This window comes from Rhinolophus sinicus, chromosome 3 (genome assembly GCF_057876585.1).
Source record: "Rhinolophus sinicus isolate RSI-liver-muscle chromosome 3, RSI-T2T, whole genome shotgun sequence".
NCBI lineage: Eukaryota > Metazoa > Chordata > Mammalia > Chiroptera > Rhinolophidae > Rhinolophus > Rhinolophus sinicus.
The window spans coordinates 48,405,377-48,477,465 of record NC_142503.1 but is presented as its reverse complement, the minus strand read 5'-3'; the positions used below and the strand labels follow the sequence as shown (position 1 = coordinate 48,477,465).

The 72,089-nt window shown below is 38.0% G+C and overlaps 1 long non-coding RNA gene across 1 annotated transcript; it reads right to left on the bottom strand.

Moving 5' to 3' along the window:
* Window positions 1-17,302: 17,302 nt before the first annotated feature.
* On the bottom strand, window positions 17,303-58,556 carry LOC141570422 (uncharacterized). The gene is made up of 5 exons (XR_012494427.2): window positions 58,459-58,556; window positions 43,186-43,343; window positions 42,969-43,104; window positions 18,460-18,568; window positions 17,303-17,337 (listed from the first exon to the last, which is right to left on the bottom strand). It is a non-coding gene; the product is annotated as an uncharacterized LOC141570422 (long non-coding RNA).
* Window positions 58,557-72,089: the final 13,533 nt, after the last annotated feature.

The window sequence follows — 72,089 nt, the reverse complement described above, 5'->3', positions numbered from 1 at the left end:
GCCTTCAGGACTGCACTACTTCTCAGAGGCAATTCAATCTGAGAGTCCCTGGTGTGCTTTCTCCCCGTCCCAGGAGCCTTTTCCTCCTGGGGCACATCAACGCAATCAACTTAAACATGAAATCAGTTCACCTGCTTACAAATCCACATATTCTTACTCAAAACATTTTTAATTTTCTAAATGTCTGCAACTCCTAGGAAAGGTTCAGACTGTGAATGGTATAAGAAAGTAATCTAAAAACTTCTATTAGTAATCCTTATTCTCCAAAGATTTATGCTCACCTTACCAGTAAAGTTCATCTTATGTACCTTCCCCCTCCCCTCGCCCCCTCAGAGACCAGGCCCTATCCTTCCATCTTTCTCTTCTTTATCACCTCTTCCTGCATGAAAATGACAAATACAGTCCTCTCCTCATTCATGTGGGTCTGTCCTCTTTCCTCAAGTTCTGTCACCAGCTGACACCTATGCTTTCAGTGTTTCACCTTCTACCTCCAAGTGCTTATTTTTCCAAACATAATTCTCTCCCTAAGAGAAATTATCTTGCCAGACATACCAAGAAAGCACAAAATTTTTCCAGCTTATTACAGGAGGAAAACAAATAATTATACATCTGACTGTCTAACTCGACCTAAATCACCTGAGAAGTCCATAATATGTCCCAGAATAAAAACAGATGTGAATTGTCAGCTAGAAATCAGTATGAAGAGCAATAATAAAAACATTATCTGGATGGAATAGAAATCCACTATATTGCAGAGTGAATTTAAAATAGTCACTGTCTATAGCACTCTCCCCTGTAAGATGACAACTATCCAAGACAGCTCACCACAATTCTACCGGAGTAGTCTCTTTTATAAATGTTCCCATCAAGCTGGTCAATTAATAAGGTAGTGACTGACGTGACATGAACTATGGCAAAACCCAAACCAGGGGCAAGTGAAGGCACATAACACCACAGAAGAAATGGATCCCTTTGGCCCCTGAAATAAGGGTTAGAGTTTCAGTGTAAGGCCAAAATCAAGTGTGAGGAATCAAAGAGGCCAAATGTTACAAAAAGCATATAAAGAGTTCTACCTTGGGAATAGAGGCCAAAGTTTAGGGATCTGGGAAGCAGGTAAAACAGGAAGAAACAGGTGATCAATTAGTGTTATGGAGGTAAAGGTTTATCCAGCTCTAAGCTGTTTGTAATAGACCAGAGTGCTCACCCAGGCTGGGCCTGTGACTTATTGAAGGACCCTCCTAGTATCCGACAGATCTCTGCAACACACAACGGGTGTTGCCAGCTGACAGTCTAAACATGGTTCTAATAAAGGTGAAAAGAGAGAAGGAAATGTATTCTATAATTCCATTATGCCAGACCGTGGCACATTGCTTTCCTAAGTCACAAAAACATTTACATAGTCTGAGACTGCAAGGCAGATACCTCAAAAATAAACTTCTGGAATGAAGAAAGTAGATTTTAAATTGCAGAGGTAACATTTCCATTTCATGCCATCTGTTATAACTCAGGTTGCCAGCAAATAGATTATTCACCAGAAATGATGCAACAAAAATTGAGATCAAAATTATGTTATAGGAAACAGGTATTTTAAAATGATGATAAATCGTTCATTTTATTTATTGATTTACTTTTATTAAATATATTGGGGGTGACATTGGTTAGTAAAATTATATAGTGTAAGATTATAGTGTACATTTCTATAATACATCATCTATATATTGCATTGTGTGTTCAACACCCAGAGTCAGTTGATAAATTGATCATTTTAAAAGTACTGACTCAATCTATTTTTAAATTTAAAACTTACTTATAGATTATTGATTATGCACCAGTGTTCTTGCCAAATGATGATAAATGATGATAAACCTTTTCCTGAAATAAAACTAGAAACACGAGTGAACATTTTATCTATTTTATAAATCTCTCAGCACTAGTACTAAAGTGTGGGTAACTGCCTGAAGAATTTTCTGTAGATTCCCTTTGAAATCTGAGATGGTACATAAAGGCAGCTGGCCAACAATGAGGAGACCTGGACATCTCAGTGTTTCTCCCCTGCAGGCGCCGGTAAACCTACTGTTCAGATCTGATCAATAACCAAAGTCTCAAAGTCCTTAGTTTTCATCACAATCAATACCAATTGCTGATTTGTATAAAGAACAATTAAGACTCCCTAACTTAGAGCTGGCACAAGTACCTCAGAATCAAAAGGAATCAAAACATTTAGTCAGCCATATGGTATGCTTAAGAACAAGACAAAACAAAACAAATAGGGTGCGATATCTACCATCAGCTTCCCCCGCCACCAACACAGCATTGTTGCTCAGAGAAGGAAAAAAATGTCTCAGTAATATCTTGACTCTAATATTTATACATGGCCAACCAGAAACAAAATGGTAAGGGTTTGTCCTCATTCACTTCTACCGACACTGATATAGAACCTCTCACCCACGTCAATCACAGGCCGAGCCCCACCCACACAGTGAGCAGGCCCCAAAGTCCAGGAAAATGAGTACAGTAGCATCCACGCTTAGGGCAAATCCTATGCTCTCTTTATTAGACATCACAGGGGCCTCAGTAGAGGAGACTAAATGAAGACATACAGACTCTGTAGACCCTCAATTCAGAGGTCAGCACAGATTCCCCTTCTCCAAGCAGGGAATCCAGCTGGTGGCATCCATCTGGGTGTTGTCATCATGCCTTCACTTTTTGCTGCCCTTTCCCTTTCTTTTTATCAGTGGTAGAATGATGGAAATGTATAGAAATAAGGAGTGCGGGCATTTGGGACTTTATGCAGGTAAGCATCAGCTTTGAAGGCTTCTAGGCTATTGCCACATACTCTCAAAAGCAAGAGCTAGCCCTCCCGCCCAGCCTGCCTAACCCAGGAGGCGAATACAGGTGACGGGCACACTGCTCTGTAGACTCTCACTGTATTCTATATGTAACACAGGTTTGCTACAATGGGACGTTTGCTAACACCCACTCCTCCTCTGAACAAGTGTACCTGCTTTGCAACACATTGACCTAGGCAAATGAATGAACTGTGACATACTCCCTGAGGGCCGACTCCTTTTTCGTACATAACTTAAAGTCCAAATTGTGGATAATTTTAGCATTAGTCAGGAAACTAGGACTCCCTTTCAATATAACACATTGGAAAGCGCATAGGACGCCAGGCATGTCAGTTTACATACTAAATCTGCAATTCCTTCATTGTATGATCTTGGGCAAGACCCTAATTAGGAATTTCTTTCTTCAAAATCAGGGGGATTAGAATAGGTTAGTGATACTCCAGACTAACTATGCATTAGAAGTACCTGTGGAGTTCTTCTAGAAACACAAATGCCACTGGCTAATTCAAAAACTTAGCCCAGCATCTCTACAGCAGGACCCTCAGACAACCACCACTCTTCCCTTCTGTTTTGCAATCCTTGAATGCAATGATAATTGCAAAATCATTTATTCATTCAGCGTATATTTGTTCATTGCTTACTATTGTGCCAGCATTTTATAGGCTGAATGGTGTCCTCTCAAAGTCATGTTGAAGTCCTATCCCCGAATACCTCAGAATGTGACAGTAATTGGAGATAGTTTCTTTAAAGAGGTAATAGGTTAAAATGAGGTCATTGGGGGAGGCCTTAACCCAATATGATTGGTGTCCTAATGAGAAGAGGAGATTAGGACACAGATATGCACAGAGGGATGACCACGTGAGGACACAGGGAAGAGATGACCACCTGCAAGCCAAGAAGAGAGGCCTCAGAAGAAACCAATCCTGCTGATACCTTGATCTCACACGTCTAGCTTCCAGAATTGTGAGGAAATAAATTTTAGCATTAGTACACTAGGTTGTTTAACTACCCAGTCTGGGGTACTTGCTGACAGTGGCCCTGGCAAAGGAATACATGGGGGAATATGAAAATTCAGGGTGCAGCACAAGGCAAAACACAGACAGGGTCCCATGGAGGGGCAGATAAGAAACACTTACATACTACGGCAGGCCCGATGAAGCTCACGTATTGATCGCTGTAACAGAAAAGGCCAAGCCAGGTGGGAGTTGACTCACGTTCAAGGAAGTCGACAGAGAAGGACTCTGAAGCAGTGACATTTAAACGGTGAAGCTGAGACCTGAAGGCAGCTATGTGACAGCTAACGGAAAAGCTTTCCATGCTAAGGAAGCAGCAGATGCAAAGACCCAGAGGTGAGAAGTAAACACACTTATTTGGGGAAATGAAATGCCTAGTGGCCAAGATGAAGTTCATGATGCAGGGGTGACAGGAAATGGGGTTGGATAGTGGACAGGGGGCAGAGCATTGACATCTCATGGCAGACAGCTTGAATTTTATTTCTAGTACCAAATAAAGCAACTGAATGAATAAAAAATAAAAACAAAAAAAGAACAAAGAGGTTTTGAGCTGAGCCTCAGATAAACCTTGCCTAGAGCATAATCTTTTTATTGAAATCACAGGTTGTAACCCAAGCTTCATAGCCCCTGCTTACAGTGTACTGAAGTGCATTAGATATTTATATATATGTATATATCTACGTATAGTCACAGGATGTGGAGTACAGCACAGGGAATAGAGTTCGTGGTATTGTAACAGGTGTATACGATGTCAGAAGGGTAGTGGGGGGTTATCACTTTGTGAGGGGTGTAGGTGTCTAACTATTACATTGTTTTGTGCACCTGAAACTAATAAAAGAATAATAATGAAGTACACCTTTTGTTTTTTGAGTAGTAAATAAGCCTCCTTTGGCAGGTTTAAATTTTACACAATGGACTGAGATGAGCAGAAATGTTCCTTTTTAAATCTGCTATAGCCAAACTCAACTAATGAGATCCTATTTTCAATAATGGTAGAATAAAAATATATTTTTATATTTCTTTAAAGAAAACAAACACCACACATCGGAATGCTGTTAAGCAGGGAATTCACGTTTGTGTGTAAAGAAATGTAAAACAAGGCTTGTGCTATGTCAGTTTGGCTGCAGCATGAAGACAACAGACACCATATTCTGAAGTTGAAACCCACGCTGATATTCCAGAGTAGGTGTCTAAAAACTGGTTAGATGACAATGAAACTCTTTCACCACATTTTGTGTATGAAAAGATCATGGTCTGGAGATTTAAAAAGAGGTCTTGTTTTGTTTTGTTTTTAAGGATTTTTGGAAAGAGTTATGGGAATGTCCTAGGTCCCATCATACATTGCCCAGAATACCTCATTAATCCACTATATTAATGATATCTTATCAATTTGACTGGCTGAGCAAAAAGCAACAAGTATATTGAGGCCTTCTTAAAGTACCACATTCCAGAGGATGGAAGATAAACTCCGAAAAAATGCAGAGTCCTGCCCCATCTGTGAAGAGCTTAGGGTCCAGTGGTCTGGGGCATGCTAGGACATCCCCTCCAAAATGAAGGGCAAATTACTACATCTTGTACCTCCCATCACTATGAAGAACCATGCCTGGTAGGCCTGGGCTAACTAACCATCAAGGTTTGTCCAGGACTGGGGAGCTTTCTGGGCGGCAGGACTTCCAGAGCTAAAACTAAACAGTCCCAGGCAAACCTGCATGGTTAGTCAGCCTAGAAGGCCTCTTCTTTTCTTTAAAAGCCACTGTGAGTCAGGTCTCTGTTTCTTGCAGCAAAAAGCATTCTAATTTACACTACCCCAAAGTCTCAAAGAGATCCTGGCACCAAGTAGAAACTCTGTCAATGTCCGTTGATTAAACTGAACTCTGAGTTGAATTAACTGTTACTGAGTAAATGAAAAGGGGCATCTCTACCTGTTATGTCTTTAGTGTCCCCAGACCACAGAAGGTGTTTGGCAAATGTCTGCTTAAAGCCAGAATGGTTTCAGGATCTTAGCAAGCCAAAGAGAAACATGAGGTGTCTGGATGGAAGCCTGAAAATGAGAAAAATTAGCTCAGTGAAAACTCAAGTTCTGCAAGAATCTTTCTGTGCCAATGGACTAAGAAGGAGCTGCCTCAGGCAGGGTCAGGGAAAGAGGCCTCTAGCCTCCTCTTGTGGCGCAGAGGGGAAGACAGAGGGTCACTCAGGAATCTTTGCTAGGGTGGAGGTGGGAAGGGAAGTAGAGGAACAGCCACAAGAGACCTTCCTTAGTTAAAAGAGACAGGATTTTGATGTCTGGAAACTTTCTTAGAAAGGAGACTCCAAGCTATCCTGCCTGTACCCACTCCATTAGCTCCTCGGAGGGATGGCAGCTGAGAGCTCTTAGCTCAGTCCATCTCCAGGACTTGTCTTAGCTAAATAGAGCTGGCTCACCCACAGTCAAGTCCCCTTCCGGGGAGTACCCCAAATCGAAACCCTTGTCCATGCAAAGATAAAGGCACAAGCCCCTCTCTCCAAATGGGGACAACTCTGAAAGGTCATCCTGGCTTCACAACTGCCCGTGGGATCGACTGAGGCGTCTGCTGTGGCTGTGCTGCAGTCAACAGCTGAACTTCTCCCTCAGCCCAGCCCTCTTTCCTTTGTCCCCACAATGGTGCTGATCTCAAGAGCATTTCCCGTTGACTGTGCGCACACAAATATCCTTCTCAGAGCCAGCTGCTCAGTGTCAAGAACTGTGAAGCATCTGAGACTTTCACTGTACTTGCAAGCTAACCAGTTAAGCTGTCACAGGTTCATGGAGGCACAAGATTCCTGGGTCAAGGACAAAGAACGTTATTTCTCACGGCACAGTAGCCAGCATGAACTTCATGTTCAAAGTGAATTTTTTTCTCCCCAAACCCCACAGGGTGGTAGAGAACGCAGAGTGGGCTTGCATCACAGCTGAGGGAACCTGAGCTTAGGAAACCGCAATCTTTTCAATGGGGCTACTAGTAAGTCTGCCCTAACTTTCGCCCCAAAGGGAGACATTACATTGATTATACTGGTGAGGAAATAAATCTGTCTTCTGTCCTGAAGGCAGATACTATATCTTCTAAGCCTGTTTGCCATATAAAAATCCTTGACTAGACACTTCAGAACAAAAACTGATAGAAGACGTGCAGAAATGTGAGAAAACCATGGAGAGTTGTCTTCCAACACTTGGGGAACCTATCCTGTGTGACACACACATGCACACATGCTTATGAAGCTATTGCTACTTCAGCTTTCATGTAAATGTGTCTCAATTTTCATAGAGTAGTGTATTATCATTGCAATTATATATTTGGGAGTTACCATAATCTTTTCCTTTTCAATTTAACTTTTACCTTTAAATATGTACATCATTTTAAAAAGCAAATAGGACTACATAACTCATCATGAAAACTAGCAGTTCCCTACCCAATCCCCCTCACTACTATTTCCTATTCCCAAAAAGCAACAACTTTTAATTACTGTCACCAACTCCTCCAGTATCTACCTTCACATTTATAATTTTAAAAAATACTGATCATGTCGTTTTTGTCTGTTTATTTTAGAATATGTGGTCTTCCTACAGAAATTAAGGATTTAACTCTTATATCAGCTGTCATATACACATTTTTTCTTCCTCGTCCTCTCAGTGTGTGTTTTAAATCATATTTGTTAAACACATATTCATTTTCTTATTTTTAAGATTAAATGTTGTTTACCAAGGAGTCAAGTAGTATATTATGATATTTCCTTCCTTATTCACTTCTTTCCTGGAATTAATTACCATTTTCCCCATTTGTTTTGAATCTCCAAGTGTTTCCATTGCCTTTGAACAGCTCCATAAAATGCCTCTTAACTCAATTTTCCCTATGGCCAAACCTGTCAGATAATCTACCAGTACAAATTTTCCTGAAGGCATTCCTTTTGGAGTGTTCCGACAATGTCCTTTTCCAGTCTGGACAGGTTGCACTGTAGGTCAGCTACGCCCCTGCTATCCCTGGATTCCCAGGAGTCTTACCAGGAGAATTCCTTCTACTTCTTTCCCTCATTCTGGTAAAGCAACGACCATCCAATATTTGCCTGAAAAATGGTACATAGGAAGTAAAAAATGGTACACAGGAAGTAGACCCCGAACGTGTGAACATGGCTTTGTTCTTTCCATATACTTGAATAATGGTTTGTCTAGATATAAAAATTTTAAGAAGTTATTACATCAATTTCTAACCTCCAGTGATTCTTTTTAAAATGTTGCTATCTTTCTCTGTCTTAATCTTTTGCATGCCATCTGTTTTGTATCTCTGGGAAAAATTAGCATCTCTCTTCTATCAAAGAGTGTCTTCTTTCACTCTATGAGCACTTTCAATCTGGAAATATGTCTATTAGTTCCAGGAAATTTACCTTGATGATTTTCTCTACTTCATTTTCTCTGTTCCCTGGAATTCTATAATATTAATTGAATATTGTACTGCCTGAACGTATCCTATAATTTCCTTATCTTGACTATTTTGTATTTTCTATCTTTTTTTCATCTTTTGCTCTTTCTAGAAATATACTCATCTTTATCTGCCAACCCATCTCTTGAAGTTTAAATCTTTGTTCTTATATTTTTAAGTTCAAAGAGTTTTTTCTTGTTCTTTGAGGCTGTCATAGCATCTTGTTCTTATTTCACAAATGTATTATCTTTAATCTTTCTGGAAATATTATCAGTTATAGATGTTTAATAGTTCCTCCTGCCTCTTTTTCCAGTGTGTTAGTTTTGACTTTGCATTTCATGTAGAAGGTTTCTTCAAATGCTGGGTGATCCTGCACTATCCCATATGACTAAGAGTGAGGATTAAAATGCCAACTGGAAGCTTTATATCAATGAGCCAGATGTGTCAATAGGAAGGTTTTAATACTGTTGAGTGGAGTCCTAGCTTTTCCAGTGAGGAACTCTCAAATGTCAGTATTGTAGGTATGTTTTGTTTTCAAGCTGGCAAGTTTCCCCAAATGGAATTTCTCCCGTCTCCTACCTGACATGCTCAGCATTCTAGGATCCAAGCAGAGGAAAGGACTGGAGGCAGGTCTCACTATCCAGTTTATGGACTTTCACTCAATCCTCTCACCCTGTTTTTAGTACAGTGCCACAACACCGTATGTATCTGTGTCTGGTGCCCTGAGACCTGACCACATAAAGCTCAATATCTCTAGACAATGAGCCTCCAGCCTTCTGCTATGGGCTAAACTGGCTGAGTGTGCTTGCTGATTAGCTGAGTGGGTGGGGGGAAGGAACTTAGAAATCTAGCTGACTCTTCTAAAGGCCTTCAACCAGTTTTCTGTTTGGGGTTTTGCCCTATAACGTCGCCTTCAGGAATAGCTGGTGTCACCAATTCCTGAAACTTCCTAGGGTTCTGTGATGCAAAAATGACTTCCTTCTTATTGATTTCTCCTCTACAGGCACTTAAGTGTCAGTGTTCTCTAGCATGCTAAGTTATTTACATTTATTCATGTGCTTTCCATATCCCAAATGGCATTATTGCTCATCTATTCTCATCCTTTCTTTCATTCTCATTGTTTCTGTGGTTTTTCACCTTTGCTTATTCCTTTTTTAATTAAATGCATTGGGGTGACATTGGTTAATAAAATTATATAGCTTTCAAGTATACAATTCTGCAATACATCATTTATATATCACATTGTGTGTTCACTACCCAAAGTCTAATCTCCTTCCGTCACCATATATTTGACCCCCTTTACCCTTTCCTACCTCCGCACATCCCCCTTGCCCTCTGTAACCACTATACTGTTGTCTGTGTCTATGAGTTTTTGTTTGTTTGTTTGTGTTACTCATTTGTTGCTTTCAGTTTTATATCCCACATATGAGTGAAATCATGTGGTTCTCAACTTTTTCTGTCTAACTTATTTCACTTAGCATGATATTTCAAGATACATCCATGTGGTCACAAATGGCAGTATTTCATCCTTTCTTATGGCTGATAGCAACACGTCTGATAAGGGACTGAAATCCAAACTACATGAAGAACTCATACAACTCAACAACAACAACAAAACAAATAATCCAATTAAAAATGGGCATACAAGGTGGCCAGTTAGTTCAGTTGGTTAGAGCGCGGTGCTAATAACACCAAGGTTGCAGATTCAATCCCTGCATGGGCCACGGCGAGCTGCACCCTCCTTAAAAAAAAAAAAAAAAAAAAAAATGGGCAGTGGACCTAAACAGACACTTTGCCCAAGAACACATACAGATAGCCAACAGATATATGAAAATACATTTAACTTCATTAACTATAAGGGAAATGCAAATCAAAACCACAGTAAGATACCACCTCAACCCTATTAGAATGGCTATCATCAACAAGACAAGTAATAACAAGTGCTGGAAAGGTTGTGGAGAAAAAGGAACACTCATACACTGCTGTTGGGAATGTAAATTGGTACAGCCACTATGGAAAACAGTATGGAAATTCCTCAAAAAATTAAGAATAAAATTACCATATCACCCAGCAATCCCTCTTCTGGGTATCTACCAAAAAAATCTGAAAACATTTATTCCTAAAGATATCGGTATCGCTATGTTCATTGCAGCATTATTCACGGTGGCCAAGACATGGAAACAACCAAACTGTCCTTCAATAGGTGACTGAATAAAGAAGATGTGATACATATATTAAATAGAACACTTTTGTTTATTCTTTGACTGTGATTTTAATAGGGTTGGGGAGGGATGGAGGAAAATTAATGTGCTCATTTTATCATGCTTAGTAGGAAGACTTGGGATGCCATCATCTTTTCATTTCTTATGATCTATAAGGTCTGTGATCTGGCTTTGGGGAGATTACAAGGCAAAAATTACTCATTAAATACCTACAACCTATCAAAGATTTGAAATCATTTTGTCTGGTTCAGAACACATACATATTCACGGCTTATACAGAGGAAAAAACTCAAGATTATATAAGCTAGGAAATAACAACACACTCAACTGTGTGATACAAATAATACATTGTTTGAAAATGATCAAAGGCAGAAGAGTGAAGACAAGAATAAGGGCCTTCCTTAATCTCTACATCTCAGGAGGGTCAGTGTGGTAGTTGCCGTGAGTTTGCTGGAGGTGCTAGGGGAGCAGTCTTAAGGATTCTTGGGAGCTCCATCTTAGTGGGAGATGTGTGGGAAATGGAATGAATTTTGAAGAGTTAAAACTTTAGAAATGGGAACTTATGATAAGATAACCCACACATCTAATTCTTTTTTTAAAAAGCAGAATTTACTAAACAAATAAGTAGTCTAACTGTAGAAATGCTGGCCCCAGTAAGAAGGCAGGCCTTTAGCAATAATTCTCATCTTCAAGTAATGATCTGTTCATTGTAAATCTTTCCTTTTTCTTGTTAAGATTCCCTAACTTATAGAGCTCTACTCGATCCCTCCACAATACAGTGTTACCAAAAGAAAATAATATTTCTTCAAATATGCTGTTACCCAGACTGCTTGTTAGTACAGGCTGACTTTCTCTGCTCTTCCATTTCCTGCAAATAATATCCTTAAAGCCAGAAACAGAAATGGAATTGCCAGGAGCAGAGGGGAAAGGTCAAACATTAAACAGTAGGGAAAGGGAGGCTCAGAAAATGACAAGGACACGTGGAATGGAAAGGGACTCGGAAAGTTATTCATGGAGGGGGAGAAGGTCGGGAAGAAAGGGGCTTCAAAAAAAGAGACAGGGGGCAGAGATGGTGCTACAGGGCAGGGAGCTGGGGCAATGGGAGCTTCCCCTGCAAAGGGAAGATCTGAGAGCAAGTCTCAGACTGGAAACTCCAATACTACCAGCTCTTTAGGAATATGTCTGTGGACTGCAAGGGTTCCAGGGATTCAGGTTTGACACACACTGATTTATGAACCTCAAATCTTATGAAAATGTCTCTTAATCACAAATTATCTTAGCAAAAAAAGAGGTTGGGGACTTTTATCTGGTTAAAAAAAGTTTTGGATTTTCATAAAAATAAAAACACTGAGTTTAAAGAATCTTGTAGAACTTGAGGACCCAAACTCCAGTTTGAGAGACATCACTGCAGAAGGCAGGGAGAGGGTCTTGAGGAAGGCTGAGGTGTGACAGGCGGAGGACATAGCACATGCTGACATTTAAATGAAAATAGATCACTGTTTCCTGCATGATTGTTGCTTTAAAAACAAAAAAGGCAATAAGGGTGGTGACAGGGGCCATGGCAGGGAAAGGGAACAGACACACAGAAAAGGAGTATTACTTTCTCTGCTAATTTGGCAAAGTCATCAAAGGAGTTTTCACTATTTCCTAAAATCATAGGCCAGAAAGGACTCTACAAGGTCATTTAACCTGGTCCTTTGCTTCAGATACCATGCTAGCCAAACTCTCACTCTCAGAAAAAAAAAAGAAAAGAAAAAAGCCAAGCCACATTTAAGTTCCAACTTTTCTTGGACCAGCAATGAAAAAACCAGTTGTCACAGATTGTCAGAGTTATCCAAATGGGAAATTCAGCTTCCTCTACCATTGAGCAAACATTACTTACCATAAATACAAGTTGTCTAAAAGCCTCTATTGACAATGCCTTGCAATGAACTAGAGAAATTCTGCAGCCCCAGGTGGTGAGTCAGAATTTTTATGCTGTACTATCTAATTGCAACCGGAGCAAGATTGGGAGTTGTAACACTGTTTGCCCACCAACCGCTCCCGCAGCCACGTTCACACATGCTTTGGTCATGGAGCAGAGAACACTCACTTTGTGCACATGTCCACAGGGCACTGTGACATGGACATGTGCTCTGGCTCTAGGGTGAACTGCCTGGGAGCCAAGGGCCCATGGTGGGCCCTTGCTTGAGCTCTGACCTGCAACTTACTAGCTTTGGGACTCCAAAGGAAGTAGGAAGAGGGAGCAGAGGATAAAAAGTAGGAAATAATAGTACTTGCCTCATAGGACTATTGTACGGGTAAAATGAAGTAATATATATAAAATACTTAGAAGAGTACGTGGCAATGCCTCAAAAAAAAATGTCAAATGCCATTGGTATTATTAGCAGCCGCAGCGACACTAATATCTACATTGGATATTAGAACATCTATATTGTTAGAGGGCTTAGACGGTGTAATTTAATTGGAAAGGAAAGGTTGGTGGTAGGCCTGTCTTAAGCTATATCTATGTAGTAAGGAGATGTATAATTTATGTGACATGGTTTAGCAGGGAGGCAAGACTCTTTTGGCAGTGCCACTTACATTATTATTGCTTTGTCCTTGTAACTACTGTGATGACTGCTACTGAGGTGGCAGAATATCGTGAGTCATGGCTACTTGCATTTGAGGTATATTCAGTTTTATGTGTGTGTGTGGGGGGGGGGGTGTGCTTGCGCACACGCACACATGTTTATTTTCCTAAAATAGCTAACAGGTATTAACATCCATTCAAATATTGGATGAATTTAGACTTTAGCATTGGTGATGATATCCCTCTGATATTCAGAAACATCTCACGCTCACTCTTGGGAGAAAGTGGCATGTTTGGGGAGTGACAGTCTGCTGGCAACAGAGTTTAAAATTAATCCTGCCTCCCCTACCCACTTCCTTAAGCACAGAGCTTCAAAGAAAGCAACTGGCACTAAAGCAGCCAACTTTCTCCTACTTGCTTATAGAATGAAGGTAGCTCATCTGCTACCTAGGATGTTTAGCTTCTGTGCTCCCCCAGTTGACTCCTCCGGGTCCATAATTGAGGTAAAACGGGAGAAGAGAGGAAGGAGAAGGTAAGAATGAGGGAAAAGAACATTAATTTATGTAACATATTTATTGAGGACCCACTATGTGCTTAGCATTCAGAATGATAAACCCATCCTGAAACAAGGATATTAGGGGGTGAGAAAGAGCTAGCTAGGTCAAAATCTGTTAGAGAAAGCTGAGAGTCAAGTACTGTAAAGACGTAGTACAGGAATTAAATCAAAAGGGCAAAAGCAGGTTGAAGTTTGGATGGTGGAATTAAGCATTCATACCCACTCATGTACAACTGCAGGATTATGGCAAAGCTTCTATTGTAGTGCACTAGGGGAAGAATGACCTTTTCTATAAATGGTCCTGGGTCATTTGGATGTCCTCCTAACAGACATTAATCTTGGCGTCTATCATATACCATAAGCAAAAGTCAGTTCCCAGTGGATTGTAAAAATAATAAAGCTTCCAGAAGATAACTGAGAAGTGTATCTTGATAACTTTGAGGTAAACAGATTTCTTAAATCGGTCACACAAAACTAACCCTAAAGGAAAAGATGATAAATTGGACTACATTAAAATTAAAAGTTCTACTTATCCAAAGACACCGTAAGGACAGGGAGAAGATACATCATAAAAATAGGAGAAAATATTTGTAATACATAAATCCAACAAAGGACTTCAACCCAAACTATAGTTCAAAAAATCCTAAAAATCAATAAGGAGACAGACAATCTAATTAAAAAGGCACAAAAAATTGAACAACCACTTCACAGAATAGGGTTTCCAAATAGCCAATAAATAAATGACTAGGTGTTCAACATCATTAGTCATAAGGCAAATGCAAATTAACACCACCATGAGCTACTACATACCCGAAAGTATGGCTAAATTTATAAAAATCGACATGCAGTGCTGGTGGGAGCATAAGTTGGTACCAGCTCTTGGGAAAACCATTTGGCAGCATCTACTGAAATTGAACACAGATGTACTCTACGACCTGGCAATTCACGTCCCAAGGTACATACCACACACAACTGCTTGCATGTGCCCAGCAGGATACACGCACAGTGATGTTCACAGTAGACCAAAGCTGAAAACAACTCAAATGTCCAACAGCAGAATGAATAAAACATGAACTGTGGCCTACTTACGCAACAGAATACCACTCAGCAATGCGAATAAACGTGTTTTACACACACGGAAGAATCTCATAAGCACAATATTCTGTGAAAGAAGTCAGCTAAAACAGAACACAAGCTGTATGATTCAATTCAGATAAATTCAAAAATAGACAACTGACCTATGCTATTAGAAGTTCCGGTAGTGGTTACCCTCAGAGAGTAGTAACTGGAAGAGGGCATGAGACGGGTCATTACAGGACACTGTAATTTTCTGCACTTAATGGATGTTTTTCACTTTGTAAAATCATCAAGCTGTACATTTATAGCTTGTACACTTTTCCTTAAGTGTGTTTTATTTCAACACAGAGTTTAATTAAATTTATAAAAAATAATAATATAAAATAATCCAGCGTTAGCAGGGGCAGGATTTGGAGGAAGAACAGCTCCAAAAGAATCCTGGAGAATCCAGAAAGAATTCTGCAAACAGCCATGAAGGTGGTGGTGACCGTGGTGGGTTGTGTAGGGGTGGGGTTGCGGTTTGTCTGTCACCTGAATGATGTAAGATTGTGTCAGGCTGACTGAGGGGCCAGGTAAATAAAGAGGGTAAAAAAAACCCATTAAGTTCCAAATATCGATGATAACCTCATCTTGCGCTTGTGTGTATGCACACACATGTTGCATAACTGCTTTTGCTGATTTTCCTGTTTTCCATACAAACTGGGATAATTATTAATAAGGCTAAGTGTGTTCATTTTCCCAGGAAGTTTCCAACTTCATTTCCTGTCTGACTTTTGCCACTGCCTGAAGTTCTAATTATAGAACTCAGGCATCAGAGAACCAGGTGTGGGAAGCATTTTGAGGACAATATAGTGCTCCGGACACTGGAAATTACACCACACAGCCCACCACCTTGAGTGATGAGTTCTGATGATTCCACAGAAGCATTGTAGAGCCTTCGAGCTGAACAGAATCTTTAAGATGACCAGAGTTGTCTTGAAACGTGTAAATGACTTTTGTACGGAACAGCAGGGATTCTGCATGGTCCATGAGGATGCACTGGGAGACAGCTTTCAGCTCAAAGGAAGAAAGGACAAAGGGCTCTGCCAGGACTAACTGAGTTCACCGGATGATGTGCAAGCACAGTCTACACAAACACCCAGCGAAGATGCTGTGATGGGAATTCAAGAACTACAGGTGGTTGGATATGTCACTTTAGAGCAGGCATTTTTGCCTCTTGGGAGTTTCAGCAATATCCGGACACATTTTGGTGGGCAAAACTTGGGGTGGCAGGGGCTCTTGGCATCTAGTATGTAGAGGCCAGGGAGGGGGCTAAACAAACTCTCCATGTACAGGACAACCCACACACACAATAAAGAATTATCTGGCCTAAAATGTCAATGGTGCTGGGGTTAAGAGGGGAGGGGGGGAATTTGCACGGTAATCTCTAGAACTTGTTTTGCCACAAAGAGCCATATTTGGACAATAAGCACTAAATTTCTTGTATGTGTCACACAGCTCTCGGATAAACCAGTGGTGTAAAATTTTCACATGCTGTGTCATGAATGCATTAGACTCAAAATAGCCTTTATGCTATCGTTAACTTCCTTTTGTTGCCCTGTATTTCAAATATTCTCTAGTATCTTAATTGTCACAAAGGTTTTTGTGATATTACTACTATAAAAATCCAATACCGTTTGCACACTAGAATGAAGCATGTTGCTGTTGAGTTCTATACAATAGCTTTTAAGGTCATCATTTAGGTAAGTTTGCAACACAGTAAACAAGCACACATCAACCCAGTCTTACATTATGAAATAAAAATAACCAAGCCATCAACCCTGTCTATGAACAATACGTGAGCAATCAGAAAAGGCAGGTCTTCCTTTAATGGACATATTAAGCCACTATTCTATGACATAAAGATGTTACTTCTGTAGGATATTATTTAGCCATGTAAAAACAAAGTGTATTATTTGTTATGAGAGTTGAAATAGTCTCTAATTATTCACAGTTTGATATCAATGACATAAAAGCAATTATGGTGCAATCAAGCAAAATGGCACTGTTGACAGGTTCCACTTATCATTTTTAAATTACCACATTGGCAAAAGTCAAGCATTTATTAGTGCGACTGCAAAGCCAATCAAACAGTCCATTTACACGGTCCCCTTTGGTGTTTCTCAAAAGTGCTCACACCTGGGGAGTGTCATTAATTCGTGGTGCTATTTTTCACTTTACCCTCCCCAAGAAAATGCCCCAAGATTGGGGTGTATCTTTCCAGAGTTTAATAGGGCCCAAATTCAGTTTTGTTGAGCCTCAGTCTCTATTAATTGCTTTATTAATCCGAATTTTCAATTTCTTGCATATTCTTCAATTATCAGGCTCACTGGAAAGTAATACCATTGTAAAATTTCAGCTGAGTAGAATGTTCAGACAATGGTTTGCTCTACATACTTCTATTTCCCAGTTAACAGGATAAACGAGAAACATGCCTGAAATAATTCAGTTTGTTGAAAAACATTCTAAAATACGTTATGTACTTCTAAGATTTAGTAAATATACTAATAAAATAATAGCAAACACTATTTAGTACTTACCATGGGCCAGTCACTGTGCTTTTATCAGGATCAGTTTTTCTAAAAGAAAAGAGACCTCATTTGCCCTTTATTTTCTCTCTTTATCTGATGTCATAACCACAAGTTACTAAACAGAATATTTCTTATATTGTTTCTCATATCTTCTATAAAATAAGAAACTATAAATAGGATATACAGAATATTACGTTAAAATTATTTTACATAAAATAATGGAGAAATTCAAAGTTACATTGTTTACTAAGGCTAATTATAAAGTGCTTTCTTTATACAATGAGCAGAAAGTTGAATATGCCCAAATTTATACTTGTCATTTATTGGAAATTGAAAGCTTAATATATTTCAAAGATACTTTAGTAAGCAAATTGAATCAGCAGAATAAATTGACAGGAAAACATAGTTTGGGTTATGGAAAACAATAAGAAGGAGTGACATTTAATCTGCTCAGATTAATATCTGAGCACAATATCTTGTTTGGTAAATGAGCTTTAATTTCAATATCAGAATGTTAGTCTTTAAAAAGATCTCAGGCATTAACGTCACAAAGTGAATCAGAACCAAATAGTTGAGAAAAATCTCAAAATCTGACACCAAGACACTGCATAAAAACCCTTCTGAACCACAGAAGCTGAAGATAAAATGACAAATGAGAAAGCCACAAGTGAGGAAAAATGGCCCCTCAAAAAACCTCTCAAATATTCTACGTAAATAATCAGATTATTTGCAAATAATAATATCTTTACCTTCCAATATTAAAAGCAAAGGTAATAAGTACTCAAAATTCATAACTTTCTAACTTTACTACACTGTCCTATTATCTATGACCTTGAGATTGTATCTGTTGTGTATCTATGATGGAAATGCTACATAATGTTTTGCTATTGTGCATTTGTATCCAAACTTGAATTTAGTAACATCACAGTGGTAGCCTGAAATCAGCCATGATGGGAGTATCTACACCATAGAAATTGGCAAACACTATAAATCAAAGTTTTAATTTTGTTCAGCGACCTGGTTATTAAGCATTTACCAGCACACTCTGGTAACACTCTTCCTGGCCCTAAAATTTTGAAAAAGGTCTCAGTCCTCCCTGGCCACAGACTGAAATACTAAGTTTTTTAGAATCCACATCAGCTGACAGATACTGCCAGAGTTCACACTCACAGTGATTGCCACGCCCCCTTCTTCCATGATTCCTGGAGACAAGCAGCGCTGAGGCATCAACGAAAATAGTAGAAATTTTGATCCAGCAATTCTACTTCTGGGTATTTATCTGAAGGAAACAAAATCACTACCTTGAAAAGATATCTGTACTCCCATGTTCACTGCAACATTGTTTACAATGGCCAAGATATGGAAATAACTGAAGTGTCCATAACAATGAAATATGATCCAGCCATAAAAAAGAAGAAACTCCTGCTGTTTGTGACAACATGGATGGACCTTGAGGGCATTACGCTAAGTGAAATTAGTCAGACAGAAAAAGACAAATGCTGTATGATCTTACTTATATGTGGAATCTTTAAAAAATAGTGAACTCATAAATACAGAGAACAGATTGGTGGTTGCCAGAGATGGGTGGTGGGGGGAACAAAATGGGGGAAGGTAATCAAAAGGTACAAATTTATAAAATAAGTAAGTCCAGGGGACGTAACGTACAGCATAGCCACTATAGTCAATAATACTGTATTGTGTATTTGAAATTTGCTAAGAGAAAAGATCTTAAAAGTTCTCGGTATAAGAAAAAATTTGCTACTATGTGTGGTGATGCATGTTAACTAAACTTATTGTGGTGATCATCTTACTATATACACATATATCAAAGCATTGTATTGAACACTTGTAACTAATACAATGTTATATGTCATTCATATCTCAATTTTTTAAAAAAGAGTGGAAGTTTTGTTCTGATCTCAAGAACCAGTTTTGCTTCCCCCCTCAACTCCGCTATCACTATGTCTTATCTTCCTGTATCTACTGAGAGACTGTGGTTATCATTGTGCAAAGCAACTAGAAGCAGGGCGTCAAGGTCTTTCCTCTTGGGATGGTTAGTCCTCTAAGAAAGAGCAGAGAAAGGAAGAGGACAGGATGCCTCAATAACAATTATATCTCCTGCAGCAGCAGTGGTTGGGGCCAAGTTTTTCCTGAAAATGTGTAAAGGCCACAACTTGTCACAGCAACACCTCTTTCCTCATGAAGCTCAGCCAGTTTAACCTGCATGAAAAATGCCCTGGCTTCCTTCTTTTTGCGGAATGCTTATTCTGCCTATTTATTTTACTACTTGCCAGGTAAGCACCCTGGCCTGATTAGACTAAAGGACATTCACCTCTGTCTTGATCTGTGTTTTATAGGTTTGTTTTGTCATCACAAAATTCCCCATGCTAAATAACTACCCTGTTTCCCCAAAAATAAGACCTAGCCAGACAATCAGCTCTAATGCGTCTTTTGGAGCAAAAGTTAATATAAGACCCAGTCTTATTTTACTATAAGACCAGGTCTTATAATATAATATAATATAATATAATATAATATAATATAATATAATATAATATAATATATAATATAATATAATGTAATATAATACAATACCGGGTCTTATATTAATTTTTGCTCCAAAAGATGCATTAGAGCTGATTGTCCAGCTAGGTCTTATTTTCAGGGAAATGGTATGTTTATCCCCCAAACTGTCTTGCCATCCATCTAGGGCCTAGGTAAATGCTAGGCTCTATCATACTCACATAGTCTCTCTCTAAACCCAAACTGCTTCCCCAATAAAAATGATATTTTATTTTATTAATATATTTCAGTTCTTCCCACCAGCAAGATAGGTCTGTAGACGAATGTTAAATTAACATTGGCTGTTAAGAGTAATGGGGGGGATGGCTGGGGCACCGTGGAAAGGGTAGAAAAATGTAAAGTGCACTAAATTCCTTGTCTAGCAGAGGAAGGGGTGTGAAATGAATCATTTATTCTTGACTCTAATTTTAGACGTGTTAGCTAGGTTCTTTCAGGAAGCGTGAACAGGGAAATGATCATGTTGCCTCAAGTAATGGGAACTTATTTACGATGCGGCAGAGCCAAAATATATACAAGTTCTGTGAGAGATGCAAGTAAATGAAGATGATTCAGACCCTGTCCTTAAGAGGATTTATGAACTTTGCCAGACGTATTTCAAAGAGTTGTTGGGTTTTCTCATGAAGACCTTAGATTAACTCCAAAAATGTAAGTGCCTTCGTATATAAAGAGACAAGAGACACAGACTGACATCTGTCAGGAATCTAATTCTTCCATCTGGGTATATCATTCAAGCGGTAGATAGGAACTTTAGTGATAGAACAAAAGTGAAGCTCACTCCTTAGGTATATGTATTCAGTCAAGAAATTGCTATTTCCCCTTGATCGCATATAGACAATTTCAGATTGATGACAACTCGTCCAATATAGACTTTTTAAAAAAAAAAAACAAGAAAGAAAAAAGAATCAATATTTTGGATGTTTGCACAAACATTCTTGACTACAGAACAGAATTGTATGCTAGATTAAAAGGATCTCAGAGCTTATACAATTTGCTATGTTATAGTTATTGAAAGCAAGATGACTTCATTACTAAAATATGTTGTCTATTTTCAAATTACTGTTAATACCATGATTCACCAAAAATAAGACCTAACCGGAAAATAAGCCCTAGCACAATTTTTAAGGATGCTCGTAAAATAAAATAAGCCCTACTGTGTTTCCCCGAAAATAAGACCAGATCTTATATTAATTTTTGCTTCAAAAGATGCATTAGGGCTTATTTTCTATTATCACAATATTTTATATCGTGAAAAATCATGCTACAGCTTATTTTTTGGTTAGGTCTTATTTTTGGAGAAACACAGTACCACATGTAATGGTGAAAGATTAAATACAACCCTCTTAAAATTGGAAGGAAGACAAACCTCCTTTACCACTCCTATTCGTCATTATTCACCGATGACATAATTGTGTACATATAAAACCCGTAGGAATCTACAACAACAGCTAGTAGAACTATTTGTTAATTTAGTAAGGTTGCAAAATACAAGGTCGATAATATAAAAGCAAATTATGTTTATTTCAGCCAGCAACTAAATTGGAAATTTAAATTTAAATATCTGGTATTGTTTACAATGGGGAAAAAAACATAAAGTACTTAGGAAAACTTTAACAAAATATCTGCAAGATCAATAAATGGAAAACTACAAAATACTGCTAAGAGGAATTAAAGAACTAAACAAATGAAGAGATATACTGTGTTCATGCTTTGGGAAATTCAATATTGTTATCAAATCTTCCCAAATTTTCCTATACATTCAATACAATTCCATTCAAAATTCCAGTGGAATTTTTTATAAAAGTTGACAAGCTGACTTCAAAGTTACATGAAAATGCAAAAGATATAGAACAGCCAAAATAATTTTGAAAAAAGCAAAGTTAAAATACTTAGAGCACTGGTAATCAGTTTTTCCATAAATCCAACATTCTTCAAAAATCCTATAAATAAGTAGGAATTTTTTGTTGTCCAGATGTTTTGTAGTATTACAAAAAAAAAAAAATGCTACAAAAAAAAGTAATGCAAGAAAAAGTCTTCCACACCCATTCTAAAGGTTCTGAGCTCCCAATTCCAGTGTGCGAGGGGGGTTTTGTCCACACATCTAAGGAGTTCTCTGATACCAGCTGTGTGTCCTATAATTCACCTCAATTCTGACACTACCCGGAGAGAGCATCAGATTCCTCCGTTTAAGGGCTCAGTCCCACAAGACTGCCCTCCACGTCAGATGCCAATTCCAAGTACAGGTTGTCACTTGTGGTTGTGGCTGACCAGCTATTGATTGAAGGTTCCAATGACCCCCTCCTTGGGTTCAATTAATTTTCTGGAGCAGCTCAGTGAACTCGGAGAAACATTTTACTTACTATGTTACTGGTTTATTATAAAAGGATATAACTTAGGCACAGCCAGATGGAAGAGATACACAGAGCAAGGTATGGGAAAAGGGCAGAGAGCTTCTAAGCCCTTTCCGACCACAACACTCTCCTCAAATCTCCCTATGTTCATCGACCTGGAAGCACTCTGAACCCCAATTTTGGGGGATTTTATGGAGGCTTCATTACATATGCAGATTGATTAAGTCCTTGGCCGTTGCTGATTGAACTCAGTCTCCAGCCCTCCCCCTCCCAAGAGGTGGAGACCCGGATTGGGGAGGGAGGGTGAGGAGGATTGGGAGGGAATGAAACTTCCAACCCTCGAATCACATGTTTGACTCCCCTGGCAACTAGTCCACATCCTTAGATGTGGTCCAAAGTCACCTCATTAACATAAACCCAGTTGTGGTGCAAAGGGGCTTGTTATGAATGACAAGACTTATTTCACCTTTATGGCTCTGACGGATTTCAGAAATCGAGGACGAGAGACAAAAGATGTTCGTCCCATTGCTTTTAACTCTCAGAAAATTCCAAAGGTTTGGGGAGCTGTGAATTAGAAATTGTGGGTGAAGACCAAATATAGAGGAGAAATATATTTTGGTCATCTGAATGAACAAAGATATATTTCTTATAAGTCACAATGGCAAACTTTCACATCCTACCTTGAAGTAGAACTGCCCACGCCAGTTATTTTCTTTTTTAATGTGATCTTATGAGAAGAATATGGTCTTTTGCATTCAAATAGACAAGAATTCAAAATTTGGACTCAGTTTTTAATTCAAAACGGCACTTACTTACAAAATATAGTTTAGCTGGTAGTTAATATATAAAGTATGATCTAGTTCATAAAAACCCTTTAAGATATCCCACTGAAGAATCCTTTCATAATGTGCACGTCAAAGCATCACATTGTGCACTTTAAATATATTACAATTTTATTTGTTGACAAAATTGTAAACAAAGTATAAATATATATATATACACATATATATTTATACTATACATATATACATATCATATATATATGATAGCATCATATATATACATATATACATATATAATATATGATATACGATATCCTAGATATCATATATCTGGGATATTAGATAATAATTTCTTCTGAAATTTCCTGGGCAACCTTAAATAGCTAGAGCTAGTGCCCCATCCAAATTGAATACCAGCATGTGTGCTAGCCTGGAATTTATCAATTAAATCCTGACCAGCTTTAGGTAGTCATATAATAGTACTAAATTGGTCATTTTGTTCTCAGAAATGAAAAATGAGGGTACACTCAAAAAGTTAATTTAATATCATTACTTAGAGGAAAATAAGAGGCTGCCATTTCAAATCTTGTCTTTTTTTTTTTTTCTTTTTATTAAATTTATTGGGGTGACATTACTTAGGAAAATTATATAGGTTTCAAGTGTACAATTCTACAATACATCATCTATATATTGCATTGTGTGTTCAAACCTTGTCTTTAAACGCCTATTAAAGACATAAGTATTTTGTCGTTATTAAAATGAGTACTTTCCAGAAAGTGTCATCTTTCTTTGCATGTGTAACGCAAATTCACAGAAAATCAACTTGACTTAGAGGTGAAAAGCATGCTCACACCAAAATTATTGGAGTTAACAGTGCCTGAATATATTTATTAGATATATTTTTTTATTCAGAGCCCCTAATTCAGTAACTCATTCTGCACAGATATAAGTACTTAATCATTTGTTGGCTTACTTCTAACATCTGATTTTTATCTACTAAATCTGCTTCATAAAAATCTGCAGTCAATAAAGAAATAGCAAATATTTTACTAAGAGTAGTAATCTTTGAGCCTCTAATTCTACTTTAGTTAGGGCAAGGCTCAGCGTCCAGTCACTGATATGTTTATTGAGTATCTACTGTGTGTCAGGCTCTGTGTTAGGAACTGGGGAAACAGGTATGAATAAGACTTTTACGGCCTCTCTCTTAATAAATTTACAATGTTTCAGAAATACAGACACCCGAAACCATCATTACAATGGTGATGAGTGCTACTAAAAGTGCTATTGTAGGGTCAGAGTAAGGCTTCCACTAATCTGGAAGCTCCCATTCTGGAAATGAAGTTGAAACTGAGGCCTGAGGATAAGCAGGATATAACAGGCCCTGTGAGCATGGAACACCCATGAGGCAGAAAGTATCAAAACAATCCAAGCTAACTTCTCAGTTTCATTCTTCCTCATCTTCAGGTATCCTAGACACTTTGATGACTTAAACTAAAAAGTTTTCGATAACTAAACTAATAAGCATTGAACTGTTTTATGGAACATCCCTGGACTTGATTTTTCATCTAAAGTTCTAGCATCTACAAAATCAAAACTATTCAAATTGAAGTCCACTTATCAGTAGCATTAGTTTGCAGGAAATTTAAGTTCTTGGTCTGTAGCTGTATTCGTTTCCTAGGGTTGCTGTTACAATTTACCATAAACCGGGTGGTTCAAAACAGCAAAAATGTATTCTGTCACAGTTCTGGGGGACGGATATTGAAAATCAAGGTGACAGAGATTTCCAGTCAAGATGGCGAAGTAGGAAAATGCTGTGCTTGCATCCTATCATGATCATATCAAAATTACAACTAAACTATAGAACAACCATCATTGAGAATCACCTGAAGTCTAACTGAACAGAAGTGGCACAACCAAGAACATACAGAAAAAGCCACATTGAGACTGATAGGAGGGGCGGAGAATGGGCTGGTCCCACACCTGCGTGTTGCAGTTATAAACCAGGCGGGATATCTTGGCTGTGGAGTTCCCCCTGAGGAGCAAGGGGTCCCAGGCCAGCACCAGGTTCCCCAGCTCAGTGTTCCAGTGCCAGGTACAGAATTCCCCAAAAAACAAACTCAAAGGGCAGACTAGGCAGGCACCAGAGCCCTGTGAAAGCAAATAGTGCTCCATAAGGTCAGCCCCTGTAAAACAGCTCTGTAGTCACAGCCAGTCCTCACAACCAATCAGCCTGATGGTCAATCCTTGCTATTGACACACAAACAGCAACCAAGGCTCAACTACAACAGGAGGGCACACACAACCCACACAAGGGACACACCTGGAACACCTGGCTCAGGTGACCAGGGAGACTGTGCCACTGGGCGCCACAGGACATCTACTACATAAGGTCACTCTACTAAGATGGGGAGACATAGCAGCTCTACCTAGTACATAGAAACAAACACAGGGAGGCAGCCAAAATGAGAGACAAAGAAACATGCTCCAAATGAAAGAAAAGAACAAAGCTCCAGAAAAAAGAACTAAACAAATTGGAGGCAAGCAAACTACCAGAGTACAAAACACTGGTTATAAGGATGTGCAATGACCTCAACAAAAAGATAGGAAACATAAAAATGAAGATAGAAAACATAACAAAGAATCAGTCATAAATAAAGAATACAATAACTGAAATGCACAGTGCATTAGAGGGAATCAGCACAGATTTCATGAAGCAGAGGGTTGAATCAGAGATTTAGAAGGTAGCAGAAAACACTCAATTAGAACAGCAAAAAGAAAAAGAATTTTTTAAAATGAGGATAGTTTAAGGGCCTTGTGGGACAACATAAAGTGTACCAATGTTTGCATCATAGGGGTACCAGAAAAAGAAGAGAGAGGACAAGGAATTTAAAACCTATTTGAAGAAATAATGATGGAAAACTCTAACCTGGAGAAGAAAATAGACATACAAGCCCAAGAAGCCAGAGAGTGCCAACAAGATGAACCCAAAGAGGCCCAGACCAGGACACATTATACTTAAAATACCAAAGGTTAAAGACAGAGAATCTTAAAAGCAGCAATAGAAAAGCATTTAGTTGCTTACAAGGGACCTTCCATAAGATTGTCAGCTGATTTCTCAACAGAAGCTTTGCAGGCCAGAAGGGATTGACATGAAGTATTCAAAGGAAAGAAAAGTAAGGACCTACAACCAAGATTACTCTACCCAGCAAAGCTATTATTTAGAATTGAAGGACAGATAAAGAGCTTCCCAGACAAGAAAAAGCTAGAGTTCATCATCACCAAAACAGTATTACAAGAAATATTAAAGGACTTCTTTAAGAAGAAGGAGGAAAAAAACAAATTAAAACCATGAATAATAAAATGGCAATAACTACATATCTATCAATAATTACTTTAAATATAAATGGATTAAATGCTCCAATCAAAAGGCATAAGGTGGTTGAATAGATAAGAAAACAAGACCCTTACACATGCTGCCTACAAGAGACTCACTTCAGATCAAGTCACACAGACTGAAAAAAAAAGGGATAGAAAAAGTTATTTCATGAAAATGGAAACCGAAAGGAAAAAAACCTGGAGTGGCAATATTTATGCCAGACAAAATAGACTTTAAAACAAAGGTTATAGCAAGAGATTAAGAAAGACCCAGTAATCCTACTTCTGGCTATTTATCCAAAGAAATCCAAAACACTACTTTGAAGGGACATGTGCATCCAGATGTTCATTGTAGTATTATTTACAGTAGCCAAGATATGACATCAATGTGGGTGTCCATCAATGGATAAATGGATAAAGGGAATGTGGTACATATATACAATGGAATATCACTCAGCCATTATAAAGAATGAAATCTTGCCATCTGCAACAACACGGATGCACCTAGAAGATGTTGTGCTGAGTGGAGTAAGTCAGACAAATGCCATATGATTTCACTTATATGTGGAATCTAAGAACAAAATAAATGAACAAACAAAACAGAAACAAACTCATAGCTACAGAGAACATTTTGATGGTTGCCAGATGAAAGGAGGGCTGGGAGGATGGGTGAAAAATGTGAAGAGATTAAGAAGTACAAATTGGTAGTTACAAAAGAGTCATGGGGATGTAAAGTACAGCACAGGGAATACAGTTAATAATATTGTAATAATTACGTATGGTGTCAGATGGGTACTAGATTTATCAGGGTGATCACTTCATAAGTTATAGAAATGTCTAATCTATGTTGTACACCTGAAACCAAGATAATATAGTATATCAACTGTAATTTAAAAACATTTAATTTTTAAAATTTTGTTTTTTTAAAAAGAAAGAAAATCAAGATGTTAGCAGGATTGTGCTTCCTTCAAAGTCTCTAGAGGAGAATCATTCCTTGCCTCCTCCACCTGCTAGTGGCTCCAGGTGTTCCTTGGCTTGTGTTTGCAAAACTCCAATCTCTACCTTCACACAGCTGTCTTCCCTGTGTGTCTGTCCTCTACTGTGTGTCTCTTATAAGGACACTTAACACTCAATTTATGGCCCACACAGGTAAACCAGGACGATCTCATCTGGAGATCCCTAATTATATCGACAAGACCCTTTTTCCAAATAAGGTCACCTTCACAGATGTGCGAATTTATCTTTTTGGAGGACAGCATTCAATCTACTACACCACTCACTAACTCAAAATCTCTGGGCACAGGGCACAGAGATCTGTGGTTTGACAAATTATTCAGGTGATCTTATGATGCTAAAGTTTGAGACTCACTGGACCAACTCCTTCCTGCTCAGCTGGATTCTGTTATTAGCTTCTCCTACTTTCTCCTGCTGCTGGTCTCAGAGAAAGATTTTTATGAGAAGCATGAAACATTCATTCTACATTAATGTCACCATTATTGAATGATGGCATACTCAAACACTTATTTTCAAAAGAATAGTTTTCTTTCCCCATAAGCAAAAGAACATTTACTCATGGCTTAATGAGAATATCATAATACTAAGGCAGACCACTTTGTGCATGGGCATTCCTTATGCACTAGCAGATATCAAAATCAAATGATGAAGATTTTCAAGAAAAACAGAATTAAATAGCATCATTTATTATGTCAAGGATATTCAATCTCTTTAAACGTTAGAAATATAAAATTTTCTTCTTTCAGAAAACCATTACCCATCGTTCCCAGCAGTTGAGAAAAATAGTAAGTACAATCATGAGATTTTAAACGTTTTTTTTATTTTGAAAAAAAAGAAGGAAGGAAGGTATACTATGTCCTAATCCCATTACCTTTTAAGATTTTATGCTTATTCCAAGGTCATTTTATACTGAGCCATTTTATACATGAGCCAGGTCTAAGGGTTAATCATATTCTAAAACTCTATAGTGGTTTTGAAATGTCAAATGAAAATCTTCTAAATTTTTTTTCACCTTTACAAGCTCTTAAAAATTCTTCAAGGATTAGTACTGACCTTATGACGTAGTAAATTCCATTTACAGTTTTTCATATAGAAAAACTCAGTTTGCATATGAGAGATAGCTAGGTAGGTAGGTAGGTAGATAGACATACATACATACATACATACATACATACACACATTCATACATACATACATATCCAAACAATCAGGTAAGATTTAAAAATCTAGCCCATGTATTTTACACACAATCAGGAACACACACTAGAAACAGAAACACATGCACTTTCCCACAAACATACACACACTGTTGAAAAACACAACCAATGTTCCGTAAAGGTATGCTTTTATATGTAGCTCAGAATTTTTTTTTCTTTGTCTATGAGGACCATGGACTTCTGTTCCTTTTCTATTGTAAACATATGTGTACACATGAATGTAATTGTGTCCTGTTTCCCTCCCTCTGATCTAAACCTGCTCACCTGAGACCATTTACAACCACCTGCCCTTTCCTCCACCCCCCTGAGGTCTGTTTTCTCCTGTTATATACGGGAGCTATCCTATGGGTAGCACCTGCTTTAATACTCCTAGCTATCTCCCTAGAGCTCCTCACCAATGTATTCATTCAACAACTGTTTATTGGACACCAACTATGTGCCAGACACTATGGATACAGAAGTGAATAAAGGAGTTCTGCCCATATGGAGTCTTCTTTCATGCAGGGGGGTGGAGGGGAGTAGGTGTGGGGGTGGGGATGAGGGACAACACTGGAAGACAAGAATACAATACATTGTAATTATATTCCAGACACTATGGGCCAAAAGTGTAATTGTGGGGGCAGAGCCCCAGAAAGTAGTTTCCAGGCTCTCGGCCTCACATAGATAGGTGCTGGCTCAGGTAGTAAATGGCCATCAACTGTGATTGCATGGCCATCAGCTGTGGCTAGTTCGCCGTCAGCTGTAACCAGTGAGCCATTGGCCACTAATATAACTGCTGTGGCTACGCTAGCAGAGAAGAGAGAAGGAAGATGGGGCCTAGCAAGAAGATGGTGGCTGGGCTGGCAAGCGCGGATGGCGGTTTGCGGACAGTGTGGATCCAGCCTCCAGTGAGAGTATAGTGCCGCCAGAGAGAATATAGTGGTATGACTCCCCTACCTATGGCTCCGTGGGTGTTCCTTTTTGGCCTCACCATATCCTGCGTTCTTGTATGGGGAGCGGGAGCAGAGACCCCACTGGACGCCCTGCACGACACATGGCGCAGCGAGCAGGGTCTCCCGCATGACAAATGGTGCAGCGAGCAGGGTCTCCTGCATTACAGTAATATATTTTATCTCAAAACCTCACAACATCCTATGAGGTAGAATATGATCATATTTCTGCAGAGGAGGAAAATCATCTGCAGATTCAGTGGAATCAAATAACTGGCCCCAAAACACAAAACTGGTCATTGATGGAGCCAGGATTCAAACCAGATCATCAACTCTTTTTTTTTTTTTTTTTGAGGTATAATTGACAGTCAATGTTATATTAGTTTCAGGTGTACAACATAATGTTGCTATTTGTATATATTGTGAAATGATCGCCACAGTAAGACTAGTTAACGTTGCCACCATAGTTAAATTTTTTTTTCTTGTGATGAGATCTCTTAAGATCTGTTTTCTTAACTTTCTAGATCATCTATCCTTGATCATATCACCAGCCTGTCCCATAAGGAATAGAAACTTCAATACACTCCTCTGCCCGCTCCATCCTTACCCCCCCAATCCCTGTCATTTTGACACACAAACAGGCTGAACCACAGAGGTGTGAATTAAATGGGATGCTGTCGTGCGGGAGACCCTGCTTGCTGCGCCATTTGTCATGCCGGGCGTCAGGCGGAGTCTCTGCTCCCACTCCCCATACAAGAACGCAGGATATGGTGAGGCCAAAAAGGAACACCCACGGGGCCATGGATGGGGGAGTCATACCACTATACTCTCTCTGGCGGCACTATACTCTCACTGGAGGCTGGATCCACACTGTCCGCAAACCGCCATCCACACTTGCCAGCCCAGCCGCCATCTTCTTGCTAGCCCCCATTTTTTCTCCTCTCTCTGCTAGTGTAGCCACAGCAGTTATATTAGGGGCCAATGGCTCATTGGTTACAGCTGACGGCCAACTAGCCACAGCTGATGGCCATGCAATCACAGTTGATGGCCATTTACTACCTGAGCCAGGCACCTGTCTATGTGAGGCTGAGAGCCTGGAAACTGCTTTCTGGGGCTCTGCCCCCACAGATGCAAACATGTTTACTTTTACTAACAATTGTCACCCCAATAAATTTAAAAAAAAAAACATGTTTACTTTATTTGTATAACTCAATTAAATCTGTTTCCCCAGACTATCTAATGGCAGACAATTTAAAACAAGTAGCTCCTGGATTTTCTTAGTCTAGCAGTGATTGTTAACTTAATCAATTTCAACTTGTAAGCAGATCACTTACCAGGTTAAACCTTAATGAACTGAATGTTCTGTCTTCTCTCTGAGTCCTAGGGAAGCATCCCATCCCTGGCTAGAAGTGCAAGCGGCACTCTTTTGGTGAAAACCTTTTCAACCTTGCTAGGTAACCTTACGGCAGGTGGATTACCAGCTCTCACTCTTAGCTAACGTCTGTGTCCCCGTGCTGGGACCACAGGAATAACTGGATCTCAGGATCCATGGAAAAGTTTTTTGTGGGAGGTTGGGTAGGGGTATCTCTGGCCCACTCTTTTCCATGTACACCATTCTGCCATTTTGTTAAGCCAGCATGGAGCAAGGCATTTCTCTCGGGGAGGTTGCAGTTATTCCAGATTTCTCCTGGAACTTTCCTCCCCGGGGTCCTGAGATGTAAGGAAGATTTGAAAGGGTGGAGACACATACATGGTTGGGGTTCAGAGAGTGAAGTCACTATACTGCTTCTAATTTCGTTTTGTCTTTTCTCCAAACTTCTCTCCTAACTTGGATGTCATTTAGTAAGACTCAGGATTGGGGGGCAGCAATATAAGCACATTCTTTCAGTTCTTCAAATCCATTTCTGGTCTCTTCTATCTCTCACCTACCTCAAATTTAGATCAAACAGTAAGTCGGCTTTGCTCTCAGCTCTGAATTATTCCTACATCAACAGAAGTTCTTTTTGCCAAATGGGAAAAAGTGGGCAACTATACAAGGTGAACTTAAAATAATGCAGCAATTAATGATTTGAAATATCCTGCAACACTAACAATAAATACTTAACAGAATTCTAGCTTTTAACCATTTCCTCCTTCAAGTCAGTGTACATGGGTGGACTCAACTATAAAAAGTGAAGTCATGTGCTAGGTGTCTGCATTTCTTAAACAGCGATATAAATGTTCAATTAACAACAAGAAGTGGGATCAGGGACAAAAGCTAAGAGAACATTCACACGGTACAAATTTTCATACACAGTTAAAGAGAGCCAAATTGGTGTTGTTTTGAAAGCACTTAGAATCATTCCAAGAGAAACTGGAGGTTTTCATGATTCTTAAGTTTCTATCAACTCTGAAAAAGCAATATGGAAAGAAATACAGAAAAATAGTGGGGAAATGACAATGTACAGATAATCATTTGGAAGTCTCACTTTGTTCAAAGACAAATAATGATCATAACAAAGGTGACTTACTTTAACAGAATTTAAAAGGCAAACAATTTTAAGTAAAAAGCACAGGAGTATTTAATATATTGAGCTGCATAGAGAGTGGTTCAATGCAAATTAGTTGGATCAATGTTTTCCTGGCTGAAAAGCAATTCCATTTAAGAAAGTTTTAAGAAGTGGGAACTAAGCAACTACATTCAACCCACACGAATTGTTCATGTCTCTGGTAAATTATAGAAAATGACAGCCTGTCATTACAGAACAGAGACATACAAAATTAGGGCATTGTTATTCTATGTTCCTCCTACAGAAGAAAGATCAGTTATAGCTTTGGCACAATGATTAGGTTAAATAACTACAATAAGTATTAAATGTTAGTGTGTCATGGTGCAAATGTGTAAAAAGCCCAGGAGTTTTTCGAAGAATGACCCTCATCATAGAGTACAACCCTTCCCTGACCTGACTTCACATATTATCTTTTCCGTCACAGCAAGACCAACTCGAAACACTCTGTTGGCAGAATTTTAAGTGAGTCTTTATAGAAGAGCTCTGTAAGAAAAAGACCTACATTGGTATTATTCGCAATTCAGAATTCTTTATTCGCTCTAATAAAACGATGATATTCTTGGGTCCAACACTGTGTTGATAATGGTGTCTTACTGACTGCCTCACTATTCCCTTAGATGAGACGATCAGCGAGTAGTAACAGGTGAAATCTAAACTCCTCTATTTAAGAGTATCAGGAAAACACTTTGTTGCTTGGGTAACAAAGTATTTCTTTTAAAAGAGTATGCCCCTGGATTTAGTAAACATGTGACCGATATATAACAGGTAATGTGTTGTCAAATTTCAGGGAAAACCCATTGAACAGATGTATTTTGAAGTTTTGTTCATTCCCTATTTATAAAAAATAATTCTTATGGCTGAATAAAAACAGATCTCTACTAAGTTAGCCATTTCCATTTTCAAAATGCATTCTAAAACAATGCATCTTTAGAAACAATAAAGTGTTTTCTTACACCCACCTCCCATACCTCTGTCCAGCCTACAATGATCAAGTTCAGATGGAAATAATGAGCACACAGTGGCTCTTTTTTACAACTCAGCAGTAACCATTTCACAGTTGCTTCTCTCTAATGGTGGCCCTGACCACCATGTCAGTAAAAATTCTGAGGAAAGAGGAAACTTGTTTTCCAGCCCCATTCATTTCAGCACATCTTACTGCCATGTAGGACATTGTTATTAACTGAACTGTGACCTAGAAAACTGGGTAAGAAAGATAAGACCAATGTCGAAGGTCGCAAATGAACTAGAACTGAACAGAAACTGCCAGAAAGGGGCCATTCCAGAGGCCGCCCTGTCTGTGATGGTCCCTCTCTAGGACCACATGAATTATTTTTCATTCCTTTTTTCCTTCACTCTTCATTGCATCTCTACTCAGTAGATGTCCTGCTTTTTCATAGTTTCTCCTTCTTCATAACCTTGGTTTACCCATGGCCTTGTCTATCTTCGTGGTACTCCTTTATCTCTACCTCCTACTTTGAAAGAGATAATTCCTTTTCATTATGTAGTTTAAATTTTTAAAAGAGAGAAAATGATTAACTCAGTGTATCTTTTTGAGCTATACTATGTCACAGACCACTACCTAGCCTAGGGGTTAGAGTATCTAAAATTCTTGGACATTCCTCTCATTCAGAGATGGGGGTCTATGTCTTCTCCCCCTGAATTTGGGCTCCGTTAATACAGTAGAAGGGACACTGTTTAGGTTTCCAGGACCAGGTCTTAAGAAACTAACAGCTTGCCCTTGGAATCCAGCCCTCATGCTGGAAGGGAGCCCCAGGTCACATAGAGGGGCCAGGTAGGTGTTGTGGCTGATAATTCCAGCTGAGGTCCCAACCAACAGCCAGCATCAGCCACCGGACATATGTGAGTAAAGCTGCCTCCACATGACAGCAGTCCCCAGCCACCCAATCATGCCCAGTCTTTCCGGCTGAGGCATCAGATGACACAGAGCAGCGATGAGCCATCCTTACAGTGCCCTGTCTGCACTCTTGATCCACAGCATCTATGAGCATAATAAAATGCGTGCTTTATACCACTAGTTTTTGGAGTAGTTTGTTCTGTAGCACTAGATAATTGGAAAATATTTTGGTACTGTAAGTCAATTATTTATAGCTGTGTGAGTAATACAGTTTAGTGGCTTAAAGCAACCACACTCATTTTCTTTTCTCTCCTGTTTCTGGGGTCAAGAATTTAAGAACGAGCTGGGTAGCTGTGGGCCAGTCTCCTATGTGGAGGCAATCAGTTGAAGGCTGGAGCTAGGAGACCATCAGGGCTGAAGGAGCTGGTGGCTGGCCAGGCACCTCTCTTCTGAGATTTCAAATGCTCTCTTTGTGGTCTCTCCCTAGGGACTAGTTTGGGCTTCATTGCAGCATGCTTCGGGGTGATAAAATTCTTACAAGGTGGTTCAAGGTTCCTGTATGACTGTTCCAATGAACCACATGACAGAGATATTGCCTTTTTTCGCCTAGCTCCCCAAGTCACATGGCATCATTGCTTCCACACTCTACTGGTTAACTCTTCACTGAGTTCAGCTTAGCTTCAAGGAAAGGGGAGACTTCGACTCCACCTTTCAAAGAGGGAAGTTTCAAAGAATTTGCCAAATGTCTTCTAAACCACCAGTTTCTTTCTGGGCCAGAGCTCAGTCCTATTCCAATGAGCTATACACAGGGTTGGTGGGGTCATAGGTGCACCTACAGCCAGCTGCTCCTTTTTTAGGGGCTAGGGACAGAGATGTCTCCCTTAGAAGGACCTACACTGCCTATCCAGAGTGCTGTCCCCCTTCTCTCCTGGCATCCAGGATCCTTCCTCTTCTTTCTGCCCTGTGCCCTCTACATCCTGCTGATCCCATCTATTGGACACTTCTTAATCTTCTCTTCACTGGCAGTTAATGGATGCTCTTTATACAAATTTTGGAGAACACAGAAAACTACAAGGAAGAGAAAATACCCTTGTTCCCACACATACAGTCCCAGAGATGCTTATTCCGAACAAGGTCTGATTGACACGTTTATAACCATTTTCTGCTAAGAGGAAGGCACTCCAAAGTCATGGCCACATACAGGATGCAGGGAAACTGTCAAAGGACTGCTTGAAAGCTACTTGACTATCTCAAAGTCTAGAGTCTTTAATGATGTCTAGCCTTTTTTCTAGTCTGTTTTCCTTTTGTCCTGCTCCCATTCATATGTGATTTCTTACCCTTTTGTGAACTCAAATTGCCATAAACATCAAAGCACTCTGAATACAGTGAAGGAAAAGTAAATAATATTTATAATACTTTTTCATTTGAGAGTAGAAGGAAAACAAAGAACCATCTGTTAATTCTGAAATTCTAGATTTACATAGTTGTGATCAAGCAGTATCTACAAATTTGTCTTCTGAATTTTTCTTTTAGTGTTATAAGCTTTTTTGTTATCAGTATAATCTCTTAAATCAGGTGCTCTCTCTTTATATTCTGTGACAAAAATATTAGTCAACTGAAGAGAAAAATTGAAGTAAATATCTAATAATTTAAGCAACTCACTATTTCCATTTTTTCTCACCTTTCTATTAATAACAAAATATTTTATTTTAAGTTGAATTAGCCAGCAAATTTGCCTAATTATAACTCTATTAACCACTTCTTTTTATTTCAGGTCTTTTTTTTCCTTAATTTAAAAGGTAATACAGGGGCAATCTTGGTAGATTGAATATAATAGTTTCTTTCCTGTGACCTCTTGAATCCCACTAAAATGAGAGGAAAAGGAATTAAAAACTATAAATCCACAAGAAAATAAACCCAAGGAACTAATTATAGCATATGAGAGATGTCAATGAAATCTGGACTCTGAAACGCAATAAATAAGAAGTAGCCTAATAACCAGAGAAAGACGAAGCCTGAATCTGTAATGGGAAACCCAATAAGAACTATGGTAATTATGTGTCAAAAATTTGATTAGTTGCAGAACCTTGGGAATGTTCAAGAATTGGCTAAGCCAGTTATCACTGAATCCAACAGTATAGTTTGAGCTGAAAGCAAGAGGATTGGTTATGAAGAGTAGATAGGACCCCAATGCCCAAAGTACTCCCCCAGCTTGGTCATGCAGGGCATGAATAAGAGCAAAAGACCAGAGATCAGAAGATCAGAAAATTGATTGAGAGACTCTGATCTCGGCAAGACCAGTCACAACACAGTGCAGGGATGAAGTGACTTATTAAAAAAGTAAATTTGCTAAAATGCCAATACTATCCAAAGCAAGCTGTAGATTTAATGCAATCCCAATGGTGTTTTTTGTTTGTTGGTTTGTTTTTTGTTTTTCGTATTTAAAAAAAAAAAAAAAAAAAAAATCCACCCTAAAATTCATATGGAATCTCAAGGGTCCTGACTAGCCAAAACAATCTTTAACAAGAAGAGTAAAGTTGGAAGTTTCACACTTTCTGATTTCAAAACTTATTACAAAGCCACAGTAATCAAAATAGTGTGGTACTGGCATAAAGACAGACATACAGACCAGTGGGACAGAACAGAGAGACTGGAAAGAAACCCTCACATATATATGGGTAAATGCTTTTTGATAAGGGTATCAAGACCATTCAATGGGGAAAGAATCATCTTTTCAACAAATGGTGTTGGGAAACTGAATATCCACGTGCAAAAGAATGATATGGACCCTTACACCACATATAAAAATTAACTCAAAATAGATCAAAGATCTAAATATAAGACCTAAAACTATAAAACTCTTAAAAAAATATTATAGGGGGAAGGTTTCATGACATTGGGCTTGGCAAGGATTATTTGGATGTGATACCAAAAGTATAGGCAATAAAAATAAAGTTAATTGGATTACATCAAAATTTAAAACATCTTCACATCAAGGCACACAATCAATACAGTGAAAAGGCGACCTGCAGAATGGGAGAGAACACTTGCAAATCATGTATCTGACAAGGAATCAATATCTAGAACATATAAAGAACTCCTACAACTCAACAACAAATAATTGGATTTAAAAATGGGCAAAGGGTTTGAATAGACATTTCTCCAAAGAAAATATATTATACAAAAGGTCAACAAGCACATTAAAAAGATGCTCAACTTCACTAATCATTAGGGAAATGCAAATCAAAACCACAATGAGATGTCATTTCACATAGAGTAGGATGGCTTCTATGAAAAATGACAACAGAAAGTAATAAATGTTGGTTAGGATGTGGAGAAATTAGAACCCTTGTGCACTGTTAGTGAGAATGTAAAATAGTGCAGCAACTGTAGAAAACAGTATGATGGTTCTTCAAAAAACTAAAAATAGAAAAAGCATGTAAGCCAGCAATCCCACTTCTGGATATATATCCAAAAGAATTGACAGCAGGGTCTCAAAGAGATATTTGCCCACCCATGTTAACAGCAGCATTATTCCCAATATTGAAAAGATGGAAAGAACCCAAATAAACATTAACAGATGAATAAACAAAATACTTGTATAGTATATACATATAATGAAATATTATTCAGCCTTAAAAAGAAAGGGAATTCTGACGCATGCCACAACATGGATGAACCTTGAGAACATTATGCTGAGAAAAATACTGTATAAACAACTGCGCTTACATGAGGTGTCTACAATAATCAAAACTCACAGCCACAGAAAGTAGAATGGTGGTTGCCAGGCGTCGGGGGAGGAGAAAATGGGGACTTTTCAGGTATGAAAAAGTTCTGGAGATCGGTTGCACAACACTGTGAATCTACATAACACTACTGAATTGTACACTTGAAAGTAGTTAAGATGATAAATTTTATGCTATGTGTATTTAACTATAATTTTTAAAAAAGTTTAATGAACATGTCATCATAACGCACTGCACAGCTCTGTTGTGGACAGCATGTACGGACTCGTCAGTATCCATCACAATGTAGCGTGCATTACTTATTTAGACAAAAATTGTGATATAACTACATTTGCAAGATAGAGGAAGCTTAGCATGGGGGAGGATGGAAATAGTTCAAGAGAAGCAACTTTTCAATAATAGGATGTCAATAGGTGAAGTCTAAAATTGAGAAACCAGTAGCATAAATCCATTATTCTGAAATAGAGGATAAACACGTGGGCTGGTCTTAAGGAGTCTGCTGTCAGCTCTCTATTTCATCCTTTACCTGCTCTGTTCTGTCTAATAAGGGAGGTATCTGCTCTCTGTAGGCATCATTCTCCAAGTTGTAATGTCATCTGCTTTGGCCAGTGGATGGTACTGTCAGGAAACTGAATGGCAAGAGGAGGAGAACGGACAGTCTTTTTTTCCTCCTGCTAGGCCTCAAGTGCCATCTCAAGTACTGTCTGTGATGAGGCGATGCTGGCTCCCACCAGACAAGCCCCCCAGGGTCCTAGCTTCTGCTTGGTTGCCCTGGCTACTGAGCTGAACAGCATCCCTTGTCTCCACAGCCTAGGCTACCTGATGTTGCGAATCTTGAGTTGTTCACCAACCACTACTTGGCTTGTCAGCGTTTCCATCACTAATTCCTGCAATAAATTTCCTCTATTGTGAGAGTTTTGCTTCTGCCTAGCATATAGCTGGAAATATGGCATTCCCACTCCGAGTACGAGAAAAATATGATGAACTACAAATTCATAACTTTTCTGTAACCCATCAGAGAGCTGAGATCAAAGGGCAACCAAATAGACCAAAAGCCAAGGAAAGACAGGAGCCTCCAAGGAGATGGAAGTACTGGGTTGCTTGTGGCCGAATATGGGAGGAAGAGATACTGGGAATCAAACAAGTCGGCAAGAAGAATTCAGTTAAAATTCTTAACAAGTTGCTATGGGCTGTGTGTGGACTAGCGTGATATCATAGAACTTGTGGGAGCTTCAGACAGTTCTTCTCCCCAGACCTCCCAAAGGTACTCATGAGAAAGATTTGGGCAGGGTGGGAGACGGGAGGGCTTCACTTAACAGAGTGGTAAAGGCATGAAGCCCACTGAAAGCCTTCTCTTCTGTGGAGAAAAGCCTTAAGTCACTGAGGGAAGGACAACAAACCCCGTCCCTCCCAGTAGAAGGTAATAAGCAAAGGATGCACATTCTAAATTCAAAAACAATCTCTTAAAAAAACTAAGTATTCCTAATAAGTCAATAGTGGAGATCAATGAAATATAAAATACTCAATTGACATAAAAAATGAGGGAAAAAGGAAAAAGGAACAGATGGTACAAATAAAAAACAGGTGACAAAAATAGTAGTTTTAAATCCAATCATGTCAATAATCATACTAAAGGTAAATAATCTCCACATTCTAATACAAAGGCAGAGCTTCTCAGAGTGGGTTAAAAGAAATCCACACATATGTTAAAAGTAAAAGGATGGAATAAGATACACCATCGGTCCCCCAGTTCCCAGGCCTTCAGATTTGGATTTACACTATCAGCTTTCCTGGTTCTCCAGCTTGCAGATGGCAGATCCTGGACTTCCTGGCCTCCAGAACCATGTGAGCCATTCTATAATAAATCTTCTCTTATATATATTCTATTGGTTCTGTTTTTTTCTGGAGAATCCTAATACAACATATATCTGACAAAGCATTTGTATCCAGAATACTGTGTAAAAATCTCTTAAACTCAGTTGCAAAAAGACAAACAACTCAAGTAAAAATTGATAAATAACCTATAAGCATATGAAAAAAATGCTCAACATTATTGGTTACAAGGGAAATGCAAACTAAAACTACATTGAGATTTGCTGTATTCCCACTAGAATTTAAAATTTAATTACTGACAATACCAAATATTGGCAAGAATGTGGAACAACTAAAATTCCATTCATTGCTGATGGGAATGCAAAATCCTACAATCACTTTGGAGAACAGTGCAACAATCTCTTACAAGGTTAAACCTACTCTTACCATAAGATCCAGCCATTCCACTCGTAGCATTTATATGAATGTAAATACTTATACAAGAATGTTCATAGACGCTTCATTAATAATAGTCAAAAATTGGAAATAATCTAAATGTCTATCAATAGGTGAATGGATAAAGAAGTTGATCCATGCCTGCCCCAGTGCCACAATCTTTTAATATCTATAGTTTAGAATATGTTTTAATACCTTGTCTGGTAAGTTTTCACTCCTTGATACTACTTCAGAAATTTTTGGTGAATTCCTACATGTTTTTCTCCCAAATTAACTTCAGAATATTCTTTTCCATTCCCCCCAACCCAAAACTTCTATAAGTCCTATTTTAAGGGAAAAAAATTCATACAAGATTGAATCTACCCCTATGTTCATTACAGCATTATTTACAGTGGCCAAGACATGGAAACAACTGAAGTGTTCTTCAGTAGATGATTGGATAAAGAAAATGTGAGATACACACACACACACACACACACACACACACACACACAATGGAATACTACTCGGCAATAAAAAAAGATGAAATACTGCCATTTGTGACAACATGGATGCATCTTGAGATTATCTTGCTAAGGATATATGTCAGACAGGAAAAGTCATGAACCATATGATTTCATGCATATGTGCGATATAAAACTGAAAGCAACAAATGAACGAGACAAAAAACAAAAACTGATAGACACAGGATGTGGAGGAAAAGGGGGGAGGGGCAAAACTGGGGAAAAGGTAACGGGGGTTGAATATATAGTGAGAGAAGATTTGACTTTGAGTGGTGAACACACAATGCAATATACAGATGATGTATTACAGAATTGTACACTTGAAACCTATATAATTTTATTAATTAATGGCACCCCAGTTAATTCAAGAAAAATAATTTCTTAAAAAAAGGATTGATTCTACCAACCCAAGAATAAGGCATCATCATCACTTATTCAGGGGCACCTCAGGAAATGGAATTGCTCTTACTGGATATCTGCTAACCTACACCACAATTCACTCCCGATATCCCACCTAGGACACTTCAATTTGTATTAACAGCATTGTATTCCTGAGTTTGGGACTGTGGGGATAAAGGGATTTGCAGCCATCAAAACAGTTCATCACGTGTTCAGGCCCAGTTCTTCACAGACATGATCAGAATTAGAAAGCCGGATGTTTGCTACCTTAAATGATTTCAGTTTAACTTAATTCAATAATCATTTATGGTGCTCCTACTACTATGTGTCAGACAAGGTACTAATTTCTGTAAGAACTCAAATATGAACAATTCATGGGCCCTGTTGTCAAGAATCTTTGACTCTGTGATGGTGGCAACCATATAAACCAAAAAGCTTCATGGGAAGCAAAATGTCCTAGGGGTGCAGAGAGGCTGAGTGGGCACAGAGGAGAGTCTTCCCACTTAGGTAAGAAAAAAAAGTGACACAACAAAGTCAAAAGTGTAATATTCTATATAAAAATATTGATTCAACTTCTTATATCTTTTTTCTAACAAACACTGAGGCCTAGAAATTTGCTGAACATGGTGATTTGGTGACTGAGTCCAATTTGCTCCACTGCTCTTCCAACTGCAAGGTTTAGAACATCCTGAGCTTGTATTTTGTTTTGCAATCATATTTCTCACATTACCTGCTTAGGTGGTAATTCTTTGTTAGCTAAAAATAGCATTTGCCAAAGAAGTTTAACAGAGAAATTAATGCAGGAATGAATGGTGGCGTAACTCTCCATTTAACATTGTATTGTTAGTTATAAATGTACTGCATAATTTCAATTCCTAAAGAAGTTTAAATTTTGTTCTAATTATAAGACACAAGTGGTGTGTATCAGAAGCAGCTGCTCCAGAAAGAATTTTTGCTAACAGTCATTTCCAAATTACACACACACAAATGTATTCAGCTTTGTATGTTTCCATTTCAACCTCAATATTGGTGGGTTTGTAATTTCTTCACATAAATATAAAGGAAAATCAGTTACTATCTCAAAATTTTATTATGCCTATTTATTTCATTTTCTCAATTCTATGAAGAGCTGTGCAAAATAACCCAGCTAAAATCACTTGTTAAAATGTAGGAATGAAAAGAAGGAGAGAGGGAGGGACAGACGTATTGAAAGAGGGAAGGAAAGAGGGAAGAAAAAAGATGAGAGAAAGGAAACATGGGAAGGATAAAAAAGATAAATAGAAAAAAGTTCAGACAGAGGGCAGACTACTGGAAGAGTATATAATAAAGAGAAAAATATGACTCCCTGTACTGCTTCTGAATTGTTACAACACATCCTGGCCTGACCGTGACATGAAAGCTGAAATGTTATAACTCAGAGTTAGACACTCCAGGATCATTCGTGACTTCCTGTCCCCTCTTAACTGTGAAGCCATAGACAAATCATTTTCGAAGCCTTAGATTCCCCGTCTATAAAATGAGATTAATAATAATACCTGCCACCTAAGGTTGACATCAGAGAGGAAAATAAGAACTATAATGTGATACATCACACCCATCAGATAAGCAAAAATACTCATACCCAATAATAGCAAGTATTGTAGAAGAGGTCAAGAAATAAGCCTCTAATGCACAGTTAATAGGAATATAAAGTGGTAAACAACTAAACAATAGAAGAAGTTAGAAATATACATACTCTGATTCAGCTATTCATCTCTTAGGGTGTGCCCTAGAAAAACTGTTGCATGTGTGAAGAAAGAGACACACACACGAATGTTTACAACTGTGTTATCTAATTGCCCAAAATGGAAACATTCAAACGTCCTTCAACAGAAAAATGGGTAAATCATAGCATATTCACATAGTTGTGAAAAGGCATGATGTATAGTCACATCTGACCTAACTCAGCTAGTATCGCCATCCTAACCATTATTATTGTTGTTATTTATTCCAAGGCCCCAGGTCCATGACTGTTTGTGTGTTGCAGCAACACATCCCTCTGTCCTTTATGTGAAGGACCACTTCTTCCCTGTGGACAGAGTGGTCCTCACATTCCCCAAGTGATGACCCACCTGAATGGTTCAACCTTGTCGTAAGTGTTGGTCATCTCCTTAGCACAGCCAGTAATGGTGGAGGGTGATGGGCCAGGATGAGCAGAGAGCAGGGAAGCGATTTTCAACTGATGAACGCTCCCCAGTGCAGTCTAGACTAAATCAATAGAATAGAATCAAAGTGAGATTTGAAGGGAGTTTAATGGCAGAAGGCAATTTATTGAAATAAGTCCCTTACCAGGAAAGCAGAGATGACCGGAAGTTAGTTACACAAATAGAGATTTAATAACAAGCTCCAGAAGGAAGTTATCTGCTGAGCTGTGTTGGTTTGCACACAGCTAACGGCCCACAAAAGAGTCCCAGAGTATAGGATCCATGTCTTGGAATGGCAGCAACCTGAAACAGAAAATAAAATAATACCTAATGGCACTAGTGTCCAACCAAACCATACAGAAAAGAAATCGTGTTATTAAAGGTCAAAGTTCAGTGATCCCCTTTCCTTGCTGGAAAATGCCAGCTGCTTCCATCTAGCAATTTATATAATATACAGATATTTCATATTTATAAATATAGAGAACAGGTCATGTTTCCTTTAGAAACATTCAGAGCTATTTCTAGTAAATGTACATATGTCCATCCTCTTTTGTGTGTTTCCCCAAAAAATAAGTGTGTTCACTCTTCCTGTCAACTTAAAACCTGAGTCTTTAAGAACAATAATAACAGGGACCTCAACATTAGCAGCCAACCCATCAAGAGATTCTCCTTTTAAAAAATGGGATGTCAGCTTCTCCTTTCTGCAGACAGCTTTAATTATCTGATGACTACAGTTTTCAGCATTACTCTAAACAGCTTTCTGGAATATGAGGGTGCAAATAGTGGGCACTGGCAAAAGCTGTCCAACAAAATGAGCATGTTTGGTGACTTCTAGGGGCATACACCACTTGCAGTGAATCAATTCCAAATGTATAAAGCATGCTCTCATTTCAAATCCCATCTCATAGCTCATTACAAAAAAATACTTATATTTAAACTACTTACAAACAAAAGAAATCCATGAAAATGTACAGACACATAAGAGATTCAATTAAGTCAGCTCTGCTACCCTTTATTCACCAAGACATAAAATGATTCCCTCTCAGCCCACATACTGAAGGCTGGCCTCGTAATTCGGTCTTCCCTACTAACGAATCCAATTTACCTTTGCCGAGTTCAAGTCCCTCTGGAGAGATCAAGAAGAAGGCATGGCTAAGGGCAACCAGGAACGAGTTTCTTCCTGGGGACCTAGCAGAGGTAATGAATGTCCCCATTACCCTGCATGCTAATGGAGATGGTGACACAACTGGATGAGAGATGCAATGCTGAGCTTGAGACTACCCAGAGGCACAGGCAGGACACTGGATACCTTAGGTGGAAACCAAATTGGAATTTTATGGGACCCACCATTGAGAAGGAAAGTGCTGAAGACAGAGTGGCACCCAATAATATGTGGTATCCAACATGCAAACACCAGCCAAAGGGGAGAACAAATACTAAAGAACTTGTTTGCAAGTTAAAAAAAAAAAAGCTAAAAATCTTTTTTATTTCTATAACACCTCTTTCTCTGATGCATTCAGAATGATTAACATTCACGCTTAATGAGTCCTCACAGTTTGAAGTTTCTCGTAATTGAAAAGATTTTCCATGGAAGATTCATATGAGAGATTCTGAAGGAATATGTTTTAAAGGGTAGAAACATTTATAAATTGAATCAGGCCATTTTGGTGGGACAGATATTGTATGCCCAGAGTTGTCCTGAGTGCTCTCAGCCCACCACATCCTTAGAAGTGGGATGGAAAACCTCTTGAGCCACAGCCCTCATTTGGCAGTAGCCAGCGGGGGCTCTGTACTGAGAAGCCTTCAGAGACAAAGTGCCAGCTTCGGGGGGAAGGATGCTATGATCACTTTATGTCTTGCATGGATAGAGAAGCATAACAAGTATTTGACAACAAGCTTGCCCTAAGAGGTACTGCTAGAGAAGCTTGTCCCAGACCAGATAACCTCCATGTTGTCAACCAGAACAGATTAGACTGCAATGGCACATTTCCCTTACGTGGCTCACAGAAACTGGACCAGGACCAACATTCATGTATAGAAAAGAGGCATTGGAAGACAGGGGTCCAGCTCACATTGAGGCAGGGCGTTTTTATTCTCTAACATCTGTCTCGTTCCTCCCCAGGTGAGGCTTCGTTCCAAAGGAGGAGTGGAGATCATCTGGTTAAGTGTGGTTGAGTTAGTATTGGCGGCAGATTGGTGCCATTGAGTTGACAGGAAAGGGGAAAAAGCCCTTTGGTGGGAAGCAACTAGAAGCATTCAGAGAACTAAAAAAGGACCAGTGTATCTTAGAAGTAGAGAGAAAAGGAGAGGAAAGCCTGGCGAGGCAGACTGAGGCTGTCAAGGCAGATAGAGACTGTGTTACTCGGTGCTTCCTGGCTGGAGGCGTTTCCAAGATTTTGCTTACGTAGCCTTATAAAATAATTTGGAAAACTATGTACTCACTCACACATTGCTAATTCACATCCAAATTCTTTTATTTTAAATTTAAATAGTTTCAAATACCTCATTTCTGATGTATTGCAAATACTGACATTTTAAAATAATGGAATGATGTATCCAAAGAAAATACTACAGCTATTGATACCTGATACCACCCAAGGAAAAAAACAAGATGACTTCAACACTTAGAAATTTTATATCATTCTTTTTTCTTCTTAAACTTGTATTTCCATTCCACCTTCCCCATAGAATATTTTCATGTAAAACATTTTTATACTTGAAAATATTTTACTGATGTCATTTCATCCTTCAAAGTAAAACTTTTTCTTCTGGATTGAGTTATTACTACTATTATTACTATATAGTTTATCAAAAGCAACATAAATGTACTGTAAATTGTAAACATGAAAAGAAAAAAATTGGAAATTCTTTTGTTAATGAAATAGATGAGGATTTTTATTTTATTTCATGTTTTGTGGATGAATATTACTTATTGCTATAATGAGACTGGGTTCAGCATCAATTCTAATGTGTTTTTTATGAGCTCTGAGAATCATTTTTCATATATAAATAGATGAAATTGGGGCAAATTGTGCTATAAAACATCATTCAAGTCTTTGAACTTCTTCCACTTTACATGCCCAAACCACACCATGGCACATCTTCAAATACTATTTTTTGTGACCCATCAGCTGACAACTCAATTAGATCTTCCTAAATTTTGTTGAAAGCAAAGAAATGGAAATCATCCTGAATTGTGAAAAGATTTGTTACACATCATTAGATACATCAATTTTTTTTTTCAATTTTGGGGAAAAATATCAAAAAGACTTTCCTAAAACTGATAAAATAACTATTAGCTATACTTCTTGCTCTTTCATTTAGAGGCATGTTCTTTAGCCTAATACACTCACAACAGGTTGGGAAAAGAAACACATTGTTAATTACTCAATATTGTTAACATGTTTTCAATAAATTGAATTAAATCTGCAATTTGCATATATTTTAAAAAACTACTAACAAAGGTATATTGAAAATACTCATCACATAACCTAATCAACAAAGGTATTCTTCATTGTCATATGAAGAATTCTGACTTCATTTTTCATTTCAAATAACCCCGCCTTCTGAATTCTAGATTGTAGATACATAGGAAGATAAGGCATGGAGTCCTGCCTGAGTTTGTCATCTGGATATGAGAGAGGCATGAACAGCCTCTGCTCCAGGAGCAAATATGGCTTTGGGCATGATTCTGATTAATTTTTTTATTGTGATACCAATATTTATTTGTAACATTAAAATGAACAAAAACTCAACCCTTATCAACAACGTGTTTATATTATATAACCATGACATCAAACCTCATGCCCAAATGGAGAATTTATTTGTGATGTCCTTTATTTGGTATAGAAATATGTCTTCTGAATTTGTTTCATTTTATCTAATTATTTTGCAAGGTTTCTAGAACAAATACAATTTCCTGATTAACTTCTAGAAATATTGTTGACCAATTTATGGCCAACATATCGTAAATATATGGCATATATTGGTTTTTTTTAATTTATTTTTTTATTAGTTTCAGGTGTACAAAACAATGTAATAGTTACACCTTTATCATTTATGGATTCTGATTAATTTTTGAAAAGGAATTATATTCATTGTTCTATGAAAATTTAAAGACATTTATTGAAAACTTACAGAAATAGATCTTTGCAATAAAATAGTTACATAATTCTTACCATTAACTTCTGTTTATATTCTATTAGAATTGTTTAATGGTTAGGCTGAGGGCATAATTACAGTATACGATCAAACAGAAAATCTTAGATCCAGTATTTTATGGTGAGAAAGGAAAATGGATGACAGTCAAGTGGAGTAACACATCATCACTACATTTAAAATGCAGTGGATTCTCGTGCGGTGTCAAGAGCCAGGATAGTTTTCATCACCCCAGTCCAATATAAATAACTCACAAAATACAGCTAATTCTCACATGACAGAGTGTCAGCATTATGTACAAAATAAGCCATGGTCCATGGCGGAACTTCTATTTTTACTGACAAGAGAATACATATTCTTACCCTTGTGAAATATAAAAGCTAAGAAATGGTACCAAATGCAGCCCTTCAAAAAACAAAAGGGGTAACCGTGAAATGGTAAAGTTAGAACAAGCTTATTGAGCTGAGCCTTGCAAGATAGGTTAGATGGAAAACCAGCACTCCAGGTAAAGGGAAGAGTGTAAGGAAAGGCTTGGAGGTGATTCTCTGATCACTGAGAAACAACCCCAACCCGAGCTGGCATAGTGACTTTGAATTGAGGAACCATGTAAGAAAAAGCTCAGATTATAAAAAGCCTGAAATGAACCCAGAAAGACTGAGGCATGATTTTATAAGCAGTGGAGAGCCACAGGAGCCCGTTGTACAGAATGCAGACACAAAGAACACAAAATATCTTACGTTCTGTAAATGGGGACACGTAAGAGGGGAATTAGAGAATACTAAGATCATAAGCCAAGTCTCAGGTGGTGAGAGTGGAACCAAGTGGGCAATGGAACCAAAAGGTAATCAATTTAAACTTGACTTCTACTCCCAGCTCTTCACTAACTGGCTTAATGATCTTGAACAAGACACATAATCTCTGGAGCTCTTTTTCCTCCACTCCAAAGATCCCTTGGGATTAAATAAAGCATCTTTGAATACGCCAGCAAGCCAGCAAGAATGGACCAAACACCAGTCTGTGACCCTCCGCACTACCCTTGCTTCATCCAAATCAGATTTAGCCATAGTAGCAGCAGTAGCAGCAGTAGTAGCAGTAGTAGCAGTAGCAGTAGTACTAGTAGCAGTAGTAGCAGTAGCAGTAGTAGTAGCAGTAGTGTAGTAGTAATTGGGGAGTTTCTAGATATGATTTGGAGAAGTGTCTGCTACTTAAAAAGTTTTGAAAAAAATGAACTATAGGCACTTCCTTCAAAGACATAAAATTCTGAAGTTCTATGGAGGAGAGCAGTTTTACAGAGAAGACTTTGTAGGTCTTGGTAACTGGTTGCATAGAGAAGGAAAGTGTGAAAGGTCTCTAAGAAGATTGAATGACGGGAAGACATGAAGCAATAATGATAACAAGGAGCAGGAGTTTGTTCCTGGAAGAAAACGTTGAGTTTTCCCTAGTTTGAGGGGATAAACTAGCATGAAAATATGCATTTTTCTCTTTACTATTTTCTAGTCCTTTCAAAGTAGGTCTTAAGCTATGATCTGCAACATCCATATATAATCTAAAATATTATATATGATGCTTTTTATCATTTATTAGAAATGGAATCAATACAATCTCCAATTAATGATAAAAAAAATTTTAAATGTGTACTTACACAAACTGATTTTGCTTCAGTGATATAGATATTTGCAGTAAACTTTTGGGGCTTAAATTATTGGCTTAAATTTTCTGTTTCCCACATGTAAATGAAGCCACAATCTCAAAAAGTATTTTTCTCCTAAGGTACTTCTTTTAACACAAAAGGAAATTATTTTGACCTATCTCCTTTTGAAATGTTATCTTTGCCCTGGATTATTCATGCTAGATTTGGGAGGGTATATTCAAGAATGCTTTGAATAAGCAAAACTATAACCCTCCATTTGTAAAATCAGCATATATTTTAAATTTCTCACACAATTACAGTATCACATGCAACTACAAACAAAAGAAACAGGGAACAAAGTATAATGGATCATGATGACTGTTTCAGAACAGCTTGAACTTCCTTATAGCCTATAAGAAGGCTATGTGAGCTGAGTTCTGAAGTACTGAAAATGGATTTTACAGCAAGCTACACAGCTTTGGGGGCAAATATGCTTTTTCATAACTTACAACTATAGAAGGACTTTCAAGTAAAAGGATTCATGCCAATGCAAAGATGCGTTCCCCCATGTCCTTCCATTTTGTGTATTTCTTCTTAACACAAAGCACACACATAATCACATACAGAATGGTTTCTAAACTACTAATACATTTTGTTCCAATTGCTTGCCACTAATGTAACAAATTCCATTTTTCCTATCATTTTACAGGTATATGGTTCTTGACTGTTGTGAATGGAATTATTACAGCTGCAGTACATCAATTAAATTTTAATGTTTTGAGACAAAAGAGAGGACAAAGTGAGTTTCTGAGTCATTGTCTCCATCTTCTATGTCCCATATTGATGTTTGAAATAACTGTATTAAGCAAAGAAAAGGAGGAAAGGAGAGAATGTACCACACTTCCGTTCTATTCTAGTTTTTAATATCCTCAAGATATATTACCCTTGTCTTATCTCCTTGGAAGTGGTTTTCATTGAGTAGAGGGATACTTTCGTTCAGATTACATGTTTCAAGCTATGCGCAGTTTCAGCAGGCTCTTAATGAACAGAAGCCTCCCCCACCCTGAAAAATCATGTCCCTTCAGTGTGACGGGGATGATCATTTTCAATTCCCCACTGAGGGATTACAAGTAAGTGTATTTGGGGAAGACTGACGACCAAGGATATTTGACATTGGTAATGCCGTTCTGCCACCCCTGGGAACCTGGCATGCCAAAATGGAATCTTTCATCAGGAGAGAATGCCATTGTTAAATGTCTCTTTGGTTGCTTGAGAGTCATGACAAACAGAGAGATTTAGCTGCCCCTTAAAAACATTAGTTCATTATTTTTTTTCTAGGGAAAAAAGAACTCTCTTCATCAGTTCCATTTCTCCTAATGCAAGTCTTCCCAGGCAAATCCCTCACACTCCCTTTTTGTCCCTGTGGCGTGACTCTCCAAACTATTTCTGATAGAAAGACTCACGCACTTAAATGGTGCAGAACAAGCAAGGCAGCCCTCTCTGCAGTGCACCCCATCACAGTGAGAGTGTGCTCCCCGTGACTCAGAATGAATCAGATGGAAAGGAAAAAATAACAGCACAAAGCTGCAGTTTAAGAAATAAATGACAACCTGTGATCTGGAAAAAGAAGACTACACTCACTGCTGATTTCAGTTACTCAAGAGCTAGTTAGTTGTCCCGCCTGCTACATTCTTCAAAGAACAGGTAGAATGTAGAGCAGGTTTTTCCCTCAGAGGAAATAAAAACATTCTGTTGTTTACTATACCCTGGCAATATAAAATGTTTATCTGTTCTCCCAAAATACTTTTGATTCAAAATCAGAGGTATATGTCCCAATTTTCTGCCCTCTGTATGGCAGCTTTACAAAGCTTTATATAAGGAGGAAGGGAGGGAGGGAGGCAGGGAGGGAGGGAAGGAGGGAAGGAGGGAGGGAGGGAGGGAGGGAGGACTCAAATACTAAGTGTGTGTGTGTGTGTGTGTGTGTGTGTGTGTGTGTGTGTGTGTGTGTGTTTCAAAATATTGAAAGGGGAAAGTTCTTTGGGTTATGCCTACTTCCTTTTCCATTATTTCTAACTGAAACATGGAAAGGCCTTTACTAGGAATAGTCAGCAACTTTATGTGTTAAGAGCAGCCAGCCCATCCTGACCCAGACCCACTTACTCTCTACTTGTTACTGGAACTTTCCTTCCTTCCATCCTCCGCTCTTCCTTTGTTTCTATGTTCCCACTGCTGCCTGGATCCTTGCCCACCTCACATTCCATGCCCCACTTTTGACTCACAGTTAGTGAGTTGTGGAACCTCTGATAAGAGGACAAGCTGTCAAGGGAAGACCAGGGATATCAGGGAAAGGAAAACTTCTCTGAACACTCCTTGCTTTTTATCATATCCCACTGCAATCTATGAGGGGGAAAAAAATAGAACAACTACCCCAACCTTTGCTGCCCCTCCCTGCCCAGCCCCTCCCACCCTTGCCTTATAGCTGACTGGTTCACCTACAATTAGGAGAAGAGAAGAGAGAAATGGAGGAATAGACAAGAGAAGAAGGCACAGAATCAGATGTCCACTCTTCCTCACACTTTGGCACAATGTAAGCCCCTTGGAAAAGGAGAGGAGAAACCCTAATTAACTGAGACTAAGGTCTTGCCATCTGGCAGAATGAAAGCTCAAAACACAAATTTACTTCAGTTACTTTTCTTGCACATCTGAGTTCGGGCCTGAGAGTAATATCTGGTGCATTAGGAAGAGAAGGATTCTTTCTCAACATAAGAAATATCTACTTTAAACTCAACAGCTAACAAAATAACTTCCAGTACATCACTAAAGGCATTCTAATTAAAAATAAGGATTAAAACAAGAAAATACACTACCATCATTCTTCTGTTGAATTCAATTAAAAAGAAAAGAAATTGAAAGTAAAAATAAGCACTTTAACTACTGGAAATAAGGACACAAAAATCATCATTATTTGTAGCTCCTATGAGAATCATTTGAAAAGCTCTTAAATTATTATTTTTTTTAATTTCAGGAAAGTAATCAGATACAAGATAAATATACACTTTGAAAATCTTGCCTATGTAACACCAAAGGCCAAAGAAGATTTAATGGGAGAAAACCAACTCTATGCAAAACAACAACATAAACCATAGAATACCTATGAATAAACCGAACCAAAAGAAGGTGCTTAATATGAAACAAACTGAATTTTGTTGAGAGGTATAAAAGATTTACATAAAAGGAGAGACATGCTACCTATAAGGATAGAAACACCAAGTACTATTAATAGTAATAAAAGGCATCATTAACTGAGAGGCATATAATGGAAGTCAGTAATACTTAGTTATTTTAATTAATGAGCACCTACTATATGCCAAGGATCATTCAAGGTGTTTTATATCCTATTTTAATTTTATTTCATCTTTTCAACAAACCTATCAATACTACTATCCCCATTTTACAGATAATGTACAAAATCAGTGCTTCTAACTACTTTGATACATTACCTCTGTTAAAATGTCTAGGTTTTACGCCCTAAGCATATAGCTTTCATAAACACCTGTATAAATTTTTTAAATGATAAAATTAGTCTAAATTTTTTCTGAAAGAAAGTGTGAAGGGAATGAAAATAATTTAAAGAGTAATGGCACAGAAGAATTAACAAAGGGAAAAAAAAGAAACAGACCCTAGCTAGTATACACAAATTTTTAACAGTTGGTCAAGGAAGTATCACAAGCCAATGAAAAAATCGTTGATTATATTTTAAATGATATTGAAAAACTGACTATTTTTTCTAAATTGATCCCTTGGTTCATATCACACATCAAACTAAGTTCCAGACGTTTTAAAGAATTCATTTTAAAAAGACAGGCACATCATTATCATTAAATAGAAGAAACCATATAAAGATAGACTGAGCATAAAAGGAAAAGAAATTACAAAGAGAATGTTCAACAAATTTAACTATGTACTAAAAATGTCTACATTTTATGAATAAAATGTAAAGGTAAAAACACTAGGAAAAACATTTGCAATGTATATGACAAAGGATTAATAAATTAATATGTAAAGAAGTTCCATCACTTAATAAAAAAAGACAAAAATCTCAACAGACATATGAACAAAGAATGTGAATAGGCAACTTAAGGACTGTTCAGATTTTCTATTTCTGCTTATATTGGAAAGAGAAGTCAGTTTTAGTAAATTATGTTTTACTAAAGATTAGATTATTTCATTTATTTTTTTAATTCAGTGGAATAAATATTTATAATATTCTCATTTTTTAATGTCTGTAGGATCTAAAGTGATGTCTCATTTTTTATTCCTCATATTGGTAATTTGTAGCTTCTCTCTTTTTTCGTGGCTAATCTTTCTAGCTCAGAACCAGCTTTCATTTATGGTGATCCTTTTTTACTGTATGTTTGTTTTATTTCATTAATTTCTGTCTTTATTATATCTTTTCTTTTCCTTTCAGTTTAGTTTGCTGTCCTTTGACTTCTTGAGATGGGTGCCTAGATCATCGCTTTTCGACCTCCTTGTTTCCTAACATGATTTAGGGATTTTAAACTTCCTCCTAAGCAAGGCTGCATACCTAAACTTAAAAAATAATTATAATGGTTTGCCTAATGATGAAGCTAAAGTCAGTTAACTAAGTGAATTCATTTTTTAATAGCAATGATAATAGAAAGATAGTGGCATCGGTTTAACTGTCGGTTAAAGATAAAATTGGCTACAGACTGACCATAAATCAGCAATGATTTCAGGAAACTAAACTAAGAAGATAATGAGAAAATTTTTCCTAAAAGTACATCAGAATTTGTCTTTATTTCCCCATTAAGGAAAGTAGTCTCACAACAGATACTCCATCTGCTTTTAAGGAAACTAATGTTCATTTCTCCCAAAGCATTGCAATTACCACACGTGATCCCTGAGAGGTAGTGGGGATTGGGAGAAAAACAGGTTGTAAAGTCATCAATCAGAGTTCAATAGATGAGGGAAATGGAGGGGCATTGCAACTGATATACTATAAAATTTTACTGGAATTGATAAAGTACAGAGGAAGAGAGAAAAAGGTCCATAATAAGTGACTTCAAATTGGCCAGCAAATCTTTCTACTGGTAGGAACAGAATAGTATCAATACACACACATACACCAAAGAGTTTTCAGAAAAAGGGAAATAGTAAACTTGGAACTATTATTCTTCCCAGAGTCCTCTCTACTTTCTCATGTTGCCTGATAATGGAGCATCCCAAAACAGTTCTCATTCCTCTTTCTTCCTGATCTACACTCCTGCCCTTGATGAGTTTACCCATTCTCCTGGCTTTACATATCACTTCCCAATGTATATCTCATCTCGTTCAGATTCTTCTCCCAAACTCCAGACTTGTGCACGTAGCATGTGTAATAGACATCGTTGATTTATAATGTCAAAAACTCAACTTTATCTCCTCTAAAATCTGCTCTAATGCAGGCTTTTTCATACCAATTAATGGAAACACTCTTTTTTTTCTTTTAGTTTTCAAATAACATTAGGCACACAGAGCAATTGCAAAAATAGTACAAAGTTCCTGTGAACCCTTCACCCAGCTCCCCCCCAAAATCATATCTTACATAACCATACTATAATTATAAGAACCAGGGAATTGTCACTGGTAGAATACTATTAACTAAATGCAGAACTTATTTGGATTTCACCATATTTTATGTGCATTCTTTTTTTTCCTTTGGTACATAGTTCTATAAAATGTTATCAAATGTTTAGATTTTTGTAACTAGCAGTAGATACAAACAATATATAGAGCTGTTTCATTACCCGAAAGAAACTCCCTTGCACTATGCATTTATAGTCATACCCTTCTCACTCAAGCCCTAACCCCTGGCAACCACTCATCTACCTCTGATCTGTTCCATCTCTATAATTTTGTCATATCAATAAGGTTATATAAATGGAATCATGGCATGTAACCTTCTGACACTGGCTTTTTTCACTCAGCATATCCCTTTGATATCCAGCCAAGTTGTTGCATGTATTCCTTTTTTTTTTTTTTTCCTGAGCTGTATTGACTTATATAGAAATATCACAGTTTACCCATTCACTTGGTGAAGGACATTTGGATTATTTCCAGTTTTTGCCTATTACAAATAAAGCTTCTATGAATATTTATGTACAGGTTTTTGCTGAATATAAGTTTTCATTTCTCTAGGGTATATATCCAGGAGTAGATTTCTAGGTTCTATGGTAAGTGGATATTTAACTTTATGAGAAACCACCAAGCTGTTTTCCAGAGGCGCCATGCCATCTCATATTCTACCAACAATGCATAAGATCCAATTGCTCCACATCCTTGACAGCACTTGCTATTGTCTGAGTTTTTATTGTGGGCAGTTGTAGTACTGCATAGTGGCTTTAATTTGCATTTCCCTAATGGCTAAGGATTTAAGTATGGTTTCATGTGCTTATTTGTCCTCCTTTTTTGAAGTATATATTCAAATCCTTTTCTCATTTTCAAATTGGATTGTTTGTTTTCTTGCTGTTGAGTTTTTACAGTTTTTAAAGTTGTTTTTTAATATATTCTAGATACAAATCCTTCGTGGGATATGTGATTTACAAATGATTTTTTCCATACTGTCACTTTATTTTCATTCTCTTAACGGTATCTTTCACATGGCAAATATTTTTAATTTTGATGAAGTCCAATGTAGCAGTGTATTTCTTTTATGAATCATGTTTTTGATGTCGTGGTCAAGAACTCGGCCTACCCAGAGGTCATGAAGATTTTCTTCTAAAAGCTTTAAAATTTCATACTTAGACCTACGGTAAATTTTGAGTGATTTTTTTTTTTTTTTTTTTAAGATTTTATTGGGGAAGGGGAACAGGACTTTATTGGGGAACAGTGTGTACTTCCAGGCCTGTTTTCCAAGTCAAGTTGTTGTCCTTTCAATCTTAGTTGTGGAGGGCGCAGCTGAGCTCCAGGTCCAGTTGCCGTTTTCTAGTTGCAGGGGGCACAGCCCACCATCCCTTGCGGAAGTCGAACCAGCAACCTTGTGGTTGAGAGGACGCATTCCAACCAACCGAGCCATCTGGGAGCTCAGCAGCAGCTCAGCTCAAGGTGCCATGTTCAATGTTAGTTGCAGGGGGCGCTGCCCACCATCCCTTGCCAGAGTCGAGGAATCGAACTGACAACCCTGTGGTTGAGAGGATGCGCTCCAACAAACTGAGCCATCCGGGAACTCAGAGGCAGCTCAGCTGACGGTGCCATGTTCAATCTTAGTTGCAGGGGGCGCTGCCCACCATCCCTTGTGGGACTCGAGGAGTTGAACTGGCAAACCTTGTGGTTGAGAGCCCACTGGCCCATGTGGGAATTGAACTGGCAACCTTCGAAGTTAGGAGCATGGAGCTCTAACCGCCTGAGCCACCGGGATGGCCCCATTGAGTGAATTTTTGTGTACTAAATACACTATCTTTTCAGTTACTCAGGCCAAAAATTTTGAAGTTACCTTTGATTTCACTCTCTTTTACTCCCTGCATCAAAACCATTTGGAAGTTCAACTGATTCTCCCTTCTCACCAGTTCCACATCTGCAACTCTGGTCTGACCCACTAGTATCTCTCATCTGATTACCACACATATCTCTTAATTAATCTCCATTTCTTTTCCTTGTCCTGTACAGTCTATCCTCAACACAGCAAGAAAAATCATCTTTTTAACGCATAAGAGAGAGCAGGTCACTCTTCTGCTAAAAACCCTTCAGTAGCTCCCATTTCTCTACATGGTCTTCTCCGTCCCTTCTGTCTCTGGCCACACACCCTAGAACTTTACCATTCAATCCCTCCACTCCCTCCTCACGGGTTACCTGGTGTGTCTTTTTTTGTTTTGTTTTGTTTTTGTTTGTTTTTTACCAGGTCAGGCATACTCCCACCTTACAGTCTTTATATGGTTGTTCCCTTGACTGAAATGCTTCTCTACCAGACAGCCACATGGCTAACTCCCTTACCTCCTTTAAGGCTTTGCTCAAATACCACCTTTCCAATGAGGCCTAGTCTGGCCACTCTAACACTTCGACCTGCTACTTGTCACCTACCAGCATTCCCAATCACACTTACCTTGCTCTACTTTTTATTTTTCCACAGCACTTATCATTTCCTAATGCATCTCATAATTTACCTAGTTATTGTATCTATTGTCTTAGTATCTATCACCACTGCTGCTAGAAAATAACCTCCATGAAAGGAGAGCTCCTTGTTTTGTCCACTGACACAGCCCATGCGCTCAGAAGTGCCTGGCGATAATAGGGACTCGGTCAGTCCTCTTTTTTTTAAATGATAGCATTTCTTAAATCAGTGATTCTCAAAGTATGGTCTGCCAACCCTTGGAGGGTTCCCAAATCCCTTCAAGGGACTCACAAGGTCAAACTATATTCATAATAATACTAAGATGTTACTTGTCTTTTTCACGGTATTGCCCATCGTACCAATGGAGAAAAGCAATGTGGGTACAACTGCTGTCACCTTAGCACCACTTGGTGAAATGACATGCATAATTATCACCTACAGAATACATAGATTATATTCTATATGTTCAGCTTTAAGATGGCAGCAAATCAAGCAATACATTTTGAAAGAATATTATTTAATTGGTTAAAAGAAAAAGGCAGCTCTTGAAGGTGTAAGTTTTAGGTGTTCAGAAAACTTACTCTAACAGGTCCTTCCCCTCAAAGTCATACAAGCTATTTATACTGTGCTCTAAGATACTTTACCCTCCATTTCGTAATTAAATATCTTAAAGCCAAGTCATAAAGCATTTGTGTTTCACATATAATAAGTACTCACTTAAGTGATGTTTGGCAAGTACTATACTAAACGAGCAATTTAAAAACAGAAGGTGTTTTACTCACAATTGCTCATAGATATTCACTATAAATATAAATATATAGCAAAAGCCTATAAATATTGTACTCCTGTCACAAATAATCACAGACTTTAAAAATATCAATTTACTTAATAGTCCAAGCAGCTCATGAAAATTTATTGTCAAGGAACTGAAATGAGTCAAGAGAACAATGTGTTCTTTGTCGTTTACTTCAATTACCTTTATATAATTCCTAATTTTGAGATGAGGCATTTTGGAATATTGATTGCTTTCTTAAAAATCTACTGATTGCCTCAGTACATGCCAGGGATTTAGTCACGTATTTAAAAAGTATGCAGGAAAGAGAAGTTCCAATAAATGATAAATCTTAACTTGCAAATTGAATTATTAACATAGAATAAATAATTTTTACTTTTTGGGAACTTGACAGTCTTTAAAGCAATAACACTCGAGTCACTTCACACTTAAGGAAAAGGATATTTGATCCAGGTGTCAATAGCTGTAACTCCATGAATCCAGGGAACTGCTTCTCTCTGGACCCAACTTCAAGTGTAGTGGTTTAGTGATTACGTTGCTACACCTGAAAACAGTCTGCCTCATAACATTTTAAATTATACCACTGGCCTCCCCAAAATGAAGCATCCCTTGGTGGAGTCTTCTATTTCTATCAGAAGATCATCAACTTAAAGATTGGTTCCCTAAGAATATATGCACATAGACCCCAAAAAAATAGAGACTGGAAAGAGTACAGAGCAAGTTTACTTACTTGTGAAGATGGAGCGTTGTGGCCTCTGAATTTCTGCATTTTTCTTCATTGCCATGGCCCCACATTAATTTCTTATGCCTTTATGCCTGTGGAGGTGGATGATATCAACTGGTTTATATACTTTCTGGTTCTATTTGCCATTGTTTAGGCTCAAGGGACTACTGCTCCAACACAGATAAAGAAGAAAAAGGGTTAGTTTAGCCTCCACCTCCCAGCAAAAGATTAAATGTTTCCCTCTTTGACTGATAGTTATGATGATTTCCATGGGCCCTATGAATACGGACGTGAAAATCCTAAATAAAATATTAGCAAATCAAATCCAACAATATGTAAAAACAGGTAATACACAGAAGTAACTGCAGTTTTTGGTATTTACCCAAGAGAACAAAAACACACACCCATAAAAAGACTTGTATATGAAAGTTAGTAACAGCCCAAACTGGAAATAGCCTAAATATCTAACCACAGGTGAATAAATAAATTGTTGTGTATTTATACAATGGAATAGCACTCAGCGAAAGAAAGGAACAAATTACTGAAAAACACAATAAAAATGATGAATTTTATAAACATTACTCTGGGTGAAAGTGGCCAGGGTGAAAAAGTACATACTATATGATTCCATGTATATGAAATTCTAGAATAGGCTAAAACTCATCTATAGTGATTTTTTAAAAATCAGACCAGTATTTTGTTGAGGAGGAGTGTTTAATCTGTTTTGGCTGCTACAACAAAAGTACCATAGATGGGTGACTTAAATAGCAAATATTTATTTCTTACAATTCTGGAGGCTAGGAAACCCAAGATCACGGAGCTGGCAGATTCAGTGTCTGGTGAGAGCCTGTTTCTTGTTTCATAGGCAGCTGTCTTCCCTCCACGTCTTACATGGTGGAGGAAGACTAGCTAGCTCTCTGGCCTCTATTTATAAGTGCACTAAGGCCATTTATGAAGGCTCCACCCTCAAGACTTAATTATCCAAAGGCCCCAACTCTTAATACTATCACATCGGGGGTTAGGATTTCAACATATGAACTTTTGGGGGGCGGGGGTGGGGACAAACATCCAGTCCACTGCAGGGAGACTGACTGTAATGTGGCACCCGTGTACTTTGGAAAAAATGGCAATCTTCTTTTTCTTGATTTTGATTGCAATTATATAGATAGAAATATTTGTCATCAACTTAAAATATGTGAATTTTACTATTATAAATTATACATTAAAAATAATTGAAAGAAAGGATATTATTGAAAAGTGATCATTTTTTAAAACATTTTTTAAATCTCAATTTCAATGATTCCATTCTCCAACCACCACCTCTGTATATTATTACCAATGATACAATTCTTGGAGACCAGTGGGTCCGCCAACTTTTCACTCTTCCTCATCTACATCACGTCCGCCTTTTCTCCCTATCCCACTTAGACTCCATTGTCTACCTTTTAGAATCACTCACTCACATCACTCATTCTTTTTTTTTTTTTTTTTTTAAAGATATTTATTAAATTTATTGAGGTGACAGTTGTTAGTAAAATTACATAGATTTCAGGTGTACAATTCTGTATTACATCATCTATAAATCCCGTTGTGTGTTCATCACCCAGAGTCAGTTCTCCTTCCATCACCATATATTCGATCCCCCTTACCCACATCTCCCACCCCCCACCCCCCACCCCCCACCCCCCTTACCCTCTGGCAACCACCAAACCATTGTCTGTGACATCACTCATTCTTGCCCTGCACTTCAATTGACTAAATGATATCGCTCTGCCTGCTCCACACTTAACATCTAATCAGCTGAATGGGGTTGGAGAAAACCACACAACTAGGATGACTGGACTCATTTTAAATTCATGACCACTAACTCCAGGAGGCCCAGAGTGCTCCCAACATTGCCCTAGTTAACCCTGTGCTCCACTCTTCTCAGCAATTATTTCTTACCTTCTCATGGAGAGTCCCAAGCCAACTAGAAGGGAAATGGGTGCTGGTCAGACAAAAAGAATAATCTCCTATTCTGCTTTATAAAAGATTGGTACCTTGCTAAATCCCTCTTTGATATCAAATTTAAATGTTTCCTAGTATGAACATTAAAATTCTCAGCTTTGAACATTAAAATTATTTCTCCCGTATTTAAAGAAAGCATGCTACTTATAGGTGTGAACATTAAAATGACTTTACTTTTTCTAACTTGTGGTTGCTTTATCTCACTTACTGGATTTTTAACCAGTTCCAGATTACAATTATTATATTTTCTTTCTTCCTTTTTCAATATGAAATTTTCCCTAAATTTATAACATGGTAGAATTTTTACAAGTTATCCCAAAATATATGTCTAGAAAAAGGAAAGATTATGTCTTCTTACTCCTTGTTCCTATCAGGAACATATAAAATAAAAGCTAGTTCACAACAAACAAGTCCTCAACCAGATGGCTTCACAGGTGAATTTTATCAAACATTCAAAAAAGAATTAACATCTATTCTCCTCAAACTATTCCAAAAAATATCCAAGAGGAGGGAAGGCTCCCAAGCTCATTTTACGAGGCCACAATTACCCTGATTCCAAAACCAGGCAAAGACATTACAAAAAGAAAAAAGAAAGAAAACTATAGGCCGATATCCCTAATAAACATAGAGGCAAAAATCCTCAATAAAATATTAATATTAGCAAACTGAATTCAGTAATACATTAAAGTGATCATACACCATGATCAAGTAGGATTCATTCCTGGTATGCAATGTTGGTTCAATATCCACAAATCAATTAATGTGATAAACCACACAAACAAAATTAAAAATAAAAATCATATGGTCATATCAATAGATGGAGGAAAAGCATTTGACAAAATTCAGCATCCCTTTATGACAGAAACTCTCTGTAAAGTGGGAATAGAGGGAACATAGCTCAACATAATAAATACCATATATGACAAACCCACAGCTAATATCATACTCCATGGGGAAAAGCTAAGAGCATTTTCCTTAAGATCAGGAACAAGACAAGGATGCCCACTTTCACCACTTTTATTCAACATAGAACTGGAAGTAATCAGACAAGAAAGAGAAATAAAAGGCATCCAAATGGGAAACGAAGAAGTAAAACTGTCATTATTTGCTGATGACATGATACTATAGAAAGAATACCACAGATTCCACCAAAAACTATTAGAATTGATAAATGAGTTTAGTAAAGTAGCAGGATACAAAATTAACATTCAGAAATCAGTTGCATTTTATTCACTAATAATGAACTATCAGACAAAGAAATTAAGAAAACAATCCCATTTACAATTGCATCCAAAAAAACCCCAAAAACTTAGGAATAAATTCAACCAAGAAAGTAAAAGACCTATACTCAGAAAATTATAAGATATTGAAGAGAGAAATTAAAGAAGATACAAAGGAATGGAAACATATACCATGCTCATGGATAGGAAGAACTAATATAGTTAAGATGGCCATACCACCCAAAGCAATCTGTAGATTCAATGCAATCCCTATCAAAATGCCAGTGGCATGTTTTACAAAACTGGAACAAATAATCCTAAAATTTCCATGGAACCATGGCAATCCTGAGAAAAAATAACAAAGCTGGAGGTATCATGCTACCTGATATTAAATTATACTACAAGGCCATAGTAATCAAAACAGCATGGTATTGGCATAAAAACAAAAGACACATAGATCAATGTAACAGAATAGAGAGCCCAGAAATAAACCCATGCCTATATGGTCATTTCATCTATGACAAAGGAGGCAAAAATTTACATTGGGGTAAAGACGGTCTATTCAATAAATGGTGCTGGGACAGATACATGCAAAAAAGTGAAACTGGACCACCTTCTTATGCTATATACAAGAATAAACTCAAAATACATTAAAGACTTAAATGTAAGACCCGAAACCATAAAACTCCTAGAAGAAAATATAGAAAGTAAACCCTCAGAAATTACCCTTAGTAATATTTTTACTGATATATCTCCTCAGGCAAGGGAAACAAAAGAAAAAATAAACAATTAGCACTACATCAAACTAAAAAGCTTTTTCACAGCAAAGGAAACCACCAACAAAAAGACATCCTACTGAATGAGAGAAGATACTTGTCAATGATACATCTGATAGGGGGTCAGTAGTCAAAATTTATTAAAAAAAAAAAAACTCATATAACTCAACACCAGAAAAAATTAAACAATTCAATTAAAAAATGGGCAGAGGACATAAATAGACATTTTTCCAAAGAGGACATACAGATGGCCAATAGACATATGAAAAGATGCTCTACGTCACTAATCATCAGAGAAATACAAATACAAACCAAATGAGATACCACCTCACTCCTGTCAGAATGGCTATCATCAAGAAATCAACAGACAAGTACTGGCAAGGATGTAAAGAAAAGGGAACCCTTGTGCACTGTTGATGGGATTGCAAATTGGTGCAGCCACTATTAAAAATGATTTGGAGGTTCCTTAAAAAATTAAAAATAGAACTACCTTATGACCCAGAAATTCCACTCCTAGGTATTTATCCAAAGAAATCCAAAACACTAATTTGAAAAAATATATGCACCCCTATACTTACTGCAGCACTAGTCACAATATCCAAGATACATAAACAACCAAAATATCCTTCAATAGATGATTGGATAAAGAAACTGTGGTACATTTATACAATGGAGTATTAATTACTCTGCCATAAAAAAGAATGAGGGCCGGCCCGGTGGCCCAGGCGGTTGGAGCTCCATGCTCCTAACTCCGAAGCCTGCCGGTTCGATTCCCACATGGGCCAGTGAGCTCTCAACCACAAGGTTGCCAGTTCAATTCCTCGAGTCCCGCAAGGGTTGGTGGGCTCTGCCCACTGCAACTAAAATTGAACACGGCACCTTGAGCTGAGCTGCCACTGAGCTCCCAGATGGCTCAGTTGGTTGGAGCACGTCCTCTCAACCACAAGGTTGCTGGTTCGACTCCCACAAGGATGGTGGGCTGCGCCCCCTGCAACTAGCAACGGCAACTGGACCTGGAGCTGAGCTGCGTTCTCCACAACTAAGACTGAAAGGACAACAACTTGACTTGGAAAAAAGGCCTGGAAGTACACACTGTTCCCCAATAAAATCTTTAAAAAGAAAAAATTAAAAAAAAAAAGAATGAAATCTTACCATTTGCAACAACATGGATGGACCTAGAGAACATTATGCTAAGTGAAATAAGTCAGACTGAGAAAGACAAATACCATATGATCTCACTTATATGCGGAATCTAAAGAACAGAATAATTGAACAAACAAATCAAAAATAGACTCATAGACACAGAACAATCTGATGGTTGCTAGTAGGGGGGTTGGGGAGACTGGTAAGAAAAGTGAAAGGATTAGGAAGCACAAATTGGTAGTCACAAAATAGTCACAGGGATGTAAATTGCAGTACAAGGAATACAGTCAATAATGTTGTAAAACTGTATGTGGTGTTGAATAGGTGCTGGACTTGATAGGGGGATCACTTTATAAGTTGTATGGATGCCTGGCCACTGTGCTGAACCCCTGAAACTAATATAAAATAGTATTGAATGTCAACTATTATATATATATATATATATATATATATATATATATATATATATATATATATATATATACTCATGGGATGTAAAGTGTAGCATAGGGAATATAATCAATGGTATGGTAATAGCTATCTATGGTGTCAGATGGATAGATTTGTTGGGGTTCTCACTTTGTGAGGGGTATAAATGTCTAATCATTATGTTGTTTTGTACACCTGAAACTAATAAAAAAAAAAAGAAAAAGAACAATAAAATCTACGTTGGCTGGTTTAGGTGGAAAAGAATTAATTAAAGGCTAGTAGATAGCTCACAGAAGCTTGGAGAGGGCTTGAGAATTAGGCTTGGATGCTGAGCAGCAAGAACAATGTTCCATTCCTCTCCAGGAGCCACTACAGCTCAAACACCCCTGCGGCCACTGGTTGGCACCTCCACATGCCTTGCACAGATACTGCCCAGATACTGGTGATGCTCGGGAGTAGATGCTAGCCACTCTGGCACTGATGCCCCTAAAGAACCCAACACTACTGTTGCCAGGCTTGCAGGCTGACAAATTCTGCATGCGTCCTTTCTCCCATTGCTCATCACATGTAAACGCATCTGATTGGTGAAATCCTGCCCATATACCTGTGCCCTTGCTGCAAGGGAACCTGGGAAAGCCAGTTTTCTGTTTCAATCTAGGGAAGTGGAACTCATAACACAGGATATTTTCCAAACATTAGAAGAGTGTTCAAAGGGTGCTGGGCAATCAGAAATGTCCATAATGACAAATGTCCACAATAAGCCCTAAAGGAGAAACTTCTCTCTGTTAGTGAGTGCTTCTTCTGTCTTAGGGTTCCAACAAATATTGAGAAAACCGACTGAAATGTGGAAGTGATGACACTTACCAAGTACTGCAGAGTGTGCTACTTCATGGAGGAATATGGTACTAGAATAATGCAATTGTCCCTTATTTTACCATATCCCAAATTCAGAGGGACTTCAGCTATAACCCCAACTTTAAGACAATATTTAAAGGCATGGAAAATATTTTTGCACAAATAATTCACCTGCACCAAAATGCAATCATTTTATAACTTCAAAAATACTGCTTTTTGAGAATCAGATTAATCTCTTCAGTTTTCATAGGTAGGATAGTTTGACCATTTGAATTCCAAAGAATAATTATGCCTTTTACAGCTATTCTCATATTTACAAAACAGTATAATAACATTAACTTTCAAGATGATCACTTCTATTTCTTTACATAAATGCAAAGATTTACTCTGGTCTGCCAGGATACATATTTATTTCTCTCTGTGTACCTGTTGACAGTGAAAACAATAAAACCTTTTTCACTTTGCCCTGTCAGCAGCAGTTATATAAATCACACAAGTCTTGGAATCTCTGATTATAATACAGACAATCGAGTTGATTCATCCTTTTTGTGTTAAATTATTTTCAAATATTTTCTTTGGAGAATCACTGCCTTGATTCCTCTTATACCTGCCTTGGTGGCCATGTAGGCATGGGTCACACTGCCACCTGGTGTGGTTGGGACAAACTTCCTTCCATTCTACAGAAGCTTCAATGATGGGGCAACACAGAAGCTGATCCTGCATCATTGAGTCATGCCACAGGTTGAACTTCTTTCTGGAGGAATTTTCAGGCCTGCACAAAAGGAAGACAGACAATTGCATCAACCGCAAACAAAATCATTTTATAGAGGAGGGAGGAACCATAAGTATGCAACATTTTTAATTCAGCAAATATTTATTTAGGGCCCACTGCAGGTAAGGTCTGTGGTTGGCCCCACAGGTGATCCAAAAATGAGGAAAGCACAATCCGTGCCCCAGAGGACCTAGAAATTATGGCAAAAGACAATAGGAGATAAGCATACAAAGTGCACGAGTAGGTAAGAGATCACAAGAAATAGTATAAAAACAAAACAAAAACAGTCTTCTTAGGGAAGTGGTATTTGGGATAGACATTGAAGGAGATTTGGAACTTTATGGGCAGAGATAGGGGAACTGAGGAGGAAGAGGAAACATACATATCAAAAATAATAAATTAATAAATTAAAACCTCTAGTGTTTGAAAACAATCTTATTTTATTTTTATCATATTATTTTATCACCAGCAAAGCATACAAGAGAAAACTTACAGTTTTCACAATAACCTGTGATTAGAATCCTATTATCAGAAGGGTGAAAAATATTTAATTGGCAATACTGACAATTAAATTTTGCTTTCCCTAAAATGTAATTTCTAAATGATGGTGTTTGATAGCAATACTTCCATTAAGTTTTTTCAAATGCCTTTGGCCTCAAACAATCAAACAAAAAAGACAAAAGCCCTCCCATATAGATTTTCCCTAACTTTATTAAGACAGGATTATTTATCATATAAAATAATTTAGATAATATATTCATATTATATTAAAATATATTATATCTTTACTGGCCCTAAGTGAATTAATAGCTATTTACTTCTATAGTTTTTTTGTTTTGTTTTGTTTTTAACATGCTTGGCTATCTGACTGTCGATTCTTAGAAATTCAGCAAATCAGCTTCATCCCCTCATTTATTCTCAGGGTAAAACTGATGCTTTTATACTATAGATGTCAACATCTTCAACTGTCATTTCAATTATTGGAATTATAGTCTAGACAGAGTTATCATGTTATTTTGCAATCATAAATTTAAATTTTGATTTTACAGAAGAGTGTGTTCCTGGCATATGTTCTTCTTAAAATTATAGGGTATTTACATAAACTTTATAAGTGTTCAGTGTCAATAGAAATAAATCAACGACTTTTGAATTTTCATTAGAATAGTCTTCAAATACATACTCACCCACCTTGGGAAAATAATCATTCAAGTTGAATAATAATCAACACAAAATGCTTCTTAAATATAAAATTCTATCAACCCATAACTTTTAAAAAGAATTTTTGCTTTTTTCATAGTAACAAAAATCTATATATTTTTCAAAGGTAAATGATAGAGATTGCTTTACATAGTATTTGGATTGTGTATCTTATATATCTTAATAGATAAAAATGACACTTGAGGATTTCAAAATCTCATTTCTTTAATGTCATTTCTCTTCTGGATGCTTGTAGAATATACATAATCTTTAATTAATCTGGTTTTATGTATTTGCCTTTTTCTTATTAATAAAAATTATAAAGGGCAAAAAACATTCTAAAAACTAAAACCTATACTTCAGAGATAAATATACAATACAGTATTGTAATGTGTAATAATGGTTAATAATGCCATCACAATTTCTTGCATAACTAAATTTTTACTGTGAATGTATTTCTGGTCTCATCATTTAATTATGCAGAATTTTATAACAATTAATAGTAGCCCCTTGTTTAGTACATAACAAGTACTCAATTACATTTTGGGTTAAGCACCCCAAAATGTAAGGATCTGCCCTTTCTTTCTGAGCTTTATTAACCTGATCTTCAAACACCCCCTCAAGAAGCCCTAGAGATCCAAGAATACAGTACCTGTATAGTACGCAGACTTCAGTGGGACTCAGTAACATTGTTCTGTGAAAAACTAATTACTTCTGCCACACAGCTAGTCCTCGATTGTTTTATCAGGAGAAAGAAACGTTAAGGGTAAAGAGGTTTTTGTATGGCTAGAAAATGGTAACAGAGAGGCTCAAGGGTGAGTCTATACTCAGGATGAACAGAGAAGGCTGATGACGAGAGCTGAGAAATAAACTCCCTTGTGCAATAAAAAGGCCAGGGGGTGCTGTGGGGCAAAATCCAACTATGGAATCCAGGAAACCAAAATATTCTGAACAAGCTCTTTCTCCACTGCAAGTTCCTGCCCCCGCACAACACTGTCACGCTGCTCCACCTGTAGACCACTATGCCCAGGCGCTTGCTGAAACTCTTATTGACAGACTCTCCCTCTACTCTGCCTCAGTTAACCGTGTTCAGGGATGCATCCTCTTGGCTCTCAGTGTGTAAAGGGATTCTAAACAGACAGTCCAGCTACAGAAGTTCTATCTGGGGACATGCACTGTGAGCCACTTGCCCCAAAATAATCTACCATGTTCTTTGTACACACCTTCCTGTTGGAATTCAGATTTCACCATCAAAGTGTTTTTGGGTTTTTTTGTTTGTTTGTTTGTTTTCTGATTTAGAAAAGCCAGAGCATTGTTTCCAGAATGCCAGTGTTCTTAGTTCACAGGGAGTGGCCTGCTCTAGAGGCTTGTGTCCATCACATCTGTGGAGATTAAATTACCGTATCAGACACTGGTAACTTGAAGAAACAAAGTCCAGCCTGAGGGGTTTTGACAAAGGCAGGTACGTTGAAATTGAGGAGTAAATGGGATGAAAACGAAGGGAAGAAAATCTGTGAGTCTAACAATCTGGCGGAAAAAGAGCCATGGGGCTAGCTGTAATGAACCAATCCTCTACGGAACATCATGACAACCTCTACCCAAATATAGGCTCTAGCAACAGTTCTGCCCCTGAACTCTCTCCCCATCTCCATCCCTAGTCCCTTCCTTTAGATCTCTCTCCTCTTCTCTCCTCTCCTCTCCTTCTCTCCTCTCCTCTCCTCTCCTCTCCTCTCCTCTCCTCTCCTCTCCTCTCCTCTCCTCTCCTCTCCTCTCCTCCCCTCCCCTCCTTTCCCCTCCCCTCCCCCTTCTCTCTCTCTCCCCCTCTCTCCCCCCTCCCTCCTTCCCTTCCTCCCTCCCCCCCTTCCCTCCAGATTTGCTACTCAAGGAAAGCAAACATAGTTCTCTCTAAATCTAATTTATTTTTCCATAGAATGAAAGTGATGCATTACATTATGGTTGCTACCCTAGGACAGAGGTCATCAGTGTTAACAACTTCCAGGTTGAGAAAGGTTCCCCTATAGTCCTAGCTAAACAAATAATAGGGTGAGGAGACAGGAGGCTTTTGAGGTAAGTCAGGGAGGACTTGGAAAAGAAAAATGAGTCCCCATTCCAGGTCTAGCAAAAATAACATGGGTTTCTTTCCACCAATAATAACCCAGAGATGCTCCCAACAAGGACCTAGAGCCATCTTAGCTTCATGCCTGCATCTTACAAAAAGTTAAATGCCAGATCTTATGAACCCAAATCCTTCCTGTCTCACTTTTTAAAAATTGCAAAGTTCTTTCATATACATTGCTTCCCAACAACTTTATATATCCATCTATTATAGATCAAGATGTGGTATTAGTTAAGAGTGATGGCTCTAACAGATTGACTCCAAAATAGTGACTTAAAGGAAAAAAAGAAACAATTTGTTTTGTAATATTATAGAACTGGCAGAGGAGTTCTATTGCACGTGATCACTCAGTCCAACACAGCGGGGAAGGAAAAGGCCTGGAGAACGCATATCTAAAATCTTGAATCCCAGTTTAGGGATTGGTACATTTCACTTCCACACATAATTACATTGCCTCACTTAACTGCAAGGTAGACTGGGAAATGTAGCCTAACTAGGCAGCCACGTGCCCTGCTTCAATTTTTTTCACTATAGGAGGGAAGATAGATAGATAGATAGATAGATAGATAGATAGATAGATAGATAGATAGATAGATAGATGATAGATATAGATAAAATATATATATATCCATCAATCAAAACATACTCCCTCCTTCTATAGTAAAAAAAAAAAAAAAAAATCACACACACACAAAAAAAGTGAAGCTGGGAGCATTGTTTTCATCTCTTCCCTGAACATCTAAAAACATCCCACTGAACTTTAAATAAAATATCAAATCCTTAACATAGTCAGGTTTCCACCTCCATCTGTAGCCTCATCTTGTGCTACTCTGCCCCTCACTAAGATTACTGGTTTTTATTCATTATTCAGATACAATAAGCACTTTCATACCTCAAAGCCTCAGCCATTGTATTCATTTCCTAGGGCTGCCATAACAAATTACCACAAACTAGGTGGCTTAAACAACAGAAATATATTCTCACAGTTCTGAAGGCCAGAACTCCAAAATCAAGGTGTCAGCAGAGCCATGCTCTCTCGGAAAGCTCTGCAGGAAGATTTTTCCGTCTCTTCTAGCTCCCAGTGGTTGCTAGAATCCTCGATGTTCCTTAGTTTATAGATGTATCACTCCAATCTCTGCCTCCATCTTTCCCGTATCTTTCTATGTCTAAATTTTCTTCTCCTATAAGGACATTAGATATTGGATTAAGGCCCACCCCAATCCAGAATGATCTCATTTCAACTTGATTACATTTGCAATGATCCTATTTCCAAGTAAGGTCATATTCATAGGTACTAGGGGTTAGGACTTGAACATATCCTTTTTTGAGGACACCATTCAAGCCATAACAGTCATGCTGTCCCCAACAGAACATAGTGAGTGATAAGAACATGGACTCTGGCGCCCAGACTACCTCAGTTTGAATACCAGTTCTGTCCTTATTAGCTGTGTGATCTTAGGCCAGCCACATAACCTCTCTGGGCTTCAGTTTTCTTATCTGTAAAATGAGGGTGGAAATAGCCTCTCCATCACAGAGATAATCTGAGAATTAAATGAGTTAATAAGTATAGTGCCCAGAACATAGTAAGCACTATGTGTGTTTATTAGATAAAATAAGTTCTTCACCCACTCATTCTTCAGGTTTCAGCTTAAATGTACTTTGTCAGACAGGCATTTCATGATTTCATCTCACTTCTAACATAATGTATAATTATTTATTCTTTTGTGTGTGGTTTTTGTTGTTTGATGTATGTTTTTCCACTAAGCTCTAAGTTCCACGAGGGCAGACTATGTCTGTTTGGTTCACTCTACTCCTAGCCCCAACAAAATGTTCTGCATCTGATGAATGTTAAATATTTGTTAAATTAATAAATAACTATGAAGGGTTCAAGTTGGCAATTTAAATATTATGAGTTTGTGGGGCTTTCTCTCTCTTTCCCCTTTCTTCTATCCCACCCCACACTCTTCTCTAGGAACCCTGGGAAAAGAATCAGTTCTAAATTCAGAACAGCCAGTCCTGTTTTGGTTTCCTTCTCTCAGCAGCTTCACAGAAGAATGGAGATGAATTACCCAATAGTTTTCTATGAACATCTGCCCCCGAAAGCAAGAATACAGAGAAGAAAAAGATGGAGCCAAGTGGCAGGTGGGCACAGGGACAGTGAATCAGTAACAGTTACAGTGCTTGGGGGTTAACACATGGCAATTCAATTAAAAATCAAATATTTGAACAAGGTATGAATTTGTATGTATTAACAGGAATTTGCCCTTTATATTAGGTTGGTGCAAAAGTAACTGGGGTTTAAAAGGTTAAAAAAAAAATGCAAAAACCGCAATTACTTTTGCACCAAACCTAATAATGAGCACGGGAAAGGAGGCTGTGGGAATAAGCATAGTTTATGCCCAAGAAACTGCTGGCACTCTTCTTACTTCATCGTTTGTAATCAGTCTGACTCTGCCAACAGGTAAGTAGGTGAGACCCAGGTTCTGCCACTTTTATCTACAGAAAAAGAAACGGATACTCCATCCTCCAGGTAACAACACATGGAGCCTGAAACCTCACCCAGGGCTCATTACCTGCTTTCCAGATTGGGGCACTCCTTTTGCCACCTGGATCCTCCAGCTGTACCTGTTGCCAATACAAGTTGAAAGACTAGTATTCAAAAATTACGTTATGTGATAGGTATTTTGGATATATTAATTTCATTTCCATAGAACCCTTTTATATGGGTAGCATTATCCAAGGCGACAGTGAGTAGGTGGCAGAGCCAGGATATAACTATGATATAATCCTAAGGTTGATAATTCACTTCACCAGAAGGGCCTGACTTGCAGTCCGACACCTTTGAAGTCATTAGTAAAAACTGGTGCAGCAATTTCTTAAAGTGTGGTCCGCAGACTGCTGCATCAGAATCATTAGCAGTCTGTTAAAAATTCAGACTCCCTGGCCCTGTCCAAGACCGAAGGAATCAGCAGAGCGGATACTTCAAAAATGCACCCCCAAGTCATCCTGTTGCAGGGCACCGATGGACCTACGTGACTCTTCTGCATGAAGAACACATGCCGAGGTTATGGGCATTATCGAAAGACAGCAGCATACTGCCCTGGCTGACTTATGTCCTGCTC